The sequence below is a fragment of the Lactuca saligna genome, chromosome 8 (genome assembly GCF_052625555.1).
Source record: "Lactuca saligna cultivar CGN05327 chromosome 8, ASM5262555v1, whole genome shotgun sequence".
In the NCBI taxonomy this organism is placed as follows: domain Eukaryota; kingdom Viridiplantae; phylum Streptophyta; class Magnoliopsida; order Asterales; family Asteraceae; genus Lactuca; species Lactuca saligna.
Genome location: NC_136424.1, coordinates 162,971,239 through 163,043,327, shown reverse-complemented (window position 1 = coordinate 163,043,327; position 72,089 = coordinate 162,971,239). Strand labels below are relative to the sequence as shown.

The window sequence follows — 72,089 nt, the reverse complement described above, 5'->3', positions numbered from 1 at the left end:
ATTCGCAAGTTTCGATTCAAAAATGGAAACCAGTTATCAAAGTTGCGAATGTTGTGAAGAATGAGATTACAATCAATGGAAATCCAAAACTATTGAACGACTATATTTCAATATCTCGATCTGATGATGTTGATATAATGGATTCTGTCACAAACAAAGTGAAAACATGGATTTTAAACTCAAAGAATTTGTTTTATTCTACTAAAGATGGACCCAACAAGTCTTGGGTTCCTATATTTTTTTGATAAATGCAGGTAATATGTGACGAGCAATATGATGCAAAATGGTATATTGATAGTGGTTGCTCTCGTCATATGACTGGAAGAAAGGAAAACTTGCGAGATTATAGAAGCTTGGAAAATGCAGGAGTAGTCAAATTTGGGAATAATCACAAGTGTCAAGTGAAAGGCTATGGGAAAGTCACAAATGGACAATTCACTATAAACAGGGTTGCTTATGTTGAAGGACTTCAACATAACTTGATTAGTGTGTCACAACTTGTTGTGGGTACTGGAAACCAGGTTGTCTTTAATGAAGAAGGAAGTACCATTTTAAATACGAAGACAAATGAAGTACTTCTCAAATCTAAAAGATATGGTGATATGTTTACACTGGACATCAAACCAATCGTGGGAAAACCTGCTGTGTGCTTATTATCAAAGGCATCTAATGATGTCAGGTGGCTTTGGCATAGAAGATTGTCACACTTAAACTTTCGCAATATTAACAAACTTGTCACTGAAGATTTAGTTCGAGGTTTACCTATACAAAAATTTTATAATGATTCTCTGTGTGCAGCTTGCGAACAAGGAAAACAACATCAAAAAGGTCATTCAAAGATTCAAAAATTGTGGAACCATTGGAACTTCTTCACATTGACTTATGTGGACCGTCGACTGTCGCTACAATCAATAAAAAGCGGTACATTTTAGTTATTGTGATGATTTTTCTCGATTCACATGGGTATTTTTTCTCAGGCTAAAATTTGAAGTTGCTCAGACAATGATTGAATTTATCAAAAAGATTGAGCTTAGTCTGAAAAGGAGTGTTCGCAAAATTAAAAGTGATAATGGTTCTGAGTTTAAAAATCAAATTCTTGATTCTTTTCTCACAAGTAAAGGCATTTCGCATAACTTCTCATCACCATATACTCCTCAACAAAATGGTGTTGTTGAAAGAAGAAATCGATCTTTATGCGAAGCAGCCGGAACAATGTTAACATATGCGAATCTACCTCAATATCTTTGGGCTGAAGCAGTTTCAACTACATGCTTTACTTAGAATAGATCATTTATTCATCGCAGATTCAATATCACTCCATATGAAATCATCAACAATCTAAAACCTAATGTCAAATTTTTCTATGTTTTTGGTTGTAGGTGCTTCATAATGAATCTAAAAGATAATTTGACAAAGTTCCAAGCTAAAGCTGATGAAGGCATATTCTTAGGATATTCGCAAAATTCAGTAGCATACAGGGTGCTAAACAAGCGAACAAGAAAAGTTGAAGAAACTTTCAACTTAACTTTTGACGACTACTATCTTAAACAAACGGATAGTAAATTTGAACATAAATCAATACTTGTCGATTCAAATACTCAAATTGATAATTCTGAAATAAATGATTTTAATTATGACTTAATTTTCGGAACTCCTGACAGGCCAATTGATGCAGAAACGAATGTTCTTGATAATCAAACATCATAATCCTCAAAACATAATGATGATTCAACAATCACTACAACGTCGATAACTTGCGAAAGTGTGCCTGGAGTTAATGTGGTAGAGCAAACTTTCGAGGGGGAGAATGAAAATATGAATCATCAAGTTGAGGGGGAGCATTCGCAAAATCAACATGAACATCATTTTGAGGGGGAGCATCAAGATGAACATCATGTTGAGGGGGAGCATGATGAAACAGAGACAATTAATCTTGATGAAAATAATGAGTTTCATGAACTAAATGATAATTTTTCTGTTGCAGGATCTGAAAATGAAGATATATATGAAGATGCACCATTGGAATTAAATCAAGATTATCCACCACTTGAGAAATGGACAAGAAATCATCCAAAAGAACAGGTAATTGGAAATCCACAAGATGGTGTGCCGACAAGAACTCAAATTCGTGCGAAAAATGAGGTACTAAATGCGAATCAAGAACTGTGTATGTTTAATGTCTTTATTTCGAAAATAGAGCCAAAGACAATAAAGGATGCTATGGAACACTCAGATTGGGTTGTTGCTATGCAATCTGAACTAGCTGAATTTGAACGAAACAAGGTTTGGAGATTAATTCCTAAACCTTCTGATGTTTCAATTGTCGGATTAAAATAGATTTTTAAATATAAAACTGACAAAGATGGCAATATTATTCGAAATAAAGCTAGACTAGTGGTTAAAGGATATTCGCAACAAGAAGGAATAGACTATGAAGAAACTTTTGCTCCTGTTGCAAGACTCGAAGCAGTTCGCATATTTTTAGCTTATGCAGCTCACAAAGACTTTGACGTTTTTCAAATGGATGTTAAATGTGCATTCTTAAATGGAGAACTTGAAGAAACAGTGTATGTTGAACAACAACCTAGATTTATAAATGAGGTACATCCTGATCATGTCTACATTCTTGACAAAGCGGTTTATGGGTTAAAACAAGCACCAAGAGCCTGGTATGCAACACTTACAAATTTCTTGAAACAATCTAAATTTAAACAAGGATCAGTTGACCCCACATTATTTCGCAAAAAAATTGGGAATCATCTCATGCTTGTTCAAATTTATCTTGATGATATTATTTTTGGCTCAACTGACCCAGCATTGTCACTTGAATTTGAAAATCTAATGAAAAGTCAATTTGAAATGAGTATGATGGGAAAAATCAATAATTTTCTTGGTTTGAATATAAGACAGAACAGGGATGGAATTTTAATCAATCAAGAAAAATACACAAAGAACTTGCTTGAAAAGTTTGGAATGACCAATAGCACAAAGTTGCGAGTACCAATGGCAGTGGGAACAAGACTAACTCCTTCGTTAGATGCTCCTGCTGTTGACTTAACACTTTATCGAAGCATGATAGGGTCTTTATTGTACTTAACTGCAAGTAGACCTGATATTATGTTTTCAGTATGTAATTGTGCTAGATATCAAGCTAATCCCAGGGAACCTCATTTGACTACAGTGAAAAATATTTTTCGCTATCTTAAAGGAACAATTTCTATAGGACTTTGGTATCCTGCGAAAACATGATTTTTCATTCATGCTTCTTCAGATTCTGATCTAGGAGGATGTACTTTGGATAGGAAAAGTACAAGTGGTGGATGTCAACTATTGGATGGGAAGTTGGTAAGTTGGCAATCGAAGAAGCAAACTTGTGTTGCTATATCAACTGCTAAGGCTGAGTACATTGCTGCTGCTGCTTGCACTTCGCAAATTATTTGGATTCAGAGTCAACTTCGTGACTATGCAATAAACATGAAAAAGATTCCCTTGTATTGTGATTCGTAAAGTGCAATTTGCATTTGTCATAATCCAGTACAACATTCAAAGACAAAACACATTGCTCTTCGATATCATTTTATCAAAGATCATGTTGAATATGGGAATATTGAAATTCATTTTGTTAAAACAACTGAACAAGTTGCTGATATTTTTACTAAACCTCTTGATGAAAAATCATTTGTAAGAATTTTAGCAGGGTTGGGGATGATTGATGAGAATTCAATTTCAAAATATCAAGCATGAAAGTGTCATTCAGCGGTTATGAGTCAGAATTGTTCAGATGTTACTGTTCATACAGAGGCTTCGCATGGCTTCGCAACCACATTTTTTCGCATTTGCGATCATAACAACTAAGGTTAGGTTTACGATTCATTTTGTAGTTTTTGTTTTTGAAAAATTAAAAATCCAAAAAGATTTTATGTTTATTCATTTTTGTTTTTGAAAAATTTAAAATCCAAAAAGATTTTATTTTGTTATGTTTTTAATTTTGAAAAATTCAAAAATCACAAAAATATTTTTTTTTGGTTGTTAACCTTGTTCTTTAAGGATTGTGTATTTAGTTAGTCCAGTGCTTAATGAGAAGAGATCATGCTTGTATGTTTCTATGGGAAGGTACTATTTCTTTTAACTTTGTATTAGTTAGGATGTCCCTAGAAGCATGCTGCACTATGTTGTCCTAAGCCTCATATGACTTTATGCATACGAAAGGAAAGCCTTAATGAAATTATCACATGAAAATTTCTTCCCAATAAGGCTTATATTTGCATTAGTCAAAAGAGATACCTTACTCTTCTCAAATGAGTTAAGAGTTTTCTTTTTAGTCCATACATAACAGAGGTACATTCGGTCCTATAACCAATCTTTTTCATCATAAAATTCTTCACACAAATCACACACAAAGATGTATGTCCCAGAGGTCTCTGATTAAACCCATCGAGACTTAGATATACAAAAATTATGTGTTTATGATCCGACATCATGAGTCTGTGATGGAAGTGAAACCCAAACATCATAAACCTTGAGGAATTGACGGGGAACATAGTTCCAGATTTTAAATAAACTTTTGTTTCAGTACCAAAATTTCGAAACTCCAAATCATATTCAATTCGCATGTGTGGTCTTGATCAAACATTCGCAACCCACGATGTTTGTTACCAAACAAGATCCAGTACAAATTTTTTTTTTATGAATATGATTTCTGTGTGAGTTTTATTCACAAATCCTAGTCATGATAAATATTTTCAAAAGCCAACTTGTCACTGACTACACTGGTCATACAAGTAATTTCATTTACAATTGCTCACCTTATGTTAAGGTTGATATGTAATGAAAATTGAAACCAACCCAAAAATATCTTTTAAAAGAGGCCCTTTGGTACTTATCAAAAAGTATTCGATTGTAATTCACGAGAACATACACAAGTTGTTGATCATCTCTCTTGATGACTAATGAAGCAACCTTTGCCTGGGGTTTAACTGCCTTTGTGTCAAAATGAATTTTTGACATCACAGAATTCCAAAAAAAAAAAATTAATTGTTTCTTATCTTATTTCTTTGGAACACTACACTCACGAAATCCTTGAGGTTCTGAGTAATACCAACTCAGGCTGATGATTTCGAAAATCTGGCATATGACTTCACTTTACATCCCAAAAGTGAAAGAGCTTTGCTTCCATGCGAAGGGTTCTAACGGTTACAATTCAACAACGGAATATTGACAGGCTGTGTATGCGTGACGAATGGTATTCGGTCCGGGTTTCAAGGAGAAGTGATAGTTGCTTTTTCATACATGGCTAACTTTTGCAGTTATGGTCCGATTTTCAAGGTGCCACATCGGATAACATTAAATGTACCCTGCTTTAATTTCAAATCGATTTGAGTAACCTATAAAAGAGGGATCCAGATCATTGTATACGGTTACGCGAACAAAATTCTCACACTCCTAAAAAGCATCAAACTCTTTCAACCTCATATCTTTAGAACCCTAACAATGGCCGACACTCAATCAAAGACTGATGAAGTTCTCTCACAATCACTTCTGAAGATTCAAAGCAACAACTATCTGGTTGATCCAAATGTCTCATCCTACCCAACAGGATTGAAAATGCTAATCGTTGCCTTGAAAAGATCTCCTTTATCTACTGCAATGTTCAAGTTCTTCTCCGTTCCGATGACTTGGTTGTCATTGGCAGCATCATCGGCTTCATACAACCATGCTACTGATGTTCTGACTTTTAGTTTGATCAACAACAAAAAGGTTAAACTTACCAAGAAGCTATTCATCGATTTCTTGAACATTCCTAACAACCCTCCATTTTTTAAACCCATTAATTCTCAAATTCTCCACATGTTCAACGAAATGGGTCATCAACCAACACTTGAGAAAAACAGTGACTTCAGAAAGTCAGGATTACCGTGTATGTGGAATTTCCTCTTTGGTATTTTTCTCAGATGCTTAACAGGTCGAACAGTTGGTCTTGATAGGGGGTGTATGGAAGTTTATGCCATGGTAATGGGCTTATATTATGATGCTAATGTGTATTATGCAACTCAGTTATGGAAGGAGTTTGTTAAGAGTCTGGAAAAGACGAATATGGAAAAAGGAATTTCATGCGCAAGGTATTGGAGCCTTATTCTAGAAAAGATATATGAAAAAGAGGGAATTCAAGTTCCAGAGGGTGCTGATGTGGCTGAATTTTCATTATATCAATTTCCGAAGGTGGTGAAGGATGATGAAAACATTTTTACCCATGTTGCTCGCATTCCAGATGCGATGCTTCTCAAAGTATCATCAACTCACAAGGTGTTGATACGTTGCATGAAGACTTTTGATCCAGCTGTGAAGAAGAAGATGAACCAATTCAATCGAGAACTCAACACCGAAAATATTGAATACGCACCCGCAGATCACCTCTATGGCATATATCACCCTCTCGCCAGCTATGGAAACTCTCAGAGGCTGACTCAGTGCCTCGCGGCTAACACTAATATGCTGACTAAAAGCCAAAGATACAAAAGACCGACTCGCACCCAAGTCAAATAACACCAAGGCAGGTACAGAATTCACAAGAAAAGTACCTACGCATAACATAATATAAGCATAATATCTCAAACATCAAAATAAATACACGAAAGAATACATACCAGCCACGACATCGGGCGCTGCGCGGACCTCCTCCGCGGTCAACTGAAAGGCTCTCCCTGGTGCCCTCGGCGCCTCGGCCTTCACTGGCCGACTCTCGGTAGCTCTGATGGCGGCAGGGGTAGATCCCTGAGGTGCTCCCTGAGCTGATCCCTGCAACTGCGAACACTCCGCCTTTCGGTGTTCGGTCTGGTTGCAGTGAAAACATATTGCAAACCCCTTGGGGCAGTCCTTGGCCATATACCCCTCCTTGCCACATTTGTAGCAAGATCCAGCTCTACATATTCCATCATGACCCTTGCCACACTTTCCACAAGTGCGGCCCTTCTGGCTCCCAGATTTGGGATCAGCAGGCTTAGCCTACTTGGCTGCCGGCTGGTACTGTGTCGGTCGCTGATCCTTCCCCTGAGACTCTGTCTCCTCCCTGTCCTGAGTCTCTAGCTCAATCTCCCTCTTCCGGGCATTTGCCTGAAGCTCGGCAAATGTCCGGTATGAGGAGTTCGCCACGAACTCCCAAATGTCTCGCCTCAAGATACTCAAATATCGAATCATACGTGCCTGCTCAGTGGACACATGCTCAGGGCAGAACATCGCCCTCTCGTGGAACATCCTAGTAATCACCGTAACAAACTCAGTACCCTGCTTGAGGGTCAGAAACTCCTGGGCCAAACGCTCCCTCTCCACCTGGGTAACGTACTCATCTCGGAACATGGCAGTGAACCTCTCCCGGGTCACTGCCGCAAGCTCATCAGGCGAAAAGTGCGTTGTCACAAACTTCCACCAGTCCTTCGCTCCCAAGCGAAGCTGGTTCAGCGCGAACCGGACTCTCAAATGCTCAGGAGATGAGCAAGTGAAGAAACACCCATCTATGTCTGAAATCCATCTCATAGCCGCCACCGGGTCCTGGGTCCCATCAAACTCTGGCGGTTTCATATTGCTGAACTCTCGGAACAGCAACGCATCACCACCCTACAGTCTCGCCGCAGCAACAGCTGCAGTGGCCGCCGCAGCAGCAGCTTCAGAAAGAGCAGCATAACGCTCGTCGAAAGTCTCAATCAGCGTGGTCTTAATAGACCCAAACATCTCTGGTATCTCTGCCCTGATGGTCGCAGTCACCTCCTCGTGGATGATCTGGCGGATCTCCTCATCACTAGCCCCACTGCTCTCTGGCATAAGACGTGTCCTCACCATGATCTACCTTTGAAATACAACATACGATAAATTAGAATCCATTCGAGCATACTCACACTCGACAACTCTTCCCTCCTTGATCCTTGGCATACCGAAGGTTCTTACTTGAACTGTACACCGCCCCGGTGCTTTCAGTAGTACGGGCCCAATACTACTGTCCACACCGTTTCAGTATACACCCCAAATCCTCCTCTTCGGATCCCAAATTCCAAGTACTCTATCACTCTCTAATAGATCTCTCATAAGCTCCTCGTTGCTACCTATTCACTCTCAAGCATCTCATAGCAGCTCACCTCTCCCTAGGCTAAGGCATCACAAATCAAGGCATTCTAGTCCTAATAGGAACACCTAGCCTACTTTAGCAAGAGAATACATCATATCAATCTCATAAACATATAATATAAGGGTATTTTGGGAAATCACCGTTCGGGCGCTAACTGATCGTACACACGTTTCTACTCTGAGTTTCTCTAAAAATCCTTTACTTCTTTTAGAAAATTTGGTTCTCTTTTGAAAATATTTTCCAAATCCTCAGTTTGAGTTCAAATACTCCCGAAGGTGTACCCGAATCCCTCAAACCAAGGCTCTGATACCAACTTGTAACACCCTAAATTTCAAAACAATTTTTCTCATTTTATAAAGAACATAATTCATTTAATATTCATAAAAACACCCATGCTTGAAATACAATTCATGTCATACAAAAATCCCCAAAATCTCATAACAAAAATCCTGTGTGTGTACTAATCAAGTCGGCGCCTTCCCACGGTCGTCACTAGTACCTGAAACAATAACACCAAACATTGTAAGCACAAAGCTTAGTGAGTTCCCCAAAATACCACATATAACACATATTAGCCACTCGAGGCTATAACTTTGTGGGTCCATGCACCCAGAGTCTGTGAACCCTCAGGTTCTAACTCTGTAAACATGCACAGCATAAATCACATAGAATAATGCAGCGCAACACATAACACATATATAGCATACAAGCACTGTAGCACATAACTCTAGTTACCAACTCAAGGTAAAGTATAGTGAGAAGACTCACCTCGTGTATCTCGATAACTCGCAAATCCCTGGAATCACTCGTGCTCGATCCCCCGAACTATATTCTTCCTATAATACAATATATCTCTAATTAACACTTTTACAACTAAGGTTGACTAACCCTATCAAGTCAACACTGGTCAACTCTGGTCAACGGTCAACTTTGACTGGACTCGACGAGTGCACCAAAGCAACTCGGCGAGTCTAACGCGTTCACTGACTCCCTCGGATCTTTTCTTGGCACGTCGAGCACTCCGCTAACTCGACGAGTTCCACCTGGCTTGAATCGTAGGGCAACCACGACTCAACTCGCCAAGTCTCAAGAACAACTCGGCGAGTTTCGGCTTGACTCAACCCCATATTGACTCTTCCTGACTCACTGGGTTATCCCCCAACCCGGCGAGTCCACTCACTGAACATATTACGTGAAACCTCAACCCTACTCGTCGAGTCCCAAGAACAACTCGGCGAGTTCATGCCATGCACACACTTTTATTAACCTTCTAAGGTCAGATCTGCTTTCCCAAACCCTAGATCTGTCCTTCCCAAGCATGAATGTCACGTAAAGTTCGAAACTTGATGCTTGCATAACCCCCACAAGGCATCAAAAGGTGATTTGGTCCCAAAAATAACCACCTAGGTCCAATGACTCCATAATAACCCAAAAAGCCCGAATGGTTAAGGTCTCTGGACCTCTTTGAGTCCAGATCCAAGGCACAAACTCGAAGAGGGACCATTTGCTTCACATAATCACTCTCCAAAGGGGTTATAAAACCCTAACTCTAAAGATTAACCCTAAAACTGAAGGATATTCGAACCCTTACCTCAAAATGAAGCCTCTGGACTCTGGATCTGCTGTAATCTCACCTCCCCCTTGCTCTTGCCACCTTCCTCTTGCTAAACAAAGAATACAAAGGCTCAAAAGTGACTTCCTCTCACCCACAACGAATTAGCTCTCTTAGGATTCTCTCAAGGGACTGGTAGCCGCAATGGGAGGTTATAACTGCCCTTAAATAGGCTCAAAACCTGGGGATTTAGGGTTTCATTAAATAGCGTGGACTCGCCGAGTCCAGACGCAAACCTTGCCCAAAATTGCGATCCTACTCGGCGAGTTTGAGCTCCAACTTGCCGAGTCTCCTCACAAAATACCAAAAATGAAATAATTACTAATACTTGGGAATCCGGGCTGTCACACGTGATGCAGTGGGAGGTCCCGAGATCTCCATCTAAGATTCGGAGCTTCCTAGGTTTAGCAGGGTACTACACGAGATTCATCCAAGATTTCTCCAAGATAGCAGTACCGCTCATCCGACTGACTAAGAAGTCGGTGGTGTTTCGCTAGGGGCCTGAGCAGCAGGCAGCATTTGAGACCCTCAGGCAGAGATTGTGCGAGGCACCGATCCTTACCCTGCCAGAGGGAGTAGAGGATTTTGTAGTCTATTGTGATCCTTCGATCACAGATATGGGAGCAGTGTTGATGCAGCGAGGCTGTGTGATAGCTTACGCCTCGAGCCAGTTGAAGCCTCACTAGGCTAACTATCATACGCATGATTTAGAGCTGGGGGCAGTGGTGTTTGATCTCAAGATTTGGAGGCATTACCTTTATGGGGTCCGTTGTACCATCTACACGGATCATAAGAGTCTGAGGTACCTCATGGATCAGCCAAATCTTAACATGAGGCAGCGGCGGTGGTTAGATGTGGTAAAGGATTATGATTGTGAGATCTGTTATCACCCAGGAAAGGCCAACGTAGTGGCCGACTCCCTGAGATGCAAGGCGGTAGCGGCCCCAATCAGGGACATGTGTTTGAGGATGATAGTAATTACTCCATTATTAGAGCAGATCAGAGAGGCTCAGGTCGAGGGCCTCATGGAGGAGAGGCAGAAGTGTGAGAGGATTGTGGACCAAGTAGCTTCCTTCGACTATGACAGTCGAGGATTGTTGACCCTTCACGGGAGGGTTTGGGTACGTACTGGGGTGGAGTACGGCAAGTGTTGATGGACGAGGCTTATAAGTCTCGATTTTCCATCCACCCAGGGGAAACGAAGATGTACAGGGATCTTCGACCCAACTATTGGTGGCCCTACATCAAAAGGGATGTCGCCTGGTATGTGGAGAGGTGCCTGACCTATAGGAAGGTTAAGGCGGAGCACCAGAGGCCTCACGGCAAGATGCAGCCATTAGACATTCCGGTGTGGAAATGGGAAGACATCACCATGGATTTTATCACTAAGCTCCCCAATACCGCATGTGGAGTGGATTCGATTTGGGTTATGGTGGATCAGTTAACGAAGAGCGCTCATTTTATACCAATCCAGGAGAGCATATCGGCTAAGAAGCTAGTCGTTATTTATGTGCGAGAGGTTGTGGCACGACATGGAGTGCCTGTTTCAGTGGTGTCAGACCGAGATGTCCGTTTTACTTCCAGATTCTGGAAGCGGTTTCATGATGAAATGGGTACTCTTCTCCATTTCAGCACCGCTTTCCACCCTCAGACAGACGGGCAGAGCGAGAGGACGATTCAGACTCTTAAGGACATTGTAACACCCAAAGTTTCGAAGACCAAGAAAGGAAAGAAAACCCTAAGTTTAGGGGTCGACTCGGCGAGTCTAAGGGGGACTCGGCGAGTCCGAACGGGATCCGGGTCGGGGAGTAAGTGACCGACTCGGCGAGTCGACCAGGGGGACTCGGCGAGTCTGGTCTGTGCGTGGAAAACCCTAAATTCGGGACTTGGGGCCTATATAAATGTCTTAATCTTCTTCCCAGGGTTCCTTACTGCCTCTTTAGCCCTGGATATCAAACCCTAGCCGTCATATCTCCTAGTTGAGCCTTGGAAGGTGCTTTAAAGCTTGGAAAAGGGAGGAGGAACTTGGAGGAGCAAGAAGGAGTTATAGATCTGGGATTGTGAGTTCATTTTGAGCACTTGGAGGTAATAAACTAGTTCCTGGACCCTTTTTGCACCTAGATCTATGTGTGGTTGTTGGGGCTCTTTTGCCATAATGTTATTATTTTGGGTTAGAAGCCGGATCTGGAGTTGCTACTTCAGATTCAAGTGTTTTAGGGCCTGGAGAAGCATAAAGTATCAGACATTGTGTTGATTTTGAAGTCCCTTGGCCTTACACCCTAGTTAACGGCGTATCTTGCCTAGATCTCCTTCTCTACACGTAAAGTTTGCAACTTTACGTAAGGAATAGACCTTAAAAGAGTGGATCTACAGTTTGGAGTCCATGCATGACTCAAAGGTCCTCTGCATGTATGTAGAACCGACTGGACTCGGCGAGTCCTTCGAGTGGACTCGGCGAGTAGCTTGAAGATGAGGAGGAACTCGACGAGTAGGATGAACAACTCGTCGAGTCGGATGAAGTTAGGCATGGACTCGGCGAGTTGGATGAGCAAATCGGTGAGTTGGTTGAAGATTGTCTAGGACTCGGCGAGTCATGGACTGACTCGGCGAGTCGGGTCGCGAATAAGAAAGACCCTGAGTTTACGAACTCGGCGAGTCTTTAGGAAGACTCAGCGAGTAGGGTTGACCTGGAAGGTTGACTTTGACCAGAGTTGACTTAGTTGACTGTCAGACTAAGTGTTATATGTATATTGATAGCTCGGAGAGCTGGAGGAGCAGCGGATCAGGGGATTGTCGAGTAGCAACCAGAGATTTATCAGTAGGGCTCAGCAGTTCAGGTGAGTTACCTTCCAGTAGTGGTGGATCTAAGGCCACAATGCCGGCCCACCAGTAGGAGACGTATGATAGATGATTATCTTTGTGATATCATCTAGGTTTGCTATTACCTGTTATGTTACATGCTATCATGATACGTTATATGCAATAGTAGTAGAGTTCGGTTGTTAGGACCGCTGGGTAGTCAGACACCCCAGAATTATCTGATTGTATGTGATGGTATGCTTGTATGTTGGTCTGTTATGTTATGCGATAGAGGTAGCGGGAGGGGACCAGTCCCCGAGGATCGGTTGTTAGGACCGATGGGTAGTCAGCACCCCAGAATGGCTTGACATGGGTAGTCAGCACCCCAGAATGGCTTGACACGGGTAAGACGGCACCCCAGAATGGCCGTATGGGTAGGTCGGCACCCCAGAATGGCCGTACCGGGTAGTCAGGCACCCCAGAATAGCCTGGCAGTATTTATGTTATGTGTTTGTATGGTATGTGGTACGTTGGGGGAACTCACTAAGCTTTGTGCTTACGTTTACAGTTTTGTTTCAGGTACCTCTGCACCGAAGGGGAAGGAGCCGGCGCGGTAGCGGCACGTCATACACACACTCTTCGGTTTCCGCATTACGAGATTTACTGGGATTGTACTCTGATATTTTGATGGGATGTATGGTTTGACCTTTTAGAACATGGTTGCGATGTGTTATGGTGTGATCAAACAATGTTTTTATTTATGAATGTTTTCTAAAGTAATATTTTAAAACGAAATTTTCGGACGTAAAAATTGGGTCGTTACAGACATGCTCCGGGAATGTGTCCTAGATTTCGGTGGCAGTTGGGATACGTATCTTCCGTTAGCGTAATTTTCGTATAACAACAGTTATCATGCGAGTATTGACTGCCCTCCCTTCGAGATGCTCTATGGGAGGAAGTGCATGACCCCGATTTGTTGGGGCGAGGTCGGTCAGCGTGTCATTGGGAGTACGTAAGTGGTGCTCAAGATGACAGAGTTGATCCAGCATGTTCGTAGTAGACTGCAGATTGCGCAGAGTCGGCAGAAGAGTTACGCCGACAGGAGGCAATCAGACTTGGAGTTTCAGGTAGGCGACATGGTCCTCCTGAAGGTATCACCCTAGAAGGGTGTCATCAGGTTTCGAAAGATGGGCAAGCTGGGCCCCAGGTTCATCGATCCTTCTAGGGTTTTGGCCCGGGTGGGTTGGATCGCTTATCGGTTGGATCTTTCGGCAGAGCTTAGCCAGATCCACAACACTTTCCATGTTTCCCAGTTGAGGAAGTTTTTGGTGGACGAGTCAGCAGTTGTACCCTTGGAGGATATTCAGGTTGATAGCAGCCTGAATTATATTGAGAGACCGGTTGCGATTTTGGATCGAAAGACGAAGACCTTGAGGAACAAGGTGGTTCAGTTGGTAAAGGTGCAGTGGCAACACCGGAAGGGGTCTGAGTGGACGTGGGAGGCAGAGGAGGAGATGAGGGAGCACTACCCAGAGTTGTTTCCAGATGCAGCAGCAATAGACTTCGAGGACGAAGTCTAAAATACGTGGGGGGGATTTGTAGCACCTGGTTCCTGGTATGTATTTTAATCTAAGTATTTTTTTTCGTTTTTTTAGCTATGACTCAGCGAGTTGTAGGCCCGACTCGCCAAGTAGAGACGAGATATTGAGCACGTTTAAGTTGGCGACTCGGCGAGTCCGCCAGTCTGGAAGAAACCCTAGATCCACGGGTTTTGCACCCTATTTAAACCATGTTATGAGCCCCAACCTCGCCTCCTTCACCCTTAGAGCATCATTTAGAAAACCCTAACCATTCCTTGAGCATTTTGAGCATTTCTTGTGTGAACTTGAAGTTTTGGAGAGAAGAAGGAAGCTAGATCCAAAGGAGTAGAAGGAGATCCAAGATCTTGCACCCACTACAGAGTTTATTGAGGTAATAATCGGATTCCTTCTTTTTCTATGATTGATTCTCCATTATTAATCACATTTAGGCCATTTTATCCATTTCTTAGCTTGTTTATAGTAGAGAGATCGCATTGGGTTGAATAGCCTTCAGATCTAGCCATGTTTCAGTTCCAAAAACTTAGATCTAATACCTTTATGGAGCCATTTTGCATGAAAGCCCTAGATCTACTCTTTTAAGTGTCTTTTGAGCCTTTAAATCCCTTTTCATGCATATGTACACGTAAAGTTGGAAACTTTACGTGGTAACCAAGCCTTAAGAACCCAGATCTATAAGTTGTATGCATTGGTTTTGAGCATAATCAACTGTATATAAGTTGCATGCAACCGACTCGGCGAGTCGTTCTTCAGACTCGGAGAGTCGAGTCACGAGTCCTCGAGTTTTCCCCCTTCTATGTATTATGTCGAGTGGAACCAGTGAGTTTTAGGTGGACTCAGTGAGTTGGAGATCGGACTCATTCATGGAGGGACTCGGCGAGTCAATGCCCTGACTCGGCGAGTCCAAGGCAATCTTCATATCTCAAGAACAGACTCGGCGAGTTGTTCATACAACTCGGTGAGTCACAGTCGGAGTGTTCATATGTTGAAGGAGAACTCGACGAGTTGTTCATACAACTCGGCGAGTCGGATGCAGATTGACTAAGTGTTAGTATCAAAGAGGAACTCGTCAAGTTTATGACAAACTCGACGAGTAGTAGCGAGCAGAGTTGATAAATGAGAGTAGGGACTCGACAAGTTGGTGGCCCAACTCGACGAGTCAGGTCAACTATATGTTGACTTTGACCAAGAGGTTGACTTTGACCAGGGGTAAAATAGTCATTTTACCCTCAGTATATTTATCAGTATTTGATTGAGTGTAATTATGGAAATTGTAGTCGGGGAGATACCGGAGCAGCAGCAGACAGATTCCAGAGCAGTTCACTCAGCAGCCAGACTACGAGGTGAGTTTTCCTTCCAGTAGGAACGGGTCTACAGCCACAATGCTGGCCCATTTAGTTAGCAGTAGTTCCGGACCTCGAGCCGATGTAGTAGTTTGATTACTTGATGTCTTTGTGATTCAAGCATGTTTGTGTTATGTGTTCTGGACTTTGGTCCGATGCAGTATGTAGTATATGTGCTTATGCTAGTTGATATGTTTATGTTATGCTATGTTATGCTCAGTCAGTTTTAGGACTTCGGTCCGATGTAGGGGACAAGGTCCCAGTCAGTTCCGGATTTCGGTCCGATGAAGTTAGTTTCGGACTTCGGTCCGATGCAGGGGACAAGGTCCCAGTCAGTTCCGGACTTCGGTCTGATGCAGTTTCCGGACTTCGGTCCAATGTAGAGGGCAAGGCCCTGGTTAGTTCCAGGCTTCGGTCTGATGTAGTGGGCAAGGCCCAGTATGTGTTTATATGTTATTGTATGGTGTGTGGTAGTTTGGGGGAGCTCACTAAGCTTCGTGCTTCCGCAAGTAAAGTGAAGAGCTCGGGATGATGGCATCGCACACACCACAGCTTCAGTTTTTGTCCTGGGAGTTGATTTAGCTTTTCATAGATATGATTTGATACAGTTTTCTCGTGATACTTTGTTATGGTTTTGAGATACTGATGTATGGGTTTTTATTTTATGGTATTGATCTAATGATTTTAGTAATGATTAAACAAAAATTTTTGGGTCGTATTTTGGGATGTTACAGAAAATGAGTTCGTCTTCCTCTTCTAAACATGATGACAAAAAGCTCGTATCTCAAAAGCTTGTTCCATTTCCAAGTCAAAATCATTTTTCTCCTTTAATTCCTATTTCTAAGAATTCACAACTATATTCTAATATCCTTTAGTCAATACTCGTTACTCCAACCAACACAGTAAGCCCTTTTGCAAAACCTACCAATCCGCAAACTCAAAAATATATTACTCCTAACCCTTCTACTAAAACTCCTTATGTTTTTAATCCAAATTTCTCAAGAGTCCAAATTCTTGAAGATTTTCAAATCCATAAGTTACATCAAGGTTTTCATATTCTCACAAATCGTCTCTTTGGTCAATGGAAAACTTTTATGTTGATTCATATAAAACTCGAGAATATTATCAAGCTATTTTGCAAGAATTTGGTTCAGTCAATTTTGTTCATCGTTCTAATTCAAAAGAAGGAAACATTGATTTTAGCAAAGCTCATATTATCAAAATCATTTCTCCAGAAAATCGGACTCCAAATCTTCACTCTGAAAAACCCCTTATAAGTTATCATGTTTATCCCAGATTTTCTTATTATGATTATCAAGATGCATGGACTAAGGCATTCTTTATTCGGAATTATTCACATTCATGGTTTATTTTCTTTGATTTGAACCTTAGATGTGAATATCCAAGATGGTTTATTAATTGGTATAAATATACGAGGATTCTTCCAAATTGTTTACCAAAAGAAATTTATGTTGGATATCTCAAATTTAAGGAATTGTTTATTCAACAAATTCCAGAATTTGAATATACATTACAATTCACCATGTTATTCAAAGTTACATGGATCATGTCTTGGACTTTTCATTATCAAGAAGCAAAAGATTCTTCTTCTCCATGGCTTAATCGCCAATTTCGCTCAAAATGGTGGGACAAAATGTAGATTTCTCAAGCTAACGAATAAGCATTAATTAAACATTACCAAGAAATATATATATTCAAAAACCAAAGGTTGAAGTCATGTTTATCAACAGTCTTCCTCAAACTGATATCGATCTAATTGCCAAAATTAAAAAGGCTGCTATTTCTTTCCCTGAAGAACTTCAAAAGTTACTTCAAAAAATTCGTCAAACTTCATCATGGATTCCAACGATTCTCCAAAATCTATAGAGAATGAATATTTTTCTTGCTCCTCTCTACTAAAACATAGTGTCTATTTATAATGATTTTCAAGTCTTCAAAGTCTTGAAATCTTCTAGTGATATTTGTCGTATGATCAAATGGTCAAATAATTACTTGTAAGTGGTTGTCCTTTAAAGTGGTTGTCATTCATCTTTTGAAGAAATTGTCGTTTGTAATAAATGATCATCATCTTTTGATAAAGCATGTCATCATAGAGCATCTGCTAAAGTCTTTTATCTTCATATCATCATTGATGGAAAAAAATTAAATAAATATCATAATATTTATTTATACACTGCAAATACATACACCGTGTATACACACCCGTATTTGTGTTAGTCATTAAAACTTTGTTTAAATTGTAAAAAAAAACATAGATCTAGTTATTTTTACTCAAAATGGTCACTAAACATTCTATCACCGTTCACAAAAACCATTTTGTTTTTTGAATAAAAATGAACAGTTTGATACCATTTTACAACTTAAACAAAAATATATTGACTACATAAATCGGTATGTTAATAATTTAATGCCTAATTTCCGACTTTAACTCTTACTTAAATACACTTGTACCTCGATCAACCACCCAACTATTCCATTTCTGATTACACCCATTTTCTTGTGAGTTTTATTCTTTTCTTTTTTTTCTATTTTACCAATTTAACCCAAACCCGCCATTTTCTCAGCCAAATAAGTCGAAATTACCACCTTTAAAATCTACCATAAATATCTACTCCCACCATCACCATATTTGAAAATGCACACAAACATACCACACTCAAACTCTCCATATCACAAAAGAAAAAAAGAACATTTCTTGGCTTCTTGCAACAAAAGAGAATCACACATAACATAACACCATGAAAGAAAAAAAAAAAAAAAAAAAAAAGTAAACAACATCACAACATCCCTAGGTACCTTACTCCACCAATGGGTCCCACAAAAGGCGACACCCAAACTTAAACTTGAAACCCGAGACTTCATTTATGGATTTTCACCTCCTTACTGTTAAGGCATATACAGTATTCAGCTAAAAAAGCGGTTTCTATCGTGAGGCAAAAGATAGTCAATATCCGGGCCAAGGGGGATAATCCCAAACGGGTTAATGGAAGGATGACTTCCATAGTAATGTTTCTTGATATGTTCCATGTTAACTGTGCTACTCATTCCTTGTATTTGGAACAAATCTTTTGTATAGTTGAAAAGATTCGGATACTCGCGTAGTAGCTTCTTGTTGCACTTAAAGTGAACCGCATAAACCTGCTCACAAATTAAATTTTATTTTTATTTTAAATTAAGTAATAATACAAGAAAAGAAAATCATGAAATGCATACCTCATCAAACCTTATGAGAGTCACAAAAAGACGAATATCTGCCTCTGTTACAGAGTTCCCACATAAGTATCGTTGTTTCCCAAGTATTTCTTCACATTTATCCAAAGCTTCGTATAACTGTTTAGCAGCCTACATACAAGGGCAAATCGGTAAAATTAAAAAATTTGATCTAGAACAAAGTCACCCATGAACCTTTAATTATTAAAAAAGGTTTAGGTCATTTTTGGTCATTTAACTTTTGGTTTTGTGCTCATTTGGTCACTTAACTATTTTTAAGTTTTAAAAGGTCATCAAACTTTTCGCTTTGTGCTCATTTAGTCACTTAACTTTTGGTTTGGTCACATTTAGTCACCTAACTTTTAAAATTGTGCTCATTTAGTCACTAAACTTTTAAATTTTTTCAAAAGTTTAGTGACTAAATAAGCACAATTTTAAAAGTTAGGTGACTAAATGAGCACAAATTTAAAAGTTAAGTGACCAAACCAAAAGTTAAGTGACTAAATTGACACAAAATCAAAAGTTTGATGACCTTTTAAAACATAAAAAGAGTTAAGTGACCAAATGAGTACAAAACCAAAAGTTAAATGACCAAAAATGATCTAAACCCTATTAAAAACGAATGGTTACTTTTTATGGCTAAATGCAAACTACATACCTCCTCATAAGGCCCTTGCTTCTTAGCAAATCCACATTTGTAGACACCATTGTTTATCCCGCTATATATCCAACCATTTAACTCATTGATTTGGCTTTGTAAATGAGAAGGGTAAAGATCCAAGGATGGATTCTCTGCTATTTCATTGAATTCAGTATTGAACATGCGAATGATCTCCTCACTTTCATTATTCACAATAGTCTTTAGTTTCTTGTCCCAGAGAACCTATCACCAAGCACGAAACCCATCATAAACCAACTCTAAATGCAAGAAACAGCAACCTTCTTTCATATATATATATATATATATATATATATATATATATATATATATATATATATATATATATATATATATATATATATATATATATATATATATATATATATATATATATATATATATATATATATATATATATATATATATATATATATATATAGGGGGAAAATAAAGGTATACATACAGGAACTGTGTATTTTCCAGAGTAGTTTTCACTTGCAAGCTCGTATAATGCTCTTATGCTTTTTACACCATTGAAAGGGTCGGGTTCTGCCCCTTGTTGCTCTGTTTCGGTATCAGGAAAAACCCATCCCATGTGCTCATCACTTTCCTTTGTTCTCTCCCATATGGGTTTTACTGACTGAACACAGACAGCAGACAGTAGACAGCACACAGTAAGTTACTGGTAAATAGTAAACGGTAACATGACAGTAGACAACAGACAGCAGACAGCAGACAACAGAGGACAATCTAAAAGTTGTGAAGATACCGTGAAACCGATGGACTTATCAAGTCCCTTGATCTTCAAGTAGGAAAGGCATCTAGAGGCCCAAGGGCAAGCATAAGACACATATAAATGATATCTTCCAGGCTCAGCTGGAAAAGTGGACTTGGGATCCCGTGATATGAAACTACGAAATGTTGAAGGGCTTCTGATAAAGGCACCAGAATCCGACATTTCATCTAATGCAGAACGAGCCATTTGAAGAGATCGCTACAGAATCAATAATCAACAAGATTCATTACTTGGGATGACTCATCAAAAAAAGATATGATCAAAATTCAAGGTGTAGAAACTCGATATCTCTTTTTAGATTGCAAAATAAGTATCGATTTTTTTACATCATCACTGACTTATTGGTATTAATACTTGTTATAAAAACCAAATTAACCAGCAATTTCTTCTAAAAAAGTTAAATTCATCACATGAACAGCAACATTTTTGTGTGTAGGAACAGAGTGACTGCTTCGATCAGGGGTCGGCGTATCGGCGTACATATATCTTTTTCCCTTTCGTTAACAGCAAACAATTTCTCAAACTAGAAGTGAAATAGACTCATCGAACATAACAAAATACCATAACCTAGTTGACATGTACAGGTGCTAGCGGAAGCAAACAGAATAAATGAAGGTTGAGCTGAAGCGAATTGATCATACCTGGCCAAAAGTGAACTGTGGGAGCGGAGTGATGAGATGATTGGTAAGAAATTTAGCGTGCGATTTTGAAATGGAAGATATCATTAGTTATAGTGGGCTGCTTTCGCCATTGTTGCACCGTTCTATATAATCTTTTTTTAGAAAAGCAGCCACCTATGACGGTGGAGTCTCGATAAATAATTTCCTCGACGCCAAAACGAAATTGGCATTCGCCACCGGCGACACACAACTACCTTTGTTTGGAATTAATCTCAATCAATAATTTATAATAGCCAAGGTTCATAATTTTAGTATTTCATATATAAAAATTGGTATTGCACTTCTACTAATTAGAATTTTTTTTTTTAATGACGATAGATGTATTTATAGTGATGGCAGTATATTGTTTGTAATAAAACTTGGTTACTTTTAGTATATAGTGATATTGTCAAAAAAATTCATAATAATGGAACAAAACGAGAGCTTAAACTTAAAAAATAAATAATAATAATAATAATAATAATAATAATAATAATAAAACATTTAAATGACCTAGGTGAAACAATTATTTAATTAGTTAAAATTTAGTAACATTCACAAAACAATGATTAGACATTATACGATACCAACGACAACCGTTACTCTGACTCCTATATCTGTTAGATATGCTTTGTTTTCTATTTTTAAAGTTACAAAATTGGTGAGATCCTTTTTGTGATTTTTGAAAAGAGAATTAAATTACCTCCTACCTTTTATGTCTACAGTTATTCCTATTCACTAAAATTATAACAAATCACTAATCAATTTAATTGTAATTGATATATTCCTAATATAATCTTAATGAGTTAGTTAAAAAAATATGGAATGATGATATTTGTCATAATTTTATTGGGTAGAAACATTTGTAGGCATAAAAAGTAGGAATCAATTTAATTTCTCTTTTGAAAAACAAAAAAAAAAAAAATTTGTTTTCAGAAACTGTTTTCTCTAATCCGGTTTCTATCCGACTTGTAACCGCTTAGATAGGTTCGGATATCTTTTTGTCTACAAACAAGTATTTCCTCAAACTGATTTTTTTCACTTTTGAAAAAATATTAGGGTGCATTTGGTTGTGGAAAACTGTTTTCATTTTCTATGAAAATGTTTTCAGAAAATAAGATTGAGTTTTCATTTTCAATTATCAATTTTCAATGAAAACATGTTTGTGAAAACTGTTTTCATTTTCTATGAAAATATTTTCAGAAAATAAGATTGAGTTTTCATTTTCAATTATCAATTTTCAATGAAAACATGTTTGGTTGGAACGGATGGAGTTTTCATTTTCCATATTATAAATTTAGAAAACTATAAAAATCACTTTTCTAATTTACATACAATTTGGAAAAATAAAAATAAAAATTTTCTTAGAAAATTCTAAAAAACTGAACAAATTAAACGCGTTTTCAAAATTTCCATTTTTTGGAAAATTTTCTTAGAAAGCTGAAAATTTTCCACAACCAAACCATTTTTTTCGAAAATTTTCCTAGAAAACTGAATTTTCCACAACCAAATGCACCACAAGTCATCTTTGTTGGTATTGGAAGAGCCTAGGAAAATAACCTTGTAGACTATTTATGAGGAAAAAAAAACTTAAAAATAACGACATAGAGAAGTTTTGAGAAGTTTGTTAACAAATCACAAAACGCCTTTCTCATACGCATACCAAATTAACCTCAAAGGAGATCAGTTAAAAGGCATACAAACTTGAGTTTCTGAAAACATTTTCTCACAACCAAAACTATTTGAAACTTTGAGTTTGTTTTGTTTCCTTCCATTTCCATGAGCCAAGAATAAGAAAGAAACATAAGACTAAACATTTTCTGCAACAAATCTATAACAATAGATAATCGATAGTGATAGTAGATGAAATTAACAAGCTCCAAAATTACAAGCAATCAGACCAGTTCCTATCAAGCTACTCGTTTCTCGCAAAAACTCTCAGTTCAAAATAAGCAATATCAAGAGTCAAAATCTGCAACAAAGAATCATCGAGCAGTCTGTGCCTGAGAATGTTCCAAGAGCTGATTAACTAACTTGTAAGTACGCCCCGACAAGCCTTTGGTATGGTCAATAAGTTGCTCATACCTGTAAATACAAAACAAACGTCAATTCAAGAGATATAATAAAGTACATATTGTATCAAACACTCCGTGTCTGATATAGTTGTACCATATCAGGCACTACCACATTAGTGCCTGATATAGTTGTACCATATCAGGCACTAATGTGGTAGTGCCTGATATGGTACCACAGTATGTATCATACTGACATGCACTAGTGGTACAGTATGATACATACTGTCAAGCACTAATGCCTGGTGGTACAGTATGTATCAGGCATTCAATGTCTGATACAATACATGTATCCTTATTAAAAGGTGGACAGAGTGAAGCACAACACAGAGAGGAAATTAGTAGATTGAAAAATGTTTTGGCACTTACACATTGGGATGATTAGGTTCCATTACAACGGTTCCAGTTTGTGTGTCGATTTTAGCATCAAGCTTTGAGGTTCGGATGAGATTCAGAATCCACCTTTCCGCATCTTCATAGTTTAGGTTTAGTTTCTCAGCAAGCACCCTGTAAAAATTATCCATTTTATCACATCGTTATAAATTAAAAAAGGAGGGCATTTAAGTCTTTTGCACAAACAAGAGACTCTAGAATATAATTGAAGAATCGCATACCCCATGTCAATGCGCTCATGTATTCTGCAGTAGGTCTCAAAGATAAAAAGACGAGCATTTTCAAGAAACTCATCCTTCAATGGAACAACTGTGTAGTTGCTTTCTTCAACTCGTTTCCCCAAAAATGGGTCATTTAGTATCACCTGTGTATCAAATCCAGAAACAATCAGAATATTATACTTTTTTTAACATATATTGTTTTGAAAAAGGAAGGAAAGAGAAGTGGCTTACATCCTCACACTCTTTCATCTTTTTTTGAGCCCCATCAAAGTCAAAATTGACATAAACACATGCTAAAAACTCTGTAATAGGATCTGCAAAAGAGTGTTGCTCTTGCTGAATCACTTTAATGAATTCTTTGAACTGAGGCCTTCTCTTCTTGTTCACAATGAATGCAGTTGCAAGGTAACGCAACAGATGTGGAGCATTTGTTTGAATGGCATTCAAATACCTTAAAAAAAACATTTCATTAATATCAAAACATAATTCAGGAAATGAAAAGGAAATATAAATGAGGGTAAATCTGTAAAAAGTTAAGGACTTACTTGTCCTGGTTAAACAAGTCGATGATTTGTGTTCTTCCATTGTCATGGTTGAAGAAGATGAATAAACTCCAGTGCATCAGCCATATCCTACTTTGAACTTGATTCAAAGAAGAAGCAAAGTTCTGAAACAAATAATCTTATCAGATCTCAACAAAAAGAAAATTATCAAAGTTTCATTATAATTATAATTGCTTCTTTCCATTGTGTTTTCAGTTATGATTATGCATAGGAAACACTACCTTTGAGTCAATGATTTCTTTCAATCGATTCAGCTCTTCAAGAGCAATCTCCCAATTCTGCATCAAAATCTCAGCTGCTAGCTTTCCCCATAAAGCACTCAGACTCCTTTCAGCATTGGTGCACAAAGCTCTGTACTGATACAGATAGTCAGCAGCTCCTGAGTAGTTTCCACACTCAAATTGAAATTTGGCATATTGATACAATGCTTCAATCTGCTCTGGACCAATCTGATTGGACATAAAAGTTCCAAATACATAAGCAAATTAAACATTACAGGGATCGATCAAAGGACATTCTATTGCCATAATCTTGCCATTTAAATGATGCTTAAAGCTGCAAAACTACTACTAAAAAAGCAAAACGAAAGAAATCAAGAAAGTGTAGAATTTTATCTGAGATATGGTCATAAGAAAGCCCAAAACATAAATTTAACTACTATAAGATCAAAATACAGTTTCCACTTGGTAAAAAAACATGAGAAAATCAAGTAAAAACAATGTACCTGATAACGATCATTGAGCATCTGAAGGTTATACTGCTTGTCAGCCCTCAACTCCTGAACTGCACTTGGATTTTGCAAAAATGTGACCAATGGAGCAGCTGCCTCCTCCAGAGACTTCAATCTTGCCACTACCTCTACTCTCCTGTCCACCATATCTAATAACAAAGAACTCACAACCTCAGAAGAACTACATATATACATATGCATTATGAATTTTTTTTCAGGATACTTTCTTCACACACATTAAACTTAATGAGTTTAATGAGTAGTACTAAAAAACTAATAGAATTGGTACAGATTTAAAGCAATATCCATATCGATTTCATCCTTCAAAGCTACTACATTTAGCATCTAAAATCACACTTCTGTTTGTCTCGACCGAGGGCTTTACAAACACGGGTAATCACACATAGATAATTAAAGAAACGGACATACAGTAAATATAGATTTTGCTACCTTGAGGAACATCTTCGGTATGGTAAAGAGACTTGTGGATATCCATGGCGTAATCAACCATATTAGTGTTGTTCAAAAGCTCGATCTTAGCTTTAAGGATTTGGTCGTTTGGGTAAAGCTCGCGTTCTTGAGTGAATTCCAACAGCGGAAACACCAGATGCCTGTCGAGATTCGGAGCAATTCGAGGTGTCAGATCGTATTTCGCCATCGCCATGATTTGATTGGGTTTCCCTTCGATTAATTATGTATGGAGGCAGATAGTGGCGCTCTTACGATGGTTTTTTGGATGGGGAATCAGAGTGTGATGAGGTTGCTGTGTTAGGGTTTTGTGGCTCTCCTCGCCTTTCTTTTATCATGTACGACTTTCGGCCCTCGATCTTTATCAATGTTACAACTCAATCCTATCTTTTTAGTTTGTTATTTTCTTTTTATAGAGTTTTGGCTTTTTTGACCATGAAAATCTTAAAATTGTCATCATTTTGCTATTAAAGTTCTAATTGTGCTAATTAAGTCCTTAAATTTTTAATTTTGTCACCACTTGACAATTATGACAGACAATATCAGGTTCAGCTGGTAATCATCCTACATGGCATCCATATGGAATTTTAAATTTTTTTTCTATAAAATTAATTTTATCTTTAATGGACCAAAATTGATAAAAATCCACATCTTTAAGGGTCCATTTTTGAAAATAAAAGATTGAAAGGGAAGCATCATTAGACCATTTGGAGGCTTATTGATACAAGATAGTTCCAAACCATTTTCATCAAGTCATACAAAGAGCAAACTATGAGAAACTAATGTCGAAAACATGGTAGTACATGCTCTTTGTGATTCAACAACTCAAGTTGTGGGTCCCTCTGATAATGTCTGAGGGATCCGAGAACAAGATCCACATCCATCAAAGGACCAACCATGGTAAGAACATCCTTAATGTCCATTTTCACCAATCGTTGCTCCTTGAAAAAAAAATTGAAAACGATTGAATTTTTAGAGATCGGTAAAATCAGGATTCTTCTTTGTTTCTCATTCCTTACACTACAAAGCAAAAAAACGAAGGATAACAGTTGAGGTTTTGAAGTCCTATCGATCAAGCTGAATAATTACCAAATCTGAAGAAATGTCACTTCTAAGTTCTATATCTTAATGGACTTTATCTAATAGTGGAACTTAACTTCACATGGTACTTTCTTGAAATCCCTTCTCTTATATTGATGGCATAAAATCTACATCATAATTATGATGGGTTTTTGAGCATTACAACAATCCTAGGGTGTACATGCAACCCTGATTGATTTGGATCTAAGTTTTTCTCTATTAAACATGCAAATACAAACTCCAAAGCAATAACCCTAAGACTAGCATATACAATTTCGAAATTGACATATAAATTAGGGTTAGAAGCTTACCTTACTTGTTATGTAGCAATAACAAGAATAATCTTTGACCCTTGAAAGCTTAGTGCCCCAAATGTTGCACCTCTAATGGAGTCACAAACACCCAATGCATAGGGTCGAAATTACCTTGTATAAGGGTTTATTTATAGTTGTGGCTACTAGGGTTTTTAGGTGGAAACCCTAATACCTTGTTTAGGCAACAAGCAGCCCATGAACTCCTTCCTTAGAGCCCATAGACGAAATCTATTGGGCTTCCAAATAGAATTTCGTCCGCTCCACTCTATGGAGTCCATCGGCCCAATTATGTAACTATCAAAGATATGCATAATAGTCCCTAAATTATTAATCAGTTTCTTTAATCTCAAAATTAATATCAAATTAATTTCTTATTAATTACTAAGTAATAATATGATTTCCAAATAATATATTTATCCTGTAATATATTAATAAAATCATTATGAGTACCAATTTATTATTCATATAATAAATCTTACTCCCTCTCCACTAGTCATCTTATCAAGTTGCATGAGTGAAGGCAACCCAAATGGACCATACTACATATCAAATCAAGTATATACCGATAATAGTTATGTCCTTAAAAACCTAATCTAACAGTTTCTCACATGGATAAGTCTAATAACTATTATTGCAAGTATGACTTCAGAATTTTGACTAGCAATCGTAGCTTTCAAAAGGCGTTGTCGAACTATAATCTTATCAGTAATGTGTCCTTTAGATAATGGATCAAATATTCCTCCGTTCTACAAAATATCGTATGGACATGATACATAGATTTATAATCATTCTCTCTGTCCATGTGTTGTTTCCCGATTTCTGATTTATGACGATTGACTTTAGACTACAATTGAACACATCAACTTAGTCTAGGCTTGGCCAGGCACTTTAGTTTGTCATCACTAAATCATTGAGGGGCCACAAATATCGCTTACCTTTAGTAGGACTCACCGCACCCTTGACTGGTGGAGGGTTGTTAGTCGAACATGTTTGATAGGATATTAAATATCATTAATAAGTATAATGAAATTACAAAGTAACTAAATGTTTTATAAATTCTCAATCTTAGTTACTTTAGGAAAAATATGAATTTGGTGCTAATCCATGAAATTGCACATTGCACCTTATTGGTTGTTAGTGGAGCGTGTGTGGTTAACTGGCACACTAATGTGGGACTAATGAAGGATGGCAATGGGTAGCTCGTAAATTATCATAGATTTATGGAGCGTGTGTAGTTAACCAACACATCGATTAGATGATAAATGAAATTGAGAGTACCAAGCTAATTTGCATGGTTATTCACACCTTGCTTGTGATCATCGGTATCTCAGTCACAAACTTGAAGGGCATAATCGAGATTAAACATACCATTGAAAAGTTCAATGAATCTCAAAGATCTAGGAATTTCATAAAACTTAATTCTTTTAAATTTTGTTTTTGGGTGGTGAAATTGGTAAATCGTCATTTATATACCTTCAAATGATTTACAATTGGATTATGATATCCCTCTTCCGAATTGCGAACTATTGTGTTGGGTCCTAGCTTTAATATTTCATTTGGGTGTTGTATTAAGGATTAAATCAACTAACTTGAATTTTCTCCCCCTGTAGATGTCTAGTTCTGACAACTATAGTCTTCTTTATCCTTTTGGAAAAAATCTTTCCTCATGAAGATGATATTCCACGTATCGATCAAGGTGAAAATCAATCCCTTATTCATGTATTGGTGGAAATGGAAATCATACTTCTCTTCCTCCACCACCTCCCGTGATTCTCTCCGACCCACATTTTCGTCGAATTGAAAAGTTTAAGGTCACTCAAGCCCTATTGGCATGCACGCATCGAGATCGAAGTCTTGTGTGTGCACATGTTCTGAAAATGAAGTTGCGCATTGACAGACTGTCAATGATGGGTGTCGTTGTTCCGAGGAAGTTGGTTGTTGACTTGGTTCTTCAATCGCTTCTTGAGTCATATAGTGAGTTCGTAAAGAGTTATTGTATGACAGAACACGACGTGACCCTTATCGATCTGACATATTTGCTAATTGTTGTTGAATCAACAATGATTTTTGGCGTACTGGTAAAGCAAATTTGATTGGAAGATCTACTTCTCAAGTTTCCTTAGACAACCGTGATAGTCCAGAATTGATTTCTTCTCCTACGAGAGAGGAATTGGCCAAAGTCAAAAAGTTTGACCATAAAAGAAAGGCCAGTTCTAGGATTATCTCATGCACTGATGTGAAATAAGCTATATGTTTCTACTGCCATTTGAAGGAACATTGGAAGTGAAGCTGCCTTGACTACCTGAGAGATTTAAGAGATAGTAAAGTCAAATTGTATGACTCTACTTCATGTACATTCATTATCTAACTCTGTTAAGTTCCTATTTATAGATTCTTGTAACATGATGTGATAAGATTGCATTTTGATGTTTTTCAGAATCAAAGAGAAATAAGGAAGCTGAAAGGAAAATGCAGCTGAGTCTGATCATGAAGAAGTGGATTCTGATAGCATGGTTTGATGATCAGATTCTTAAGTTGCTGCTAGGAGTTACGATAAATTGCTTAGGAATATTTAGAAACATAGTTTTCATATGTATCTGGACTACATGGACAAGTTTTTCGCACTTTTATTAATAAAAGTGGTTTGATTTAATTTATGGTCCCTTGCAATGACATATATGGAAAATGATTGTTTATATACATATTTCTACTGTTAGCAATGTTGAAAATAGATTTGATTCTTAGTTGTATTATTCGTGGTAGTGTCATAATTTACCAAGTGAAGGAAGATTCTTGTCACCCAAGTTTCAATTGGACAAAAAACTTGGAATCATACGATTTGAATTGTGTGATGTATGAGAATCTTGATCCTTGAAAAATTAGGATTGTTTCTTGTCCACATATGTATGTGAATCAAGTGAAGGACCAAAGGATCTAGTACACGTTGATGTGAACTGGTCAGATCCACCGCACATGTCGATAAGTCCATTCATCATGATTTACTAATGGTTTAGTAAATATGGTTATGCTTATATGATTAAATGTAATTATAATACATTAAAAAGTTTCAATGTATAGCAGAACGAATAAGAATAATCAAGTTGGGCAGAAAGATAAAAGTTTCTCCAATCCGAAAGGAAATGAAAATACTTTAGTATCGCGTTTTATATTCATCTTAATGATTATGGAACCACATTACAATTGATCCTCTAAGAACGTATTGGTGCATTTGCATGGCTAATAAGAGGAATCAAGAATTGTTGAAAATGGTTAAATCAAGAAGATGAATCATACTTCGTTCCAAAATCGAGTTTTAGAGCCATACTCTAGTTACTCTAAGTTGTTCCTTAACTGACATATCCTAAGAAGGTTTATGACGCCTCATGAAATGTGGACTAGAAATGTATCTTACTCTTACACATTTGAAATTGGTAGTTGTGATGTTTTGGATAAAACAAAGATCAACTAAGACTAATTATATGAAGTGTTATCTTGATAAGATCCACACTAACTCTTGAATACTTGTTTTTCAAGAACTGTTCATATGGCAAGAGGTCAGTGGGAGTTTTAATGATCTTGAATAGTTTCAAGAGCGAATCAAGAATAAAATTTTAGTTATCATTAACACGCGACTTAATGTTGAGAACCTATCGTCTTGACATATTCTTGTTTCTGTGCCCAATCTAGTTAAGTTGACTATGCATGTAAGTTTTGTGAGCTCTCATTTGATTGCATAAGGCAAAGCACTTTGATCCCTGAAAGTACATTGATCAATGCAGGTGAGATGTTCAATAACTTGGAAGCAATGGTAGGACCTTGAGCTGCCAAATGGCAAAAGATTAAGAATAAGCAAGTTCGGTCCTAATGAGTTTGGAATTTTCATAAACCTTGTCTTATGATAGTGGTTGGATTGACAAATTTACATGGATTGGAACACATACACCATAAAATCTAAATGGCAAGAGGTTTCTCTTTACTTCATGAAAATGATTATGAGAAAACATTTTTATTAATAGATTTTGAATGATTATAGTTAGCGATTTGTGTTGATTGCATTCTCAAATTCGAGTATGATTACGCCATCCTTCTTGATAATTCGAATTGTGAGAATTGGAAAATAGTTAGAACATTCAGAACTTATTATTGTAAGCCCTGAAAGGTTTTGACACACACATAAGTTGTTTAATTAAAGGTGTATGAGCTTGAGAAGTCTAGTCTAAGACTTATCGAAGCACCATATATCAGAAATCTGAACTTTGGTAAGAAAGTCAATAAGTATTGATTTCTAGAAGTCCAACTGATTTCTTAGTACATGTCAAAGCTAGTAGGAGTACAAGTGTTGTGCTAATAGGAGCATAATCGTTATGCTAGTAAGAATATAATTATTATGCTAATGGGAGCATAATTATTATGTTAAGTGTTGCAAAGTTGGCGATGTTATTTATTGGAGACAAAGGTTGCAAAGTTTGAAAAGTTGTTTCACTATAGAAAGTTTTAAGGGAGAAGAACTAATACTTCATTTCGAGTCTAAAAACTTAGATTGAAAATTTAATGGAACTTAGTCATAAACATATATGAATGTCATGTTGAAATGTTTAAACATTGTAAATTCTGTATGTGGAAACATTATAGCAAAAAGGCTGATAAAGTGTCATGTATTTATGTACGACATTATGTATCGAATCTCATATGCTTCAGATATATGATTGATCACATATGCTATAATATTCACGTGTTCTAATTTTTCCAAATGACTAGCGCATTAAGAAGGAAAAAGGACTAGAACAATGTTTGACTAAAGTTATTAAACAACTTTCAAGGACACCCTAGGGATCAACCAAAAGATTAATTGTATGTTGGCAGTTGGAAGTATAGTAATGGATGGACCATATTGATGTGATTCTCAGTAAATAGGATTCTATTAAGAATGAATTGATATATTGAAATTATGGAAATGTTTCCATAATGGGAGTTGGATATTGAGAATCTAAGTATAAGTTAGAAACTTTATGCAAGAAGGATGTTCAAGGAATGTGGCTTGAATGTGAGACATCGCTTCGAGGAATTATATTGTAACAATATCTAATAGAATGCTTTGTAATTGGAAAAGTCGTTGTGACTTTGGTGCCTTGACATTACAAAAGGACTATTGCATGATAGTTTAGAATCTAACACATTATAATAGTGGCAAGAATTTGGCATTCTTACACTTGTGATAAGGATTTGGAATTGTGAAATGAGCGTCATTGGAAATGTGTTCGATTGATCTATTTCACAAAGGAAGGTCCATCGCTAAACATAGTGTGCATGTTTGGAGCATGGGATAACTATTGTTTTTAATTCAAGTATTTAGTTGATTAGTCGAAACCTTAAACAATGAATAAAAGTATAATTAATATGGTGATTAAATAAAATGTGTTTTATTTATATTCAAAAGTGTTGAGACCATATTGAATTATATTATTCCCGTGTTTCATTCATGTTTTACTTCCCGAATAACTAGGTTATTCAAACATCCACAGTCGGTCATACTTTGGAAGTAAGTATTGAATTAAGATTGTCATGAATTCGACTGTAAGACTGTCTAAGTGCTTAGACATGGCAAATGGTTGCTACAGTGTTCATGAGTACTCCTGAAATAGGGATTTGAGTATTGGATTAAACTCATGCTCATTTGAATCACTTCATGGATTTTATCATGAGTGATTGTGAGACGATAATATCTTATATTATTGAAACAGAGACATATGAGTTGTTGTTTATGAGTTGGTTATGCATTAATAATACATAAACACATCAGTAACTTGATGTTATAAAACATATTGTTGTGTGTGATTTTATGAGTAAATTGTGCAATCATATAAGTCGAAGATTATCCATTCCTTTTACCCTAAGAGGGATAAAAATAATATATGTGGGCCCCTCAATGATTTAGTGATGATAAATAAAGTGCTTGGCCAAACCTAGACTAATTTGATGTGTTCAATTGTATTGTATTGTCAGTCGTCATAAATTGGAAATCGGGAAACAGAACTTGGACAAAGAGAATAATTATAACCCATGTCTCGTGTTCATATGATATCTTGTAGAACGGATAAATATTTGATATCTTATCTAAAGGACGCATTACTGATAAGATCAAAGTTCGACAACGGCTTTTGGTAGCTAAAATTTTGCTAGTCAATTTTTGAAGTTATACTTGCAACTATAGTTATTAGACTTATCCAAGTGGGAGACTGTTGGATTAGGTGTCTAAGCCCATAACTATAATTGGTATGTACTTGAATTGATAATATCAATGTCCTTTTGGGTTGCCTTCAAACGTGACAATTGAATATGATAACTATTAGAGAGAGAATAATGATTTGTTAATTTATTAATTGGTTAATAAATTAATTTGAAATCAAGATAAATGATTTATTAATGTGTTATGGATATAATATATTAATTAGAAATCATATTGTTTAATTAGTATTTAATCATAAATTAATTTGGAATTAATTTTAGGATCAAAGGAATTAATTGACACTGCATTGACTAAAGGTGGCAATGTTCAAAAGTTGAGCATTGAGCATTCTAGGACATCCCTTAGATATGGGGAATGAAATGTAGAGTGTCCTATGGTTTCCTTGGACTCTAAGTGTGCCTTGGAAGCCTTAAGGAGGAAGTTAAGGGATTAGGTTTATCCAAGATACACATGTCTTATCCTAAACCTTCCTTATCACCTATATAAACCCTTATAGGGTTGGATTTCATCCCATGCACTCCAAGAAAGTCTTGGAGATGAATTTTCCACTTTCCTTCTCTCCCTCCATAATAATCCTTGGTTGCTAGGTTTGTTTGTGAGCCATTAGAGACGCGACACTTGTGGCGCTTGCTACCAATGTTCAAGATCTTCAAGGATTTGTTTGTTATTACAATATAACAATAAATGTGTGTATCCTAACCCTAATTATATGTTAATTTGGAAAATTACATGTACCTCCTAGGGTCTCTAGTTTTGTATTCAATAAGCGTATGTCTAATAGTGAAAACATAGATCCTAAAATTAGGGTTGCATGCACACATATGATTGTTTGCTATGTGTAAAAACCATCATAATTGTCCCTGAATTATTCTTCTCCAAGTTGTAACAATATAAAGGTAGTCTTTGAAAACTTTCTCTATGGGTCCATCTCAACATATCTAGAGCATATATTTTAGCATTTCATGCTTACCAATATGAAATATGTACACTAAGATGGTCATTTAAAGTTGTTTGTATTTGTTTCCCCCACAATATATTCCATGTACTATCAACTAATATGCCCTTAAAAAAGTGACCCGACACCTTTTTGTTGGCTTGTCGGTGATAGGGACGTAGTTGTGTGTTTGAGCAAATGTGTTTTTCTCTGATAGTTTAACCACTTGAAATGTATCAGTAGTATTATGTTTTGTTGCCCGTATCCGCCAGACGCCAATCACAATTATCCATAAAGCAAACAACTTCAAACCTTTCTTTTGTGGATGTTTTTCACTTTATATTGGAAGCCTTTAGTAACATTTTTTAATCCAATGTTAAGCTTAAGTTGTTTTTTGCTTTTAAAGAGTTGAAATAACTTCACATAGGAAGTATAATTGTGGTTTGTGACAACTATGCATTTTTTTTGAGCTAGTTCGGGCAATGGTAAAGGTTCAGTTATACCCCAATGGGTGGTTTATGTTTTCTTGATAATAAAAAAAAAAATAAAAAGGAATCTTTTCATGTTGTGATTTTTGGGATTGTAAGGGCTCAGTTTCTTCCTCTTCACTTTCAATATCTTCCCCATAGAATTCAGTGCAACTCTAAAAATGTTCAACTGGATCTCTATATGGAATTATATTACCATTATTAACCAACATCATTATTTTTTCATCATCATTTGCAAAATTCATCAACATCAGGAGAAGCATCAACAACAACCTTACCTTTTATTCCTATAATCACCCCATCTACAGGGCTATTATAAGAAGGAACATGGTTGGTTGTCATAAGTAATAAATTACACATTTGGTTACTTTGAGTATGAATGAGAGTGAGTCCAAACCTGGATCGGTAGACCCATACCTGGAAAACCCGGGAATCGGTTAACGAGATTTTGTACGATCGGAAACCGGACTGGTATATAAGAACCGGTTCCAGTTCGGTTTCGGGTAAGGTACCGGGTAAAGTGGGTCTAGAACTGGAAAACCCGAAAATATCAAAGTGGATCGGATGGAACCGGGTAAAGTGGGTTTAGAACCGAAAAACCCGGGAAAACAGGAATTTTTTGGTAATTACTTAGTGGTTGAACACTGATAATTTTCAACTTTGATATCCCAACTTCAGGGGACTGTAAGTCATTGAATATTAAACCAAAAATGACAAAATTATAGTCTAAAATCATAACTCTAAACTACACTTTGCAAAAAAGCCTCATGATAATTCGACTTCAAACGAATTAGATATGTATGTTTTAAAACTTCACAGAATACAAAAATAAAACTGAAAAAAATTCGCAGTTGTGATATTCCAACTTTAGGAGACTATAAATCAATGAATATGAAGCCAAAATGACAAAATTATAGTATAAAACTATGTACAAATTCTATACTACACTTTGGAAAAAAAATGAATGCTATTATAACTTCAAACGAATTAGATATGAATGTTTTAAAACTATCACAAAATACAAAGAAAGGTGAAAAACATAAAATTTCCAGTTTTGGTATCTCGACTTTGAGAGATTATAAGTCAATGAATATAAACCCAAAAATGATAAAATTATAGTCTAAAATCATGTACAAACTATAAATTACACTCTGTCATGTCAATCCGACCTCAAGCGAATGTGATATGCATGTTTCAAAACTATCCATGTATACAAAAAAAAAGTTGAAAAACATAAAATTTCCAGCTTTGATATCTCGTCTTTGAGAGACTGTAATTCAATGAATATAAACCCAAAAATGACAAAATTAAAGTTTAAAATCATATACAAACTATAAAATACAATTTGGAAAAAACCTCATGCCAATAAGAGTTCAAACGAATAAGATATGCATGTTTTAAACTTTTCACAGAAACCGGTTCCGTCCCTTAAAATCGGTTTCGGTTCCTAACATGGTTCCGATTCTTAAACCCTATTTACCCGGACTCGAAGGACCCGAAACCCGGATAGAGTCATTCTTTAATCTCATGGCCCGATCTGGTTTTACATATCCCGGTTCTAACGACTTCGGTTCCGATCCGCTTCCGATTCCGATCCGATTTTCCGGTTCTAAATCTCATCCCTAACTTTGAGCACTAGAAGACCCATTTCCACGAGAACGATTTTGCCAAACAAATCGATGAATACCATTTTCCATAATGTTACTAACAACAAACAATTGTACTTTGTTGGGAAGCATACTACTAACAAAACTAAGAATATATCTTAAATCGTTATCATCTAGAATCTACATAACTATATATGATACAAGACATTAAAAAGATAAAACGTATTTGGTTAGTGTGTAACTTGAACTTGGAAGCAACCAATGTAATTAACCCGACGAAGTTGACATCATTGCTTATATCTACAACAAAAATGTGTAATATGGAGCAATATATTGCATACATATTTCGATACGTTGCCATTGCCCTCCACTAGAAATTAACACTCGAAAAAAATCTCATACACATACTCATTCCAGAACATGTAATGAAGGTGTCAAAAACACAAATATATTGCATTTATAAAAATATATGGAACATAAACACACAAATCTCCTAATTTTATTTTTCCGGAATAGACTTCCGTAATGTACGATTTTTTCGAAGTACAATCCAAAATGCATTTTTTCAGTCCAAAATATATAGAGTGGCAAATTGCGGACCTAATTCCTACCAACCACCCACATCTCCGGAATGAAAAAATGCTCTGGTATATCGTCTTGTAGAATACATTAACCGACTCAAATACGAAATGTTCTTAGAACATGCTATTAGGAGAAAATGTTCATTTACCAAAAAGACAATAATACCCTCGTTAGTCTACCTTCTCTTCTTCACGTCTGATGAAAACCTCGCTTCCTCGTGAACTTTTCACTCCAGCTGCCATATTCCCTTTACCCGTCGACCCTTCTCCGATCTCCTGGTAAGTGTTTTTTTTTCCTGATCATGTAGCACATCGATTCCTTTTTTTCTGGAATCGATGAGGCTAATCAATTCATTTTTCTGGAAATGAGATGACGCATATAAATTTCTTTTTCGTGTGTGGTTCCTGTGTGGCAAGTCTCTTTCTTTTTCTGAATCATGAAGCAAATTGACTTATTTTTCTGGAATTGATGAGTAACACAGTCCTGAGAGGCTGAGACCTGGGTGCACTAATTTCCAATTCTCAATCGCAGACTAGCAGTATAGCACCATAGTCCGCCATCGATCGACACTCCTTCAGTCGCCGCCACACTCCGCCTCCCCCATCCATCGCAAAACGGCTTCTCCTCAAAGCTCGGTGAGTACATCCACAGTTCCACTCTGCCTGCAATTGGTTTAGCAAGATACTTTACAGCCACAGTCTTTACACAGATAATAAGACTACGGAATGATTTGTAATAAACGAAACCATAAGTAGAACAAACAATAACAAGAATTCAAAAGTGAATGATGGCAAACTGTAAGATTAATTTAATTTGTACAATACATCAATTTTTGCCTCAATTTTTATCATCATCTTCATCTGATAAATCTTCCTTTGACAACGACATTTTCGCCCCAATTTTTTCTTTACTTTCTTGCCGATGTTAGGGTTTAGGGTTTATGATATTGGGGACATGTTTCATTACAGAGTGTCAATTGTTTGTTTACATTTATGGCTGTTAAAGCTTCCCACAAGTAAATACCTTGTTCTGTTCATATCTAGATCTCTGTTTGCAGCATTTACTAATTCCATTTACTTTGTAATTACAGATAACGTTAATCAAAAGGAGCAATCATGGATGGTATGTTGCTTCATTTTTGTTTTTGTTACATTTACATATATAATATATTCATTTCTCTTTTGCATGATATGACTCTTGTGACTTGTGATTGGAATAAATGTTCAGTCGATGCTCAACCAACAATGGAGGAAACAGTTCTTGTTGGAGATGATCTGATGTTAGGGCCACCATCACCACTCATTCCACCTGAAATTGCTTCACATGTTCTTGAAGGTGTTAATTTGTGTGATGGGATTTTGAGAAACCTTTTTCTGTGTAAGTTTTTCATCTTCATTTCCCAATCATTTTGCCCATTGGCCATTTTTCATGACAACTTATCTTCTCACTTAAAAACTTCAGGTCTTCAAGTTAATGATATAGAGCCATTTTGTCAAGAAGAGATTGCTTTGTATCGAGAGTGTGCAGAAAAACGAGTATAGTTTTCCTTTTTCTTTTTCTTTAACAATATTCGTTGTGGTTTTGAATTGCAAAGATGATGTAGATGACAATATAAATATTAAATATTTAAGGACAAGGAACTAAGAAAACGTCTTCAAGAGAGCGAGTATAAATTAGGGTTATCAATGCCTTTAGATCAAGCAAAAGAAAGAGCTTCTCAACTAGAGTCTGAAACCACAACTTTAGAGAGGTATGCTATATTGTTAATGATTCTTGTTTAAATCTTTTTTAATTTTTTTTAACTTGCATTTTTAGGCGATTGATTCTTGCAAGTGGGATGGAAGGTGCAGAAGGGTTTCGCCAAAGATGGAGTTTACATGGTCGTCTTACTGATACAAAGTAATATTCATACACCCTTTCACAATTTAATTAATTGGTGTAGCTTATATTTCTTCTTGTTATTATATATATAACTTTAAAGATTTTGTTAATTCAATTGCACATGTTATGTTATGCAGGAAAAGAATGGAGGCATTAAAGGAAGGACTTGAAAATAGGAAAAAAGATGATGAACCAGTTGCAGTGAGTGTTAAAGGTTCAACAGGAGGAAAAAGATGGTTTTTTTGGTGAAAATAGGAAAGACCATTATTTAATATATATAGCTCTTTGAAATGAGATTAAGGCAACTATATTATGTGTAGGACTTGATTTTAGACAAAGTTGATAGGCTAAACCTAAATTATTGGCAATTTGAAGGACTAAACTTACCAAATTCGGGAAAAATGTAGGGTTAACTAGTTTTGGACCAAAAATGTTAAGAATGTAATCATTCTAAATTCTTTTGAGAAGTTTTGTGATTAGAAGGTGAAATAGAAGCTACTAAGGAATCAAATGGAGAACTTAAAAGTTTAGTGGTTAATGTGCGAATAAGTAAATTTTTAAACATAAACACACTTCTCTCTTCACTCCTACTTGGAAAAATGATTTTGGTTTGAGATAAGAGTAATGGTGATTTTAGGAGGTAGAAGGAAGATTGAAGTTGAATCGAAGTTCTCTTGAAAGATTAGGGCTAAAAATCATCAACAGGTTAGAAGGTATATCCAATTAACCTAGAGTAAATTACACGAATGGTCCCTATGGTTTAGTGTAATTTACGCGTTTGGTCCCTAACTTATTTTTTTTAACTCAGAAGGTCTTTATTGTTTGTTTTTGTTACGCTCTTGGTCCTTATCTTACCTAAAAAGACTATTTTGCTTTTGATTTTTTAATTTATTTAAATAAACACACCCCAACCCCACCCCATTCACCTTATCTTATCTATCCAATCATTTTTTTCTATTTAAATAATAGTATTTTTAGGTAAGACAGGGACCAAACGCGTAATAAAAACATACAATAGGGACCAAGCGCGTAATAAAAACAAATAGTAGGAACCTTCCGAGTTAAAAAAATAAGTTAGGGACAAAACGCGTAAATTATCCCAAACCATAGGGACCATTCGTGTAATTTAGTCACTAACCTAAGATATTAAATAAAGTCGAACAGTCTCCAATGGAATGGAAAGTATTTTTACATTCCAATTAGCCAACTTTACATTTTGTCAACTTTACACCCTAGCTATATCTATCCAATAGGAATACTAAGATAAACAAACGAAAGTCTTCCCGCTCAACGTCTCGTAATAAGATTGATTTTTGTTGAGTAAGATAAAATTGCATATTCACTTTTGTTTCAACTTAATTTAAGGGAGCTGATCCGTACACAACAATTTTTCTCTATACATAATAATTGGTGTTTTAAAATGTTATATTGTATAACTATATAATGCATGAATTGTTGTGTACAAATCACTTCCCTTAATTTGAGACTCCCTTTCATATAGAGAAACATATGTTTGAACATTAGAGGCTTTGTAATTTTGCTTTTGTAATATATATATATATATATATATATATATATATATATATATATATATATATATATATATATATATATATATATATATATATATATATATATATAGGTGGGTTCAATTGAGAAAATAAAAAAGGTTGAGAATGGGAGAATCATTCTCAGCCACTCATTTAATCTAAGCATAAAAGACACGGTGGCAAACTTGTAAATATCGTAATAACCTTCAATCTCAAATACGTAACTATAGAGAATTCGATAACTGTTCGTTCATCATCAAAAATTTTCCTCCAACCTTCAATAATCATCCAGATTTCTTCAACTAAACCGGAATTTCTTCGTTGTTCTTGAAATTGGAATCGGAGTTCTGGACTTGCAATCACAGTCGACATTGAGGGACTTAGAATCGGTACTCACAGGTTCCCAATCGGATTTTCGGAAATCAAAATCAAATTGAGAAATCGATCAGAGATAGGATGTTGCATTTGAAGTCGAAATCGGAAGTATATGATGATTTGAAATTGATAACTTGATGTTTTTAACATTTTTAAAATAGTTAACTTGTTTGCACTCCAACTGTTTGATGAAATGCATAAACTAAATTACCACGTTATATTCATATATGAATATGTTTTCTCACCTGAATCAGTATATGATTATTAAAAAACACAAAACAAATATGCAAGTCTGTATGTTATTCATATGTGAATAACATATAAAAATTATATATATTTGTCAAAATACCTTCATTATTCATAAGTGAATATACCTTGTAATATTCATATGTGAATATACTGTGTAATATTCATAAGTGAATATATAATCTAATATTCACAAGTGAATATACTCTGTAATATTCACATGTGATATACCATGTAATTATATGTAATATTCACATATGAAATATCATTTAATACTCATAAGTGAATATACCATCTAATATTCACAAGTGAATATACTATGTTAATATTCACAAGTGAATTCATCGTCAAATATTAAAATATGAATATACTATGTTTATTATATGCTATATTCATATATGAATGATACTTACATTGTAAAAAAAAATCATACTTTTTACTCATAAGTGAATAACGAATGTATTGTAATAAAATCCGATGCATTGTTATTCATTTATGAATAACGATAGCTGAAAAATATAAAAAAAAAAAAATTTTATTTTATCTTAAAACTATATCAATATGGATGTCTATTTGTAGAGAATAAAAAATCATGAATTTTGGTATATTTAAAATCATTTTTTGATAAAAATAGCTTATAAAAATTAAAAAAACGAAAAAACTATTTTTTGTATATATTAAGGTAATGATTAGCGTAGTTTAAGGAAATATGTTATGTTGGAAAACACATGTGCATTCATTTCTCATTTCCGCCGGTACGTTGTAGCCTTTTGCGACAAAAATAAATGATTGACTGAGAATGATTCCACCATTCTCAACCTTTTTTTTTCTCAATTGAACCCTCCCCTATATATATATATATATATATATATATATATATATATATATATATATATATATATAGGGTTAGGTTATTTTGTTTCTAGTAACTATTGTGTGTCAGAATGCACAGATCTAGACCATGTGATGGAATATAATCAAAGTTCATGATCTGAGAGTCTATGATAGTAGAATAGGATAACATGTACCATATAATCACACAAATTTGAGCATAAGGACATTTTAGTCAATCAACCTATATTAAAAAAACGAAATTTTTCGGATTTTTAGGGATAATTAATTCATTTATTTTTAAAAATTTGAATATTTTAAATTAATTTAAAATTAAAAATCCGATTTTATTCTATCAGAATGATAGAATTTTAACCATAAACTACTAAATATATTTTTCGATTTTATTCTGTCAGAATGACAGAATATCAACCATAAACTAGTAAATATATTCTGAAAGAATACACAAAACGATTCTTGAACTAATAATATACCAAATAATTACATTGTATGATTGTGATTAATTAAATAATAACAAACATTCTGAAAGAATAACAAGTATAATTCTTAAAGAATAACAACATTCTTAAACAATGAGTGTGATCATTCTTTAATTCATTCTTCAAGTCTTTCCCATCAGGTCTTTAAGCCATTCTTCAAGTCATTTCTATCAGAAATTCATTGCCAAGTAATTTGTAGTGATACACTTATGTTTGCATTCTGATATGAAAAAAAAATAAAGAATAAAATTCGAGTTCATTCCTAGAGAACAATCATTGTAATAAAATTAAGGCTTCCCTACCCTTTTTGGTTGTCTAGGTCTGATCAATTTGCAGGATTACATGTGAAGAATATTTCCCTTCTTCATTCTGAAAGAATAGTAGCCTTCTTTAAACTAAAACCCTCTTTATTCTAAAAGAATATTACCCTCATTCTGAAAGAATTTTTAGGTTAACATTCATTTGATAAAGCAAACAAGTTATATTACTGTAGGTGAAAATAAAAAATTATAAAGTTTGAAACCATTTAAAGATAGTTTGCAAACCTTTAAGTATTACTCAATTAACTAAAATATTTAAAAAAAAGAAAAAAAAAGAAGAGAGCATGGAAGGGATTTGCTGCCATATCAACCAAGCTGATGATGATATTCACATGCAAACAAATAATAAATCATCATAAATCAAGGAATGTGAATGGAGTCAGTCATTACCTTAAGAAGGTGCGGTAACATAATAAGCAAGACCACCAACTGGAACAGATTGACCAAAGTATTCAGATTCCTTCCATTTTCCCAACATATTAAACAGGAAATTCCCATTGTACTTTCTGTGCAACAACTGAAAAGGAACAACAACAACAATATAAGTAATTATTCAATTCAACAAGTAAAGACATAAAGAATAGATAAAAACTTACAGGTCAAAACATCGGTAGTAGTTTATTCCTCCTGTGAAACCAATTTGCTCGAACTTTTTGGTGTAATATTCAACATCTTCTTCGGATAACCATAATGGCAAGATGACAGGAGTATCATACAAAGCTGTCACACCCCAAAACCGAGAATGGCGGAAACGTTCTGGGGCGGAGGATGTTATGTAATGTATCACAACAATGTAAAGTAGTAAACAAGAAACAACAACATCCATTGCATTAATAGTATAATTTTAGTTACAAGTGTGTTCTTTCATAATATACAAAAATAATATGAATAATCAGAATAAGACGAGTCTGGACTGCTCCGTCTTCACAAAACCTGGTCGTCGTACCTGTCTTATTTGTGACCTGAGAATACAAGTTATTTTGAAAGCGAGTATCAACAATAAAGCTGGTGAATTCATAAGTATTAATGTGTCTTTGATTTGCAAAACTGGAAAGTAAAGACTTGTAAACATTTGGAAAAAAGTATGTATAAGTATGAACTGTTTGAAAGTAGTTGAAAACGTTTGAACACCCTAGCAAATCACTATGATTTCTATTAGTATAAAGAGTAGTCTTCTACCAAGACCTAACTGTTTTGAAAGTACGCATCACTGTAAATGTGACGGTTTTTCCCTGTTTAACTATTGTTATAAAACTATAATCTACCTCATCGATTATGTAAATGTGTCACAAAATAAAGGTAGTAATATAATTATATAAGTATTAGTCTACCTCGTCGTTTATGCGAATGTATAACAAAGTAAAGGAAATGAACTAATAACTTAAATATTATCCTTTGGTACTAGGATAAACACGACATAGGAATTACCGAATAGTATTAACTGTAGTCATCCGAAAATGTACATTTACCTCTGTTGCTAACAGTTGGGTGTAGGAATAGTTAATCCCTTAAAGTATACCTATAATGGTATCAACCGTAGACACCCATAGATGTGCATTTACCTCTGTAGCTAACAGAGGTTATAAGAATGGTTAGCCCCGCAAAGTATCTGTTTGTACTAGGATAGATAGATCTAATTTATATGTATAATATGTAATAGTATCTCATCATATAGTATCTAGGTAAAAGTATCCATGTAAGAGGATTCATGTAAGCGTATCTATGTAAACGTATTCATGTAAGCGCATCTATGTAATCATATTCATGTAGCATGTAATGTATTGTATAGACTCATGAATGAACTGACTCTTGTGTGATTCCTTGTACTTAGATAGATCTAATTTATATGTATAATATGTAATAGTATCTCATCATATAGTATCTAGGTAAAAGTATCCATGTAAGAGGATTCATGTAAGCGTATCTATGTAAACGTATTCATGTAAGCGCATCTATGTAATCATATTCATGTAGCATGTAATGTATTGTATAGACTCATGAATGAACTGACTCTTGTGTGATTCCTTGTACTTGAAATGGTAAATAGTATATCCTAACTATACCTATTATAGTTACTAGTAATGTACGTGTATAACCTGAAGTATGCCTTTGCTACCCAAAGGTACCGAACTGATTGAGGAAAACTTTTATGTCTACATATGTACACATGATATATATATATATATATATATATATATATATATATATATATATATATATATATATATATATAACTAATATTTAGATGATATTCGGACGGATAGACGATATCCCATAGCCACATCCCAATGAGGAAAAAGAAATAGAATGAGTTAGCCTCCCTAAGTCCTTTAAACATTACTTATATAACTATAAATATATGGGCATGCATTTGATAATATAAAAGCATAAAAGAAGTTTTGTAAAACCTTTGAAAAAGATTAATATCTAAGAAAAGATCGACATGATGTCAGTTTATAAAACGATTGAAAGTATTTTGTTTGATAAGACAGTTTAAGTATAAGGAAAATATTTGTTTGAAAACACCCATGTAACAGAGTTTGAAAGGAACTTACAGTGTGTAAGACAGTGTGATAAAGAGTTTTAAACATGTAAAAACGTTTAAGAAGTCATTTGAAGTATTATGTTTGGTGAAACTGCTAAACGTGTAGTAAATCCATTTGTATACTAGTTATAAATCCCATAAGATTGATTAATTAAAAACAAGTATAGCAAAAGATTGATGTTTTTCGTGCCAAAGATGGACACATATACATACAGACATACAGTATAAGCAGAGTGTTTGATTTACATATATCCATAAATCATTTCTTATTTCAAAAGATAAGATGTTATCGTGGTATATTTTGCATACGAAAGTTTCCCTATAATAGTTATAAATCACATATGATTCCATTGATAAAAAGTGTATAATGAAACTTTGTATAACACATGATAATAATCGAGTGTTTTACTTGTATTCGCCCCCTTAAAAGCATATAAAAATATTTATAAAACATTTAAAAGTGTGGATTGTAGGGGTATGAACTCACTTGATTGATTGAAGAAAGCGTGACGAAAACCGAGCAGAACTTCTACTCGAGAAAGCGGATCTCTCGAGATTCTTGGGAATCTCGGGAATCTCGGGAGCGTAAAACTTCCTTCCGAACTTGGATATGAAAACCGGGACTTTGGGATGGCTCTGAGGGTTGAAATGCAGAGCTTCGGCGCGAGAAAGGGAGGAAATGAGCAAAATTGGCCGGCATCCTCGCACCCTTTATATAGGGTCTGAATCCTCGGATTACGCTGGGTGTACCAAGGTATTACGCTGGGCGTAATCCGGATTAGACCGGTGACTCCTCCTCCAACGGATAATATCGGGTATTTATAACTAAATTAAATATTTTAATTATTAATAAACTTCAAAAATTCATATCTTCCTCATACGAACTCTGTTTTTGAAGTTCTTTATATCCATGCGTAGGTGAGACTACGATCTACAACTTTCGTTTAGACTCCGTCGGCTAATTTTGATTTTATTTTTAATATAATATTTTTAATAGGCCGGGACAAGAAAAGTCCGTTAAAATTTCATAACTCCTTCGTTCCCTGTCTGTTTTCGCCAGACTTTTTACCGTTGTAATACCATTGATGAGATCTTCGATTCTTGTTTAGGTCATGTTGGCAAAAATCCGTTCGATCTCGATTTCGAGTTTTTAGCTGTCTACTGCTATATCTGAAACTTCGAAAAATCATAACTTCCTCATATGAAGTCAGATTTGGGAATTCTTTTTATGTATGTTTACGGTTTTAGGATATCTAAAACTTTCATTTAGATACCTAAGGTTAAAAATTATTGTATTGAAACTTCGCGTTTTACGTCTATCAGTGTTGCCGATTTTTGCTGCGAATCTTAGATTGGTCATAACTTTTTCGTTATAACTCGGATTTTAGTGTTCTTTATATGCACGAAAACCTTGATACGATTCCTACCACTTTATTTAACCCAAATAAGATTTTAGGAAAGTTAATTTTTTACCTATATTTAACTGGTGTTACATTTCATTGTCTCGAAATATCGGGTTGTCACAAAAGCTCCGAAGGGCTTATCTTTAGGGAAATAAAACGGATCAGGATCACGATGTGTCAAGAATTTCTCAAAAACCTTCTTGGTTCCAAGACTCGCAAACACAACTTCTATTTCCCATGGTTCCTACAACAAGATATAGTTCTTAAAATTTCGGTAAGAGTTTTATAGCAGAAATGTTACCTGAAATCGGCAAATGTAGTGATCATCTCTGTATGCAACACGGAAAATCTCTACAATTTTCTAATGAGGGTTTCTTGGGCCAAAGTGAACGCTCAAATTGTCCAAGGCTTTAACTTTGTCAGATCTAAATAAACAAAGGCTCCAAGCAATCATGGCACCCCGGTCATGCCCAACCACAAACACCTTATCTACACCAAGAGCGGCGATGAGTGCAACCATGTCGCCGACAACATGGAGTGTAGTGAACTTGGTAGGATCGTCAATAGGTGCTCCGGTGGTGTCTCCATAGCCACGGGGGTCAGGGGTGACTGCTCGGTACCCGTGGGCGGCGAGGTAGATGATTTGATGGCGCCAGGAGTACCAGAGCTCAGGGAAGCCGTGGAGTAGCAGTACAATTGGGACCTAACCCATCTCTGCATTCCTTCTCTCTCTCTTTTATTTCTACAATTGTAACAACCATTCACATATCATTCATTTCGTCAATCGATTTAGGGCTTGAATATGGAACAAATAGAGAAAACAGAGAGAAATGGTGAAATCGATCTCCAGGAGTGGCGGGAAGCAGTGAAATCGATTTAGGGCTAATGTTCTATATTTATCTTTACTTCTTGCGTGATATAAGAAATTGTTGTTGATCTACCATAATTAACTATGCAAAGATTACTATAATACCTTTAAATGATTTCTTTAATTATTTATTTTTTCTTAATTTTCTATTGGTATATTTATGCACACAATAGTTGCTAGAAACATTTGAACCTACCTCTTTTTTTTTCTCTCTCTCTCTCTCTCTCTCTCTATATATATATATATATATATATATATATATATATATATATATATATATATATATATATATATATATACTTACCAATATTGTATCTTATAAGTTATTTTATTACACTTGAATGAATATGAATATAAAAAATGAACCATAGAAATTTGTATGTGATGCTTCTCTTACGGAGATACATGGTAAAAGCAAACAATCATCTAAAGTAGTCCTTTTGTGAAGAGCATTAGAGTACATCGTGTATGTGACATCCATGAGTTATGATTGTTTAGTCAAAGCTTTAGTTACTCTTCGCTGGTGTTTGTTTTTTATTTTTTATTTTTTATTTTAAGATTCCGTATAAATATAACTCAATTTCTGTTCAAACTATATGTTTAAAACGCATTATAAAAAAATCTTAGAAATGTTGAGAGTGGGATTTGAACCCACGCCCTTTCGGACCAGAACCTTAATCTGGCGCCTTAGACCAACTCGGCCATCTCAACTTGTGTTCTGCTTTTTTCTTTTTCTCTATAAAAACGAATCTGGTTGTTTATAATTTTATATAACCAAAAAGAATTATTAGCCTTATTTTTCAAGTTTCAATATTTCAGTTTTATTGTTTGGATTTTGGAATTATTTTTTGCACTTGTGATTAATATATCCGATTGCATCTTTTGTCAAAAAAATGAACTTAAAGAAGCATCATAAGTAAGTCATGAGCAAGACTATATATTATATATACACAATGATGTTTTCAGTAAACCCAAAAAGACTTTAATTAACAGAAAACATTTTACATGATCTTGATGCAACATGCATGTGTCCGACTATGTTTGTGTATACTGTATACTATGATGAATTATGTTCCATTCTCACTTGAAATACGTTGCTATATATCCAATTAATGTCATCAAAACAAAATATTTATTATCAGAATCAGATTGATGCCTTGATGCAACTGTAACTTTTCACCTTATATACCTTGTAACGAATCATCTTTCTTGACCAAACACAAAATCATTTTCATTTTCACAAAAACAAAAAAGAATCTTCTTTCTCATTGACATGTACACCATCCATGAACCATGATTGATTGTCAATGCTGCTGCATTCTTGTACTACTGATATAACATGTTTTGGAGTGTATATATAAATGGTATATGATTGATTGATGATAGATGCAAATGTTTTAGGCATGAAAAGCTGATCATATTCATATAAGATTATTCATGAAGAATCTAATCTAACCCAACCCCTTTGAAGAGACTTCATTGATCACATCATATTCATATAACGCTAAGATGTATGTGCAACCCTGCAGGAAATACTCCTTTATTCCCTCCTGCTATATGCAAATATATTTAAGTGTGAAGTAATATGACCTAGTTCAGTTTCATGCATGTTATGTTGTGACTATATTCATATACTGATATACTTACTTCTTTAACATAATAAAAACATCCTAACCCAAAATAAGTTGAGCATTCAAATCACCAAGAAGATGATGACGATTGGTAGATTTGGAAGTGTAAATTCAGTATGCCTCTAGAAAAATAAGAGATCAGGTGATAACTTGGTTGATGAATGAATAAATCAAACAAGACATATAAGCTCCTCTTTATATTTTGAAGTTTGGAAAAAAGATATTAGTTCCTCTTCGCTTATTTTAAAGAATGTTTTTTTAGTGATATAAATAAGTCGTATAATGATACCACGCTAGGAAAAATGTTTTTTTTAACCCTTTGGTCATTCGGGAAAGTTAAATATTTTTTTTTTTGGGGAAAGTTGTAGATTATTTTTTTGGAAAAAAAAGCTTTGGTTTAAATAGTATAATCGTCAAATTGAACTTTATATACCGGAAGTTAATGTGCAAATTGATAATGGAGCAAAATAGAAAAATATGTGAAAAGTGTAGGTTTTTTGTAAAAGAAAAAAAGTTTTGATTTAAACCGGAAAATCGTTAAAAGTTATGGGTCTTTTGTGAAATTACCCTTAAATTGTTTATTAAATTGCATTTTAGTATTGTTGTTTTTCTCTTTTGGCAAGATATTTAGCTGACAGAGTACTTAATATTATTGATTGTTTGAAAAAATGATCAAACTTTTGTGAACCGTGGAGATGAAGATATATGATTACTATATTTTGATATATAAAGATAACAAAGATGTGTATCTATAAAAAAAAGTTTCTATTCTACATATTTGAAGCACTTCACAGTTCACATCACTTGATATTTCCGGTCAAGCACTTGATAAATCATTTTATGGAATGTATCTACGAAATTTATATTAAGAACCGATTGTAAAATGTTTAATGTAACACTATAATTGTAGTTCAGATTTGTCAAAAGAAATGGAATCTAAGGGAATTGAATTCTCCACACATTTGGTTGACAATAAATGAAATAGAATCAATGAGCATTTTTGAATAGGAAGAGGGAAAACATATGGAGAATAGTTTACTTGTGAAATTTTAGTGTTAAACGTATTTGAGTATTTTTAACAAGGACATGCTTGGAATTAAAACCTTAGTGAAATTCTAAGGTTAAACAGGTATTTGTGAAATTGTAAGATGGATTTTGAAATCCATTGATCATAGGATTTTGTGAATTCCAATGAAATTTAGTTACCTACTTACCTACTCATTTGCAACGAACACATGATTGAAATGTATTTGATTCCAATTCCAACCAAATCTCACGAAACCCAATGAACAAACCAAACGTACTCATTTGTAACCGACACATTTCTTAGCGGACCCATCGAAAATGCACTATTTTCTACGAAATGGTCCTTTATATTTAAGACTTTTTTTTTTCTTCAGTTTTCCTCATTTTTATGTTAAATTTTTGGTAAAATCTCTCAACCTTAGATTTTGTTTTCGCAATATGAAGCTCTCCCATTGATGCAAAAATGGTCTTTGAAGATCCCTACAACAACAAAAAAAATGCTTTCTTGATAAATGAATCTCATAAAAATATGAACAAATTCACAGATTTTTTTTTTCATAGTGCTTCATTGCACAAGTTATTTTAAGGTTATTAACATATGTATAGCATTTTGAAATGTCCACTACATTTCGTAGTGGGTCCTCTGCAAAATGTGTGGTTATATTTAGGAATTGGATTTTTTTGGGCATTACATGGCAAATGATTAAAAATATGGCTAATTTTGTTATTTTCACTTTCTTTTTTATCCATAATAGCAACATGATAAGTGTGAACGTAGCCCTTTACCTTCACTACAACCATATATAAACTGAAACTTGTGAACTGTTTGCAAGATTCATTTTGCATATTGTTATTGGCCATAAAGAAATGGAAGTATGATGATGTTTGATCTAATTATGATACAAAATCGTAAATACGTTGCTTTTTATGGTTTACATATTATTATTATGAGTAGAGAAATGTAAGTATCGTTTTATAGTACATTGAATATATTGGTAAAATAAGTATCATACATTTTTATTTTTTACAATGTCTTATATTATATGGTTGATAAAACTGTAAGAGTGATCTATAGTTAGATGAAAATTATCATTTTGGACCAAAAAGTTTGGACTGAGCTCAAGGTTTTCATTTTCTTGTGTCAATTTTGGTTTGAATTTCTTAAAATGACGAATTTATCCTCTGTATTTTTATTTTCTATTTTTTTATTTAATATAATATTTTTGTAAATTAAAAAAATTACTCCATCCAATTCTCTTCCGTACACTGTTTTAAAAACCGGATCGGACCGGCCGGTTGAACCGGGAACCGGCTGTGGTACCGGTTTTTTAAGGCGATAAAACCGCTTGTAAGCCAAACCGGAAAAAACCGACGATTTAACCAAAACCCGGTGAAAACCGATGTGGTCCAACCGGAAAAAACCGGTGGTTTTAAAAAGATAGATATAAAATTTGTACTGAGTGAAAACCAAAGGAAGGGTCCCATTTTTATTTGAAATGTGTTTCTATGCATCGTTAGTACTTGGCTTCTTTATATAGAACTCTAAAAGCCCCTGCTTCAGTTTTTTGGTGATGTGGGACGTGGGAGCAAACTAAATAAACATATATAACAATTACAATGGAGTCTCCGTATTCCACTCTACACTCAATACTAGGATAGTTTTTTTCTTTTTTCTTTTTATTTTTTCTATTATCTTTATAAGAAACATTTAAGAAAGAATCATATAAATTATTAAAACACAAAACTTCAAAATGTGTTGTTTTATTTTAAATCGTAATATATATATATATATATATATATATATATATATATATATATATATATATATATATATATATATATATATATATATGACGTCATCCGATTCATCCGGTTTTTGGGATTGGTTCAACCGGTCGAACTAATTGAACCATCGACCCGGTGGGACGGTCGGTTCGACGTCCGGTCCGGTTTTCAAAACATTGCTTCCGTAATAACTCTATCTCTCTCTCTCTCTCTCTCTCTCTCTCCCTCTCTCTCTCTTACACACACATACACACACACACACTTTCTTTCTCTGCATTCCGTCACAGACCACAACCAGTCAACCTACCACCGCCAGTCGAACCACCACTCTCAATTTTCCGGTAAACACCACCAGCACTGGTCAACACCTCTCTCTCCCTGCATCATCTGCCAGAAAAATATGAACAACCAACTTCCACATGCTGGAAACCACCACCACAATCTCTCTTTCTTTCTCTCTCTCTCTCTCTCTCTATATATATATATATATATATATATATATATATATCTTTCCTGATGAACCCACACTCTTTCTCCAGATTTTCTAACATACAAGAACACAAGAAATCTGAAATTTAACATACATGAACCCCAGACAAACATGTTATCTGAACACACACACACACACACACACTAAAAAATCATAAATTTAACAAATAAGAACACATACAAATCCTAGAGATTTTCTAACACCAAAGAGATTTTCTAACACCAAACACATACATCTGTTCAAGATTTCATACAAAAAACAAGAAATTTGATATATACAAGAACACACTTGAACCAGCTAGGGTTTCAAAAAATATGAAGGGCATCGCCGCTGCTACCGCCGGTAGCACAACCACCACCACCTGAAGTCGGATGAGGGAGATGAAGAGACAAGTGGGAGACGAGGAGAGACAGAAATGTATATTAGAGATCGGAGCTACAAACTCTACTCCATTCGTTCTCACTTTAAACATTCACAAACGTAAATTGATCTTCTGCTGCATATCACTGTCGTCGCCTATAAAACCCTAATCAATATTCTGCTTCATATCGTTGCTCCCATTCGTGGTGAAACCCACAGGAGTTTTGATGCATTTGATATGCGAAAGGGAAGTCCAACGACTAGACGAGAACGGAGGTCCGACGATCTGTTCGTGGTGAAGTAAGAACGGAGAGAGACAAAGTCATTCCGTTGTCGCCTCTGCAAACTTTAGCAACGACACATCGATTATCGAGTTATAGATCTAAGCAACCTAGACGCCGCCGCTCTAACCCTTGCGCCATCAAAGTCGGAGATAGACGTTCTGAAAACTAACCCCACTAGAAACCTTACAGTGTCGCCGGTGATGAACAGATGAAGGCAACGTTGTAAGAGAAGGAAATAGACAAATGGTTCAACTCTCATTTCTTTTTCTACGGCGAAGTTGACGTCGGAAAATTCTAGGGTTCTGACATCAACGGTGGGTTTGGTGGTTCGATTGGCGGTGGTGGGCTTACTGGGTGTGGTCGGGACGGAATGAAAAAAGAGAGAGAGAGAGAGAGAGAAAGAGAGAGAGGGAGATATATATATATATATATATATATATATATATATATATATATATATATATATATATATATAGAGAGAGAGAGAGAGAGAGATGGAGTTATTAAGGGAGAGAATTGGATGGGGTAATTTCCTTTTTTTTTTAAATTACAAAAATATTATATCAAATAAAAAATTGAAAATGAAAATACAAAGGGTAAATTCATCATTTTAGGAAAATTCAAACCAAAATGAACCAAACTGACAACAAATTGAAAACCTTTAGACCATAAGTGTTGGTCGAAAACTTTTTGGCTTAAAGCGACAATTTCTATCTAACCACAAAGACCATTCTTACAATTTTGTCTATCGGGTTCTAGGGTTCTGGGATGTTATTTTTTACTATTTTCTAGGGCGGCATATGACTATTTAAATTCTTTAGTGGATGATGTTATATGAAAAAAAAATTCTAACACTAACGCTTCTTTGTAACATCCCGAATTTCAGAAGTATAATTGAAGGGTTTAAAGTGAAGCAGGGACTCGACGAGTAGGTACGCTTACTCGCCGAGTCAGCGGCTTGGACTCAACGAGTTGGTGCTGAAGAGAGAAAACCCTAATCCCGAGGGTTGCACCATATTTAAAGGACTTTATCTCCTTCTCCCAGCCTCCTGATCCCCCTGAGAGTTCCAGAAACCCTAATTTTCGTGTGAGACTTCATTGTTGAGGAGATTGGAGCTTGGAAGAGGAATTTGGTGGAAAGAGCTTGAGGAATTAGAGGCTAGCATCAAGGGGCTTGTGTGGATCTGGGATCTACATCTGTTTGGGCACATTTTAGAGGTAAGAAGCCATAATCTCAAGCTAATTTCCTTTGTGGTTCATCCTTGGTGGTTGATGTGGAGTTCCTTAGCTTGTTTGAGATCTATTCCGAGTTGGAGTTTAGATCTGAGGTTGCTACTCTAGATCTAGATTTTTGATGGCCTAGAATGTCATAAAGTTTCAGTCATTGAGTTGTTGGTGAAGCCCCTTTGTCTAAAACCCAAGCCCTAGTGTGTTTTGGGCCTATATCTCCTTGCTTTCACGTAAAGTTTGCAACTTTATGTGAGGGTTAGACTGTAGAAGAGTGGATCTATGGATTAGAGCCTCTACATGGCTCGAAAAGCCTATGAATGGATTGAGAACTGGAGAGACTCGGCGAGTCACATAGGTGTACTCGACGAGTTGTATGAACATGTGCATGGACTCGACGAGTTGGAAGAACAACTCGACGAGTCTTTTGAAGATTGCCTTGGACTCGACGAGTCTGTTCTTGGACTCGGCGAGTCAGGACGCAGAACCGTAACCTTTTTTTGGTAAAAGCCTTGGATTCAGTGAGTCGGTTGGCGACTCAGTGAACTGGACAGGACAGGACTCAAAGATCGTTGGACTCGACGAGTTTTGGGGCGACTCGGCGAGTTGAGTCGTGTTATGGGAGTTTTTGAGTATAGGAACTCGACTAGTCGACAGGTTGACTCGGCGAGTAGAATCAACCAGGAAGGTTGACTTTGATTGAGGACTTTGAATTTGACCAAGAGTTGACCAGTTTGACTTCCAAGGGTATTTTGGTATTTATGGAATTGGTTCTTTGGTAGTGTTCTGTGGTGAAGTTCGTGTCGGTGGTAGGAGCAGCTTGGTCTTATCTCTTCAGTCGGCAATTGCAGGTGAGTTATCCTCACTATATCGACAGGGTCTGCGGCACCAAGGCCGGCCCTTTATCGGATGGAAATCCAGGTATTGTTTGTTATGTTATTGCTTTGCTAGATCTGCATCCTGGTATTAGGATGGTGTTATGTTAGTGACCTGGTTAAGGTTGGTACCCGATATATAGGGTAATGTTATGCTCGTGACCGGTTAGGTCGGAATCCTGGTTAGGATGTTGACATGCTATGTGATCTGTTAGACTGGTTGTCTGGTTAAGGATTTGTTATGTGATTAATTTTTTTTATGTGCACATGGTTGTTCGATGGGGGTTGGGTTGAGGCGGGTCCTGCTTTGTGCTATAGGCCAACATACCCAGGGCGGACCGGATATTCTGAAGGCCCAACGAGCGGTCTGGATAGGCTGAAGGCCCCAAGAGGGCGGACCAAACATGCCGAGGATCGGAGAGTGGACCAGGCCGACTGAAGGCCCAGTGTGGGCGGACCAGTCATATTGTAGATTCAGAGAGTGGACCAGGTGGATTGAAGGCACGGTGTGGGCGGACCAATCACACTGTAGACTCAATGTACATGGCTAGACTCGGAGGGTGGACCAGGTGGACTGAAGGCCCGGTGCGGGCGGACCAGTCACACAGTAGACCCGATGTGCATGGATGTTCTATTTGTGATATGTTATGAGTATGTTTATGTGTGGTTGGTATTTTGGGGGTAACTCACTAAGCTTTCGGGCTTATAGTTCAGTGTATTGTTTCAGGTACTTCAGGAGATTGTGGCAAGGCGAAGGCCTGATCGTACCGCTCCTCATGTTTTATGATTTATGTGATATGGTTATGGGGGATACTCTTATGTTTAAACTATTTTGAAAACAAGATATATGAACTTAATGGTTTTTGAATGAATTAAAATGTTTTAAATCGGCTCAAACTTTATGGTCGTTACAAGTTGGTATCAGAGCCTTAGTTTGAGTGAATTGAAGAAACATTCGTGTGAATCCAGTCTCAAATCAAGGAGGGATTTTTCAAAATGGTTTTCAAAAGGTTTTTTTGAAATAAGTTAAGGAGGATTCAGAGGGTACGACCAGCCAGAGCCAGTAAGTAGACCTCAAAATACCATAAAGTCATTTGATTATGTGATTTCTTAGAACAACATGCTAGTACTAGGCTAGGGATCTTCATGAATTGCATGGTAGAATTGCCTGATTATATGATGCCTGCTAGCCTAGGGTTTCCTTTGTATGAAATTGACATCATTACTGTAGTTATTTAGTGTATGCGTCATGGTTATGCATAATTAAGATCTTATAGCCTGAGAATGTTTGATTTGACCTTATGTTCTGTTCTTGTATGATTGGGAGCTTAGGGTAGGATTGGATATTCGAAAGTCTATAGGGTCCTGCGTTATGTATGACTAGCATACACTAGTGTTGCTGGGTTGGTGGAATTTTCATGGATGGGAGGGTTGTGCGAGACCGGTAGGTCGGTTATGGGATAGTGGTGCTCCTCTAGGAGTGAGGATCGAGTGTTCATTATGTATGTGCTATTGTTAGGGTGTTGTGGTGATACTTCATACAAATATGGGTAGGTGAGGAAGGTAGTATGGGCCCGTACTACTAAAAGCACAGGACCCATATGCGTATCAAGGAAGTCAAAACCCCTAGGGTTTTGTTGGGAGCTAGTTCTTGGGGTTATTATGAGGAATGTATAATATCTTGTGGCGTATTTTTAGCATGGCTATTACGAGACGTCTCGGGGCAGGATCCGGTTTGGGAGCGGGATCAGGAGAGGGTGTTCAGGATGGATCAGTACCACCCGAGGCCATTGGTCAGATGAATATGGATGAGCTGGATGCCAGGATTCATGAGATCCTGTATGATGAGGTTGCTGCTATGTTCCAGGCTGAGTTGTCGGAGATGTTTGGGTCGATCAACACCGCCATGGTTGAGTACTTTGATGAGCGCTATGCATCTCTTACAGAGGCGGCTGTCGCGGCAACTACAACGGTTGTAGCAGCGGAAGGGGGAGGAACCGGTCGAGGTTTTCAGTATTGGGGTTTCGATAATATGAAGCCCCCTATTTTCGATGGAGTTCAGGATCCGATCGTTGCTATGAGATGGTTGACAGATGTGGAGGGATGTTTCTTCACGTGTTCATGCCCTACGAATCAAAGGGTGAGGTGCGCTCCGAACCTTTTGAGGCTCGGGACAAAGGATTGGTGGAGGTTGTCTATGGGATCTTATTCTGATGTGCAGCAGGCTGCGGTTACTTGGGATCAGTTCTGGGAGATGTTCAACACTCGTTATGTTCCACGAGTTGAGAAAGAGGTTGGCTCAGGAGTTCCTGGAGCTGAAGCAAGATTCAGAGTCAGTGAAGGAGATCACCAAGATGTTTACTGAGAGGGCGATGTTTTGCCCGGAGTTTGCTTCGGAGCAGGCTCAGAGGTCCCGATATCTGAGTATTCTCAAGAGGGAAATCATCACATCAGATAGTTTCTGTCCACGAAGAGGTGTGATACCTTGTTAGAGCTGTAGGAGGCCGCCAGGCGGCGGGAGTTAGAGATGGAGTTGCAGTTATGAGAGAGCAGAGGCAGGCCCCGGTGCAGTCGCAGCTGGTGCCAAAATGGTCCAAAACTGTTGACTCTACGGTTGGAGGTCAGAGCATCCGCACTTGTGAGAAGTGTGGGAAGGGTCATGTCGGAGTTTGTAGGTCCGGTGGTGCGTGTAGCAAGTGTGGGAAAGAAGGGAACTATGCGAGGGATTGCCGTCAGTCGGTCCCGGCTCAGGATATGAGGATCTGTTATCATTATCATCAGGTTGGACACTTGAGGGTCAACTGTCCACAGCTTGTTGCAAGACCGGTGCAGGCTCCAACATCGACCACTTTGAGGATTACGGGTGGAGGTCAGGGTGGAACGGAGCCTCCAAGGGCTTAGGGACGTGCTTTCCAGTTTACAGTAGAGGAGGTCAGGTCAGAGCCGGATGCAGCTGCGGGTATGTTTCCATTTTGATATATTGTCATTTGCTGATTATGTGGTATTGTAAATCTGTTCGCCTTTTTCGCATGATTCATAGTATTGTTGGGGATCTTAGTAGTTAGGAGTTGTAGTTCGTTAGCATTCAGGAGGATTCTTGGTTGAAAGATAAGGTGTATGATCTCGTTTCTTGGAATAGCAACGACGTTGCGAGAAGTGTTCAAGTTGAGATTCGAATTTTCTTGGAGTTCGGGATGTGCGATGTCGGGAGAGTGACCTATGGAGGCTGCTCACTCTGGAGGGATTTAGTATGGGAGAAGAGGGGGAAACTCTATCAAGTAAGGTCGATCGAGTTATGCCGGTTTGTCAACGGAAGTTAGTAGTTGGTACACTAGGTGGGGAGAATTGGAAAATTCCCTGGTAAAACAGCAAGTATCCAGGGTTGGTTAGTTGTTTAGATTTATCGACGTTGTTAGCTGAGAGTGTGGCATGATTGGAGCAAGTGATAGACAAGTGGGGTAGGGAACAGACCATGGTTTCAGGGAAGGTAGTTGGTCGATGTGAGGCCTGGGTTTAGGCCATGGAAAGGATTCTGGGAACAAAATGGGAGTTCGGAACCCCTAGAGGGCTAGAACATACTGCATGGGAGAGATTCACAGGAAGAATGGTTCAGGGCGACGTACATCGGTTTTGAGCGGTTCGGATAGACTGAAGGCCGAGAGGCGTACCATTCAGGCCGAAGGCTCGGGGAACGGTCCAGACAAGCTGAAGGCCTAGGAGGGTGGTCCAAACATGCTGAAGGTTCTGAGAGTGGTCCAGATAGGCTGAAGGCCTGGAAAGGCGGTCCAGTCATGCTGAAGACTCTGTATGTGTTAGTGGATCGATATGAGGAGAATGAGTAAACATGTCACCATGCAATAGTAATCGATATGGTCTGGCCCCAAGTATTGATCATGATGATGGAGTTGGCTGGAGGCCGTGCGTGGGCCTAGTTAGTTATGAGATCGGATTCGGAGTATATGGGAGTTTGAGAATAGCAGTTGCTCTACATGGTTAGTGTAGAGTGGAATTTAGCTCGGTGGCACTTATAGGTGCGGTAAGGGTTGTTGAGTAGACTTCCTGGAAAGGAAAGGTATGTAACTCTGGAAGGAGTGTGATTCCTTTGAAAGGAAGGCAACAGATTAAATGGATGATCGAAAGTGCTTCAGTTATTGGTAGTAAGCACTAGGATTGTACTAGATTTATATGGAAACACATACGGGTTGGATGCCCGTTGAGGTTATGGCAATGTTGGATGATGCGATGACATGTTTTCAGTCTCCTTGGAAGAGGGGGAGGATAGTGGTTCCAGAGTAGAGATTTGGATAGAGTAAGGTGAGACAGCGGGATAACAGACTCGGGAGTAGTCTGGACTGGTGCTGAGGACTGTATAACGATATTACAGTCGGAGGTCAAGGACCTAGATATCGTGGTAGAAGGTGTGAGTAGGTTGCACTCCATTGTGTCGAACCGAAGGGTTCGAGGGTGACACAAGGACAAGATGCTTGGTTCCGCGTATGGTTGTGGTCATAGGCTATGGATGTAGTGGTGTTCTATCCTAGGGATGGCTGGACCATCATAGGTGTGCCTGGTTTTCTAGCCCGAGGCTGATTGGTCCAGGTACGATGTGGATGAATGTGATAGCTGGGTGTTCTAGAGGGTTGCTCGGAAGCTTTGAAATGTTTCATCATCCTAGCGCGGTAAGGGATTTGATCCAGGGAGGAAATGGTATGAGTTTCCATCGGTGCAAGTTAAGAGAAGTGGCGCCAGGTGGGCGAGAGATAGAGGGATGATGTTGGGTCAAGACCCGATGGTTTAGAATGGTATCCAATTTTCGTAAGTCGCGAATGAATACGTAAAACGAAAGGAAGGTAGTGTCTTCTGGTGGCACTTAGTTGATGAGTGTTGTTATCAGAGAAAGGAATCTGGTGGCTGGCTTGAAGCGGTTATCAGGACCCTGCAAGGGAAGAGATGGATTTTAGGGATTCGATAGCAGTGTTTGAAGGAATCTGGGTCGGTTGAGATCAGTGGATGCATTGTGGGAGTATCATCCAGAAATTTGTGTTTCCGCAGGATTCGAGGATGAATCCTAATTTAAGTGGGGGAGAATTGTAACATCCTGAATTTCAGATGTATGATTTAAGGGTTTAAAGTGAAGTAGGAACTCGACGAGTAGGTACGCTTACTCACTGAGTCGGAGCGGGATTCTGTCGCGGTTTAAGTGGCCAACTTGCCGAGTCAGCGGCTTGGACTCGACGAGTTGGTGCTGAAGAGAGAAAAACCCCAAGGGGTTCACCCTATTTAAAGGACTTTATGTCCTTCTCCTAGCCTCCTAATCCCCCTGAGATTTCTAGAAACCCTAATTTTCGTGTGAGACTTCATTGTTGAGGAGATTGGAGCTTGGAAGTGGAATTTGGTGGAAAGAGCTTGAGGAATTAGAGGCTAGCATCAAGGGGCTTGTGTGGATCTGGGATCTACATCTGTTTGGGAACATTTCAGAGGTAAGAAGCCATAACCTCAAGCTAATTTTCTTTGTTGTTCATCCTTGGTGGTTGATGTGGAGTTCTTTAGCTTGTTTGAGATCTATTTCAAGTTGGAGTTTAGATCTGAGGTTGCTACTCTAGATCTAGACTTATGATGGACTAGAATGTCATAAAGTTTCAGTCATTGAGTAATTGGGGAAGCCCCTTTGTCTAAAACCCAATCCCTAGTATATTTTGGGCCTATAGTGGTCCAACGTTATGTATGACTAGACCACTATCCCATAACCGACCTACCGGTCTCACGCAACCCTCCCATCCGTGAAACTTCCACCAACCCTGTAGCACTAGTGTATGCTAGTCATACATAACCCTGGACCCTATAGACTTTTGAATATCCAACCCTACCCTAAGCTCCCAATCATACAAGAACAGAACATAAGGCCAAATGAAACATTCTCAGGCTATAAGATCTTAATTATGTATAACCATGATGCATACACTAAATAACTACAACAATGATTTAAATTTCATACAAAGGAAGCCCTCGGCTTGCAGGCCTCATATAATCAGGCAATTCTATCATGCAATTCCTAAAGATCCCTAGCCTAGTACTAGCATGCTGTTCTAACATATCACATAATCAAATAACTTGTATGGTATTTTGGGGTCTACTTACTGGCTCTGGCTGATCGTACCCTCTGCATCCTTCTTTACTTATTTCGAAAAACCTTTTGAAAACCATTTTGAAAATCCCTCCTTGATTTGAGACTGGATTCACACGAATGTTCCTCCAATTCACACAAACGAAGGCTTTTATACCAACTTGTAACATCCATAAAATTTAAACCAAATTAAAACATTTTAATTCATTCAAAAACCATTAAGTTCATACATCTTGTTTTCAAAATAGTTTAAACATCAGAGTATCCACCAGAACCACATCAAATAAATCATAAAACATGAAGAGCGGTACGATCATGCCTTCGCCTTGCCACGATCTCCTGAAGTACTTGAAACAATACACTGAACTGTAAACCCGAAAGCTTAGTGAGTTACCTCCAAAATACCAACCACACATAAACATACTCATAACATATCACAAATATAACAACCATGTTCATCGGGTCTACTGTGTGACTGGTCCGCCCGCACCTGGCCTTCAGTCCACCTGGTCTACTCTCTGAGCCTCGGCACGTCTGGTCCACCATCTTGGGGCCTTCAGCCTATCCGGACCGCTCGCTGGGCCTTCGGAATATCCGGTCCGCCATTGGTATGTTGGCCTATAGCACAAAACAGGACCCGCCTCAACCCAACCCCCGTTAAACAACCATGTGCACATAAAACAAGTAATCACATAACAAAGCCTTAACCAGACAAACAGTCTAACAGGTCACATAGAATGTCAACATTCTAACCAGGATTCCAACCTAACCGGTCACTAGCATAACATTACCCTATATACCGGGTACCGACCTTAACCAGGTCACTAACATAACACCATCCTAAATACCAGGATGTAGATCTAGCAAAGCAATAACATAACAAATAATACTCGGATTTTCATCTGATAAAGGGTCAGCCTTGGTGCTGTAGACCCTGTCGATATAGTGAGGATAACTCACCTGCAATTTGCCGACTGAAGAGATAAGACCAAGCTACTCCGACCACTGACGCGAACTTCACCACAGAACACTACCAATGAACCAATTCCAAAATACCAAAATTACCAAAATACCCTTGGAAGTCAAACTGGTCAACTCTTGGTCAAAGTCAAAGTCCTCAATCAAAGTCAACCTTCCTGGTTGATTCTACTCGCCGAGTCAACCCGTCGACTCGTCAAGTTCCTATACTCAGATACTCCCATAACACGACTCAACTCGCCGAGTCGCCCCAAGACTCGTCGAGTCCAATGATCTCGGAATTCCATCCTATCCAACTCACAGAGTCACCAACTGACTCACTAATCCAAAGCTTTAACCAAAAGAGGTTAGGTTCTGCGACAAGACTCGCCGAGTCCAAGGCAATATTCAACAGACTCACCGAGTTGTTCTTCTAACTCGCCGAGTCCTTGCACATGTTCATACAACTCGTCGAGTACACCAATGTGACTCGCCAAGTCTCTCTATTTCTCAATCCATTCAGAGGGTTTTTGAGCCATGCAGGGGCTCCAATCCATAGATCCACTATTCTACAGTCTAACCCTCACATAAAGTTGCAAACTTTACGTGAAACCAAGGAGATATAGGCCCAAAACACACTAGGGCTTGGGTTTAAGACAAAGGGGCTTCACCAATAACTCTTAGACAGAAGCTTTATGAGATTTTGGACCCTCACAAGCCTAGATATGAAGTAGCAACCTCAGATCTAAACCTCTAACTCGAAATAGTTCTCAATCATACCAAAAACGCCCCAAATCTCAAATGATAATAGATCTAGATACAAAAGAGCTCAAGCAATAGATTATTACCTCCAATATATGCTCCAACTGAAGTAGATCCCAGATCTACATCACTCCTTTGCATCAAGCCTCTCGATCTTCAAGCCCCTTTACAAGATTTTCTCCTCCAAAGCTCTATTCTCTCTATTAATGGAGGCTCACTCGATTCTAGGGTTTCTGGATCTCAAAAGGGCAGCAAGGAGGCTGTGGGTGGGTTATAATGTGCTTCATTTAGAGCACAACCCCTGGGTTTAAGGCTTTCTCTCTTCATCACCAACTCGTCGAGTCCAAGCTGCCGACTCGGTGAGTTGGCCACTTAACCCGCGATAGAATCCCGCTTCGACTCGGCGAGTAAGCACGCCTACTTGTCGAGTCCCTTTCCTTGATTTAGACTTTAAGTCCTTCAATAACACCTCTAGAATTTGGGGTGTTACAACTATCTTCCACTTAAATTAGGCTTCACCCTCAAAGCCTACTGCAGTATATGCTTCAGAACAAACCCCCTCCCCTGCACTGCAGACTCCGATTTCTCAATCAACTCATGCTCTTATAAACCCTACTTCTGCATCTCTCTTAAAATGGCTTATTCTCACGTGGCATCCTTGCCATTACCCCAAGCCGACCATCGACCTTTCAACGCAATAGCACTACATATTAACCACGTATCATCCAATGATACCATACCTTCAAGTCAGGAACACACCTTCGCGCCCTGCGAACGCTAGATACCACAAACACCCACTGAGCTCTGCCAAGACACTAATCCTTCTTCCTTCGCCCAAAATTGGCGATAACCCTGATAACTTGCAGCCTGGAACGCATCCTGTTCCACCCTATGGTTCTATCCCTTACGCGCTGATAGGATACCGCATCGCTCAGCTCCCATAACCCATCAACCACACGTATCGCGTAACCACTCGTACCTGGCCCAATCAGCCTCGGGCTAGAATACCAACACACCAGTTCCAATCAATCATGGGGTCCGGTCATCCTCATGATGGAATACCCTAGATTGGAATACCTTCACATACATAACTCAAACCTACAACCATACTCGGAAATAAGGACCTTGTCCTTGCATTACCCTCGAACCCTTCGGTTCGACACAATGGAGTGCAACCCACTCACACCTCCCTATCACGATCTCTAGGTGCTTGACCTCCAATTGTAATATCCTTATACAGTCCTCAGCACCGGTCCAGACTACTCACGAGTCTATTATCCTGCTGACTCACCTTCCTCTGATCCAATCTCCAATATGGAACCACTATCCGCCTCCTCTTCCTAGGAGACTGAAAACATGCATCCGCATCATCCAACATTGCCACAACCTCAACGAGCATTCAAATCGTATGTACTTCATATATCTGGTACAACCCTAGTGCTTACTACCAATAACTAAAGCACTTTCGATCATCCATTGACTCTGCTGCCTTCCTTTAAGAGGATCCACACTCCTTCCGGAGCTACATACCTTTCCTTTCCAGGTAATCTACTCAACAACCCTTACCGCACCTATAAGTGCCATTGAGCTAAACTCCACTCTACACTATCCATGTAGAGCAACTGCTATTCTCGAATTCCCATATACTCCGAATCCGATCACATACTAACTAGGCCCATGCACGGCCTCTAACCAACTCCATCATCATGATCAATACCTGGGGCCATACCATATCGATTACTATTGCGTGGCGACATATTCACTTATTCTCCTCATACCGATCCACTAACACATACAGAGTCTTCAGCATGACTGGACCATCTTTCCACGCCTTCAGCCTATCTGGACCACTCTCAGAACCTTCAACATGTCTGGACCACCCTTCTGGGCCTTCATCATGTCTGGACCGTTCTCCGAGCCTTCAGCCTTACTGGACCACCCACTGGCCTTCAGTCTATCCGGACCGCTGAAAAATTGTTGTAAATCATCCTGAACCATTCTTCCCGGGAATCTCTCCCATGCAGTCTGTTCTATCCCTCTAGGGGTTCCGCACTCCGAATCCGTCCCTTGAATTTTTTTCCCCGGCCTAAACCCAAGCCTCGCATTGATCAACTACCTCATCTGAACCCATGGTCTTTTCCCTGCCCTACGTGTCTATCATATACGCTAAATAACCCGCATACCCGTGCTGCAATGATGCCGAGCCTTGGCAGCTAACAAAACCTTCAATATATCAATCCAAAAACCCTCAGAGTTGAGCACACCCTCGAGCAATACTCAAACTTAAGTCAATCATAACCAGGTTTCCAACCTGATTCCCCAAATTCTATTATCAACTACCGAGAAGACATGATACACATAATGGAGAGTTTTACCGAACCTCCAACTCACACAACCCTCAACCAAGTAGCAACTAGGGCCTCCATTCTCCCTATCAGGTTATGAAACTTATCCCCGTTTCAAAACCTCTCCCACTTTCGCATCGCGGGGTAACACTCCCCCACTTAGATTCGACTAAGCCTTCATAATCCATGAAAACTAGAGGATTCTTTATCCTTCTCACTTCCCGACGACCGATCCGAGGCCGACCAACTCGTTCCCACTAGTGTTCCATTACTAGCCCATCCCGAATGATCACACACCTCCAGGAACCATATGAGAACTTGCTGAAATCCAGATAACCCGTCCACCACTAATGCTTGAGCGACCCTACACTCATGTCCTGAAGGCCAAAAGATAAATGCTCCAACTAATACCTTGGCAACGAACCCCTTTCCGTTGGCACTTTCGTCCGTCAATCATGAACGGTTGGTAATACCACTGAGTCCCGACATTGCTGAATAACCATCCTGAGAAACCCTACCCGCGGACTTCCCACATAATACCCCTTTTTCTAAAGGTGTTCCAATAAACTTCCTGCTCTCAGGCTCTAGAATCAGGCTCTTCAGGGTTCACACCCTGACCCAATTATTAGCTCAAACGTCCATCACTAAAACAACCTCTACCCTAAACCGGGATACAACTACTCCCAAGACATAATCTACACTCCCAATGTGCAATAGATTGTACAATCAATCCTTACTGTCCGATGCAAGAGATCCAAGGCAAACCGGACTCCACATTTACTTATGCCAAATCGATGCACCCGTGCTTACCGATGCTGGAATAATGTTTCCAACCTCTGCAACCAACTGACCCCAAGCTGGAGAACAACCTGCCCACTCCCCCCTCCCCCCGGGTCACAAGTCTGCTCACTTTCTCGAGCTCGAAAAAAACTGAGAGGGCATAATCCGCTCCCTACCAAACGCTAATCCAATTCATCAATAAGTCGTTTCACTTCCAGCTGCAAAACCCCAACTAAACATAATCATCACTCCTTACCAGTATCCCTGAGCCCTTGGAGGTTCCGCTCCAACCTAACCTCCTCCCGTAGTGCTTAAAGTGGCTGGTGCTGGAGCCTGCACTGGTCTTGCAACAAACTATGGACAGTTTACCCTCAAGTGTCCAACCTGATGACAATGATAACAGATCCTCATATCCTGAGCCGGGACCGACTGGCGACAATCCCTTGCATAGTGCCCTTCATTCCCACACTTGCAGCACGCACCACCGGACCTACAAACTCCAACATGACCCTTCCCACACTTCTCTCAGGTGCGGCTGCTCTGACCTCTAACCCTAGAGTCAACGGTTTTGGACCGTTTTGGCGCCGACTGTGACTGCACCGGGACCTGCCTCTACTCTCGTAACTGCAACTCCATCTCTAACTCCCGCCGTCTGGTGGCCTCCTGCGGCTCTGTCAAGGTATCACACCTCTACGTGGATACAAACTTCCTGATGTCACTCTTGAGCATACTCAGATATCGGGACATCTGAGCCTGCTCCGAAGCAAACTCCGGGCAAAACATCGCCCTTGCAGTGAACATCCGGGTGATATCCGTCACCAAATCTGAATCCTGCTTCAGCTCCAGGAACTCCTGAGCCAACCTCTCTCTCTCTCTCTCTATCTCTTTCTATCACTCTCAACTCGTGGAACATAACGAGTGCTAAATATCTCTCGGAACTGATCCCAAGTAACCGTAGTCCGCTGCGCATCAGAATAAGATCCCATAGTCAACCTCCACCAATCCTTCGCCCCGAGCCTCAAAAGGTTCAGAGCATACCTCACCCTCTGATCCGCAGGGCATGAACATGAGAAAAAACAGCCCTCCACGTCTGACAACCATCTCATAGCAACGATCGGATTCTGAAATCCATCCAAAGTAGGGGGCTTCGTATTATCGAAGTCACGATAATGAAAACCTCGACCGGTTCCTCCCCCTGCCGCTATTACAGTCGCTGTAGCTACCGCAGCAGCCGCCTCCGTAAGAGGTGCATAACGCTCATCAAGGTACTCAACCATGGCGGTCTTGATCGATCCAAACATCTCCGACAACTCATCCCGGAACATAGCAGCAACCTCATCATGCAGGATCTCACGAATCCTGGCATCCAACTCATCTGTACTCATTTGACCAATGACCCAAGGTGGCACTGATCCATCCTGATCACCCTTTCTGGATCCCAATCTCGAACCGGATCCTGCCCTGAGACGTCTTGTAATCACCATAGATAAAATACACCACAAGATATTAGGCATTCCTCATAATAACCCCGAGAACTAGCTCCCAACAAAATCCTAGGGGTTCTGACTTCCTTGATATGCATATGAGTCCTGTGCTTTCAGTACTATGGGCCCATACTACCTTCCACACCTACCCATATTTGTATCAAGTATCACCACACCACCCTAAAAATAGCATATACATAACGAACACTCGATCCCACTCCTAGAGGAGCACCACTATCCCATAACCGACCTACCGGTCTCACGCAACCCTCCCATCCATGAAACTTCCACTAACCCTGCAACACTAGTGTATGCTAGTCATACATAACGCTGGGCCCGATAGACTTTCGAATATCCAATCCTACCCTAAGCTCCCAATCATACAAGAATAGAACATAAGGCCAAATCAAACATTCTCAGGCTATACGATCTTAATTATGTATAACCATGATGCATACACTAAATAACTACATTAATGATCTCAATTTCATACAAAGGAAACCCTAGGCTAGCAGGCACCATATAATCAGGCAATTATATCATGCAATTCCTGAAGATCCCTAGCCTAGTACTAGCATGCTGTTCTAACATATCACATAATCAAATAACTTGTATGGTATTTTGGGTCTACTTACTGGCTCTGGCTGATCGTACCCTCTGCATCCTCCTTTACTTATTTCAAAAAACCTTTTGAAAACCATTTTGAAAATCCCTCCTTGATTTGAGACTGGATTCACACGAATGTTCCTCCAATTCACTCAAACCAAGGCTCTGATAGCAACTTGTAACACCTATAAAATTTAAGCCAAATTAAAACATTTTAACTCATTCAAAAACCATTAAGTTCATACATCTTGTTTTCAAAATAGTTTAAACATCAGAGTATCCCCCAGAACCATATCACATAAATCATAAAACATGAGGAGCGGTACGATCACACGTTCGCCTTGCTACGATCTCCTGAAGTACCTGAATCAATACACTGAACTATAAGCCCAAAAGCTTAGTGAGTTACCCCCAAAATACCAACCACACATAAACATACTCATAACATATCACAAATAGAACAACCATGTTCATCGGGTCTACTGTGTGAGTGGTCCGCCCGCACCGGGCCTTCAGTCCACATGGTCCACTCTCCGAGCCTCGGCACGTCTGGTTCGCCCTCTTAGGGCCTTCAGCCTATCCGGACCGCTCGCTGGGCCTTTGGAATATTCGGTCCGCCCTGGGTATGTTGGCCTATAGCACAAAGCAGGACTCGCCTCCGCCCAACCCCTATCAAACAACCATGTGCACCTAAAACAATTAATCACATAACAAAGCCTTAACCAGACAAACAGTCTAACAGATCACATAGAATGTCAACATCCTAACTAGGATTCCGACCTAACCGGTCACTAGCATAACGTTACCCTATATACCGGGTTCCGACCTTAACCAGGTCACTAACATAACACCATACTAAATACTAGGATGCAGATCAAGCAAAGCAATAACATAACTAACAATACCTGGATTTCCATCCGATAAAGGGTCGGCCTTGGTGCCGTAGACCCTATCAATATAGTGAGGATAACTCACATGCAATTTACCGACTGAAGAGATTAGACCAAGCTGCTCCAACCATTAACGCAAACTTCACCATAGAACACTACCAAAGAACCAATTCCAAAAATACCAAAATTACCAAAATTCCCTTGGAAGTTAAACTAGTCAACTCTTGGTCAAAGTTAAAGTCCTCAGTCAAAGTCAACCTTCCTGGTTGATTCTACTCACCGAGTCAACCCTTCGACTCATCGAGTTCCTATACTCAGAAACTCCCACAACACGACTCAACTCGCCGAGTCTCCCCAAGACTCGTCGAGTCCAATGATCTCGGAATTCCATCCTGTCCAACTCACTGAGTCGCCAACCGACTCACTAATCCAAAGTGTTAACCAGAAGAGGTTGGGTTCTGCGACAAGACTCACCGAGTCCAAGAACAGACTCGCCGAGTCCAAGGCAATCTTTAACAGACTCGCCGAGTTGCTCTTCCAACTTGCCGAGTCCTTGCACATGTTCATATAACTCATCAAGTACACCCATGTGGCTAACCGAGTCTCTACAGTTCTTAATCCATACAGTGGCTTTTCGAGCCATGCAGGGGCTCCAATCCATAGATCCACTCTTCTACAGTCTAACCCTCACATAAATTTGCAAACTTTATGTGAAACCAAGGAGATATAGGCCCACAACACACTAGGGATTGGGTTTAAGACAAAGGGGCTTCACCAATAACTCTTAGATAGAAGCTTTATGACATTTTGGAACCTCACAAGCCTAGATCTGAAGTAGCAACCTCAGATCTAAGCCTATAACTCGAAATTGTTCTCAATCATACCAAAAATTCCCCAAATCTCAAATGATAATAGATCTAGATACAAAAGATCCCAAGCAATAGATTATTACCTCCAATATATGCTCCAACTGAAGTAGATCCCGGATCTACACCACTCCTTTGCAGCAAGCCTCTCGATCTTCAAGCCCCTTTCCAATATTTTCTCCTCCAAAGCTTTATTCTCTCTATTAATGGAGGCTCACTTGATTCTAGGGTTTATGGATCTCAAAAGGGTAGCAAGGAGGCTGAGGGTGGGTTATAATGTGCTTCATTTAGAGCACAACCCCCGGGTTTAGGGATTTCTCTCTTCAGCACCAACTCGTCGAGTCCAAGTCGCCGACTCGGCGAGTTGGCCACTTAACCCTCGACAGAATCCCGCTCCGACTCGACGAGTAAGCACGCTTACTCGTCGAGTCTCTTTCCTTGATTTCCACTTTAAGTCCTTCAATAGCACCTTTGGAATTTGGGGTGTTACACTAAAACTCTCGTCCGATTCTAGCAACATTATTATGGTATACCTTACATAAATTAAATATATATGACAATGAAAGTATTCAAGAAATTTTCTTGAATAATATTTAGTATGGCCATATCATATTGGTATCAAAATCTTCAATTCTAGACCATTGATTGCGAAAAAATGGAGGAACTAGGGTATTATTTGTTAGGATAGAATGGTATATTTCATTGAAAAGAAAAAAAAGATGATTGCTTTATTTAATGGAATGGATCATTCTTGAAGGGATACAATTCCTTCCATTTTATTAATTATCATTTCCTAAGCTTGGATTTTTACTGCTTTAAGTTCTGAATTGAATAAATATTTATTAACCGTTAACAACATTATTTGTTTAAAGTTTACAAGATTATTTATTAAAATACAACTAATAATGAACCAAGTAACTTTACTGAAGCATATGTAACATTAGAGCTTAAATAAAAGCACAACCCTTTACAAATAATGATAAAAACGAATAAGTAGTCAAATAGTTCTCAATGTGTATCCCAAAATGTCTTACCATACATATCTGATCTTAAGTATTTACCTAAAATTCAAGATGATCATGCACAAATATGTATCATTTACAACTCACTCAATCCTAAAATTGGATTCCCAAACAAATTTACACATTTACACATTTACACATACACACATACTACATATATGTATGTATGCATCACATTTTTATAAATGGATATACATATTATGTTTGTTCTAATTATGGTTAAACATCGTCTATAAACACCAAAAACGAATTATGATTGATCAATATATTGCAAACACCATCCTTTCCTGTTTAATATGTTAGTATATATGTATAACTTCTACCACTATAAGAAAAGTTCCTAATTTTGATGTATTGCGATAGAAAAAACTTCATTTAATTCAATAGGTATTTTGATGGACAAACATCAGACATAGTTATCTTTAGAATATTCATTAATTTTGTACCCACATGGGTGTCCAAGGAGAGAATCCATCCATAAGAGAGGTCTTAAGTTCAAGCATGGGCATCACCTTTCTTGCTCTAGGGACAATGTGATATCGAACATGGTAATCAGAAAAAATTTGTTGGGAGTGACGTTGATCATTGAAAATTGAGGGAAGGAAGATTGTGGTGGTTTAGGCAAGGCATGTACAAAGGAGGAAACTAACGGATGTTGCTAGGAAGGTGGAGATAGTCAAGGCAGATGGTGCTAGCACGAGAAAACATCGAGAAGGAAATGGAAAAAGACTGTGAGATTAGACTTGGAGGAGTTGTATGAGCTCATAAGCGAGGGTGTTGAGGCCTAGAGTCATCATAATGGAGTAATGTAAGATTTGTCTAGGTTCCAGTTTCTTTTTTCACTGTTTGGGTTGACATTTCGTACACCAAAGGTCATCCATTGTGGGCTAACATTACTTATGTCGGAGGTCATCACTGAGAGTAGTCTCCCCGCCCTTACCTCATTCATTTCATTGGTACTTAGGTATTGTTATTTATATAGGATTTACTAGTGGTATCCCCATATATCCATAGGTGTCCTATGAATAAGGAGGTGAGAATCCATAAGAGAGGTCACAAGTTCAAACCTAGGCATAACCTTCTTGCTTTAGTGGCATATATCTTTTTTATTTCTTTTTTACACCTTGGTTTTAAATAGATAAACAAATTTTGTTATGAAGGTAGAGACAGTCAAGGCTGGTGATGTGAGCATGACAGGACATCCAAGAAGGAAGTGAGAATAGAGTATGAAGTTAGACTTGAAGGAGTTGTATGAGCTCATAAACAAGGGTGTTAAGGCTTAAAGTCAGGGTAGTGGAGTAGTATAAGATTTGTCTACGTTTTGGTTTCTCTTTTCACTCTTTGGGCTGACATTTCTTACACCACGGGTCATCCATTGTGGGCTGACATTACTTATGTCAAAGGTCATCAATGAAAGCAATCTCCCTACCCTTTGGTGAAGGTTTAATTGTCTACATATTTCCTCCTCTTTACCTCATTCATTTCATTGGTACTTAGGTATTGTTTATATAGGATTTACTAGTGTTTTCCTCGCAAAGCTAT

At 37.8% G+C, this 72,089-nt stretch overlaps 3 protein-coding genes, 1 long non-coding RNA gene, 1 other non-coding gene and 1 pseudogene across 5 annotated transcripts; 2 read left to right on the top strand and 4 right to left on the bottom strand.

The window, feature by feature from the left end:
• Positions 1-18,137: 18,137 nt before the first annotated feature.
• LOC145012675 (uncharacterized) lies at positions 18,138-21,028 on the bottom strand. The gene is made up of 6 exons (XM_078971476.1): positions 20,798-21,028; positions 20,130-20,354; positions 19,824-20,000; positions 19,358-19,582; positions 18,703-18,831; positions 18,138-18,627 (listed from the first exon to the last, which is right to left on the bottom strand). The coding sequence occupies exons 1-6, from the start codon at positions 20,879-20,881 to the stop codon at positions 18,394-18,396; spliced, it is 1,074 nt and encodes a 357-aa protein (XP_078827602.1). The 5' UTR covers positions 20,882-21,028; the 3' UTR covers positions 18,138-18,393.
• On the top strand, positions 20,350-20,942 carry LOC145012676 (uncharacterized). The gene is made up of 2 exons (XR_013664613.1): positions 20,350-20,427; positions 20,593-20,942. It is a non-coding gene; the product is annotated as an uncharacterized LOC145012676 (long non-coding RNA).
• A 1,578-nt stretch (positions 21,029-22,606) lies between the features above and the next one.
• EIF3E (eukaryotic translation initiation factor 3E) lies at positions 22,607-25,572 on the bottom strand. Its single transcript, XM_078970481.1, has 8 exons — positions 25,245-25,572; positions 24,789-24,943; positions 24,286-24,513; positions 24,047-24,168; positions 23,733-23,952; positions 23,502-23,644; positions 23,257-23,394; positions 22,607-22,900 (listed from the first exon to the last, which is right to left on the bottom strand). Exons 1-8 carry the CDS (start codon positions 25,456-25,458, stop codon positions 22,801-22,803), a joined length of 1,320 nt encoding a protein of 439 aa, XP_078826607.1. The 5' UTR covers positions 25,459-25,572; the 3' UTR covers positions 22,607-22,800.
• Positions 25,573-36,636: 11,064 nt separating this feature from the next.
• On the top strand, positions 36,637-38,862 carry LOC145013013 (uncharacterized). The gene is made up of 8 exons (XM_078971816.1): positions 36,637-36,792; positions 37,046-37,149; positions 37,605-37,636; positions 37,742-37,891; positions 37,976-38,049; positions 38,146-38,264; positions 38,330-38,413; positions 38,533-38,862. Exons 3-8 carry the CDS (start codon positions 37,630-37,632, stop codon positions 38,642-38,644), a joined length of 546 nt encoding a protein of 181 aa, XP_078827942.1. The 5' UTR covers positions 36,637-36,792; positions 37,046-37,149; positions 37,605-37,629; the 3' UTR covers positions 38,645-38,862.
• Positions 38,863-42,608: 3,746 nt separating this feature from the next.
• LOC145010262 (epoxide hydrolase 2-like) lies at positions 42,609-52,868 on the bottom strand (annotated as a pseudogene).
• On the bottom strand, positions 47,664-47,744 carry TRNAL-AAG (transfer RNA leucine (anticodon AAG)). Its single transcript has one exon. It is a non-coding gene; the product is annotated as a tRNA-Leu (tRNA).
• Positions 52,869-72,089: the final 19,221 nt, after the last annotated feature.

Excerpts from the sequence above, each read along its gene's own strand:
- LOC145013013 (XM_078971816.1), top strand. Across the intron at positions 37,892-37,975 it reads TTTGAGAAACCTTTTTCTGT|GTCTTCAAGTTAATGATATA; the intron begins GTAAGTTTTTCA and ends TAAAAACTTCAG. Across the intron at positions 38,414-38,532 it reads GGTCGTCTTACTGATACAAA|GAAAAGAATGGAGGCATTAA; the intron begins GTAATATTCATA and ends TATGTTATGCAG.
- EIF3E (XM_078970481.1), bottom strand. The coding sequence starts at position 25,458 with ATGGCGATGGCGAAATACGATCTGACACCTCGAATTGCTCCGAATCTC. Across the intron at positions 24,514-24,788 it reads TGCTCAATGATCGTTATCAG|ATTGGTCCAGAGCAGATTGA; the intron begins GTACATTGTTTT and ends ATGTCCAATCAG. Across the intron at positions 22,901-23,256 it reads GAACCTAATCATCCCAATGT|GTATGAGCAACTTATTGACC; the intron begins GTAAGTGCCAAA and ends TTGTATTTACAG.
- LOC145012675 (XM_078971476.1), bottom strand. The coding sequence starts at position 20,881 with ATGATATCTTCCATTTCAAAATCGCACGCTAAATTTCTTACCAATCAT. Across the intron at positions 20,355-20,797 it reads CACAGTTCACTTTTGGCCAG|CGATCTCTTCAAATGGCTCG; the intron begins GTATGATCAATT and ends TTGATTCTGTAG. Across the intron at positions 18,628-18,702 it reads CTCTCATAAGGTTTGATGAG|GTTTATGCGGTTCACTTTAA; the intron begins GTATGCATTTCA and ends ATTTGTGAGCAG.